Genomic DNA, 72,089 nt, shown 5'->3' on the forward strand with positions numbered 1-72,089 from the left:
GAGGGGGTGTGACATCCTGCATGGGGCATTATAACGGAGGGGTGTGTGTGATATCCTGCATGGGGCATTATAAGGGAGGGGTGTGTGTGACATCCTGCATGGGGCACTATATGGGAGGGGGGTGTGACATTCTGCATGGGGCATTATAAGGGGGGGTGACATCCTGCATGGGGCATTATAAGGGAGGGGGGTGTGTGACATCCTGCATGGGGTATTATAAGGGAGGGGGTGTGTGATATCCTGCATGGGGCATTATAAGGGAGGGGGTGTGTGTGACATCCTGCATGGGGCATTATAAGGGGGGTGTGACATCCTGCATGAGGCATTATAAGGGGTGTGTGTGACATCCTGCATGGGGCATTATAAGGGGGGTGTGACATCCTGCATGGGGCATTATAAGGGAGGGGGGTGTGACATCCTGCATGGGGCATTATAAGGGAGGGGGTGTGACATCCTGCATGGGGCATTATAAGGGGGGCATGTGACATCCTGCATGGGGCATTATAAGGGAGGGGTGTGTGTGATATCCTGCATGGGGCATTATAAGGGAGGGTGTATGTGACATCCTGCATGGGGCACTATATGGGAGGGGGGTGTGACATCCTGCATGTGGCATTATAAGGGAGGGGGGTGTGTGATATCCTGCATGGGGCATTATAAGGGAGGGGGTGTGTGTGACATCCTGCATGGGGCATTATAAGGGGTGGGGGGTGACATCCTGCATGGGGCATTATAAGGGGGGTGACATCCTGCATGGGGCTTTATAAGGGAGGTGGGGTGTGACATCCTGCATGTGGCATTATAAGGGGGGGAACAGCCTGCATGGGGCATTATATGGGGGGAACAGCCTTCATGGGGCATTATGTGGGGGGGAACAGCCTGCATGGGGCATTATGTGGGGGGTACAGCCTGCATGGAGCATTATGTGGGGGCATAGCCTGCATGGAGCGTTATATGGGGGCCAGTATTCTGTATGGAGCGTTATATGCGGGCCAGTATCCTGTATGGAGTCTTATATGGGGGCCAGTATCCTGTATGGAGCGTTATATGGGGGCCAGTATACTGTGTGGAGCGATTCACCAGTTTCTGAGCTATTGTAGAATTTACAATAGATATCGCTCATGTAATGTAAGAAGTGAAATCTTTGCATTGAACTATATCTATATTTCTCTGCGGTTTCTGTGCATCATTAATCGTGGTATGTGTTAAAGGGGCCCACTGAGACTCTTTCGCCCAGGGCCCACAAAAACCTAGAGCCTGCCCTGCCCCCAGGGGTAAATGTTTTTCAGCCCATTCACTTAGTGCATGGGCATTACAAGTCTAGGAGACCCACTACTTAATAACGGCAAATACATTTTTTATTGAGGCCCACCATTACGTCTCTTAAAATTGGTATTGAAGCGCGTCCTAATTTTTGGCAGCCCTTGAACTTGCAGCATATGTAATAACAGTATAGGAGACCCACTCCTTAATAATGGGAAAAACAAATTTGACTGAGGCCCTCCACTACATCTCTTCAAATTGGTATTTCACTGCATCCTAATTTTTGGCAGCCCATGAACTTTCTGCATACCCAATAAGAGTATAGGAGACCCACTCCTTAATAATGTGAACATTTTTTTTGTCTGAGTCCCCTCACTACATCTCTTCAAATTGGTATTGGCATCTTAACTTTTGGTTGCCCTTGAACTTTCTGAATACACAATAACAGTAGAGGAGACCCACTCCTAAATAATGGGAAGACCAATTCAAATTGATTCTATATTCTACAATATTAACTCTTAACTAGTGATGAGCGAGCACTAAAATGCTCGGGTACTCGTTGCTCGGGTCGAGCAAATTGGAATACTCGGGTGCTTGACCAGAGCAACAAGCCCAATGTAAGTCTATGGGAAACTCGAGCATTTTTCAGGCGGCTCCCCCCGGCGGTCTGCAGAGGGCCTAAAAATTGCCCAAATCGATGGGAACAGTGCTCAAATGACATGGGAACAGCATGGGGAAGACCCCTGGAAGCATCTCTGACTCCCAGATCACTGCTGTCAACAGCGTGGTCAGAGTGTTACGCTACTTTTACGGACTCATAATAAAACATACAAAAACGTTGGGAAATATGTTAAGGAACATCCTTTCCAGGGTAATGACTTGTATATAAGGCAAAATAAATAACCAAAAACAAAAATACTGCTCCACAACTTGGGCTATCTTCACACATAGCGTTTTTGATGCATTTTTGCACTTTTGCATTGCTTTCAACCAAGACAAATGCATTCACCAGGAAATGTCATTTTAACATTTTACAACCTTATCTGGCCATGTGGTGTGTAACACATCATCAGACACATGCATACAGTGCTGAAAAGACATGGGAACAGCATGGGGAAGACCTCTGGAAGCATCTCTGACTCCCAGGTCACTGCCTAAAAGTGTGCCCATCATAAGTGATCCTTGGCGCATGCGAAGATGTCTCCCGCCATGCACCTGTTGTTGCAGACTTGCAACAATTACCGTCCACATCCTTGTCCCACTGCAGCGTTCAGTTGTTCCTACCCCATTCCTTGGAATGCAAGCGCAAGTATGCAGGCAGCCACCCACCCATCCACAGGCTGCAATACTATACTGCCACATTTTTGACAGCTGCTTGCACTTGAAATGTGGCCTTTTAGGCTCGTGGAGGCGGAAGCTTTTCATAACCTCATGCCGGCTTCAGCCGAGTGTCCATACTCGGTCCCCAGCCGCTACTATATTTCCTGGTATCGCCTCCGCCGTCCACAAGCACTGGTCCCACAACATTACTCGTGCCCTCCCCAGTGCAATTACTGGGAAGGACCGCCTAGCCACAAACACGTGGACAGGTGAATGTGGTCAGGGACGGTACGGAGCCAGTCCACAACATTTTTTACTGAGAGTTGTATTTAGCTCGGTGAAAGGACTGGCATAGAGGGAAACCGTATCTACCCTGCGTGTCATTTCTCCCAGGAAGTCCTGTAACTGAGCTTGTTGCAGAAGCAATGGCAGCCCGTCCAACATCAACCCACACTTGTCGGTGGTGCTCTGACACACACACATCTTTCTTTGCGCATTTAATTTCTTGAATACAGAGTTGGACAATGGCCTAATCTGTAATGCGTTTTGAGAAATAACATGCATAAGCATGGCCGATCCACATTAAAAAAGCAGGCATAGAGTGTCTGGGAACCTTCCCCCACGCTTTTCTTAGCCAGGGCTAATTTTCGGCAGGGTTGGACGGGCCCACAGGAGAACCGGAAACTCCTCCGGTGGGCCCTGGCTTCTCCTTCAGGAGAGTTCATAGTGCCGAGGTGAGGCCATGATGATGATAGAGGCCACCATCTGCTTAGTTTTCTGTCACTTGGAATGCAAGTGCAGGTATGCAGCCAGCCACCTACCCACCCACAGGCCGCAACACTAAACTGCCAGATTTCTGGGCAGCTCTTTGCACTTAAAACATGGCATTTTAAGTTCGTGGAGGCGGAAGCTTTTCACAACCTCATGCCGGCGGCGGCCGGGTGTCCATACTCGGTCCCCAGCCGCCGCTATATTTCCCGGTATCGCCTCCGCCTTCCACAAGCACGGATCCCACAACATTACCTGTGCCCTCCCCAGTGCACTTACTGGGAAGGACCGCCTAACCACAAACACGTGGACAGGTGAATGTGGACAGGGAAGGTACGGAGCCAGTCCACAACTTTTTTTTGCTGAGAGTTGTATTTAGCTCGGTGAAAGGACTGGCATAGAGGGAAACCGTATCTACCCTGTGTGTAATTTCTCCCAGGAAGTCCTCTAAAGCTGCTTGCACTTGAAATGTGGCCTGAACATTACTGATGGTACTTTTCTGTGGGAATTTGCTTGCCTCCTACCAGCCTGGAATATTTCCAGCAAACTATGATACAACGCCATGGTATTAGCACTGCCCCCAGTACCAGTAGCGAAGCCATCCCCAATTTCCTTCTCAGGAATTTTATTTGGTAGACTCAGTGGCTGCCCAAATACATTTTCTCACAATGGAGCTGAAGATAGAGTGGCAGTAGGTGCAAGTTTCTCCAGCCTGTTAGATATTAGAGGGTGAACGGCAGCTCATTGGATCAGTAGTTAGCACTGAAGCCTTGCAGCGCTGGGATCCTGGGTTCAAATCCCAGCAAGGACAACATCTGCAAGGACTTTGTATGTTCTCCCCGTATTTGCGTGTGTTTCCTCCTCAGTAAAAATATCCCTCAGAATCAAATCATCTGGTGGGCACAAGGTTTTTCAATCTGAAACAGCTTCTCAGTGGGAGTTGTATTTCACCACAGCCATATTCTTTAGCTTGGTGAAAGTACTGGCATAGAGGGAAACCATATCTACCCTGACTGTCATTTCTCCGTCACCAGGTTCCGTCCATTGTCACACAGGACCATGCCTGGCTGTATGATCAGCGGTGAGAGCCACAGATCAGGCTGCTGTGTTACAGCTTTCAACAACTCTGCAGCGCTGGGCAGTTTGTCAATTAAGCATTAAGCATGTTATCTTCAGCACAGCCTGTTGCCGCTTGGCCAAGGCAGTGCTGCAGTGGTGTCAGCTTGTGACTGATGTCGTCATTTCGGAGATGCAGGAGGATGTACATGAGCTGAACATGGTGATTATATTGAGGTTAAATTTGTGACACTGTTTTTTATACTAAAGCAAGATCCTATTGTTTTGGTTTTTTTACGTTATTTTTTAAGACAAATGCATTCACCGGGAAATGTCATTTTAACATTTTATAACCTTACCTGGCAATGTGATGTGTGACACATCATCAGACACATCCTGTTTTATTTATGATGGAGGGACTCTGAAAGTCATAAAGCCTATTTTTATAGGGCCATCAGATGGCCCTTACTATTCTTAAAAGGCCAGCAGTCGGCCCTCGCTATTGTTAGAGAGCCATCAGCCGGCTACGCTTTGTTGTTCTTATTATTAACAAGTGGGTCTCCTATACTGTTATCGCGTATCCAGTGACTGCAAGGGCTGCCAAAAATAAATTTGGACGCAACCCAATACCCCTTTGAAGAGACATAGAGGAGGGTCTCAGTAAAAAAAAAAATTCCCATTATAAAGGAGCGGGTGTCCTATAGTGGTAGTGCCCATGCTGTGACTGTAAGAGCTGCCAAAATTTGGGAAAAACCCCACTAAGAATTTAAAGACACATAGAGCAGGGCCATAGTAATGACAAATTCCCATTAGAAAGGAGAGAGTCTGCTATACAGTTATAGGGTATGCAGTGAGTCCAACGGCTGACGAATTTTAGGAAAAACCCCACTAAGAATTTAAAGACACATAGAGCAGGGACACAGTAATGACAAATTCCCATTAGAAAGGAGAGAGTCTCCCATAGTGTTGGCCTATGCAGCGAATGCAAGGGCAGACAAAAATTTGTAGGCACTTCAATGACCCTTGGAAGATACGTGGAGGAGGGCCTCATAAAAAAAATGTTCCCATTAGAAAGGAGCAGGCCTCCTATATTTGTAATGCCTATGCACTAAGTGTATGGGCTGACAAACATTTACCCCTTGGGGGTATACATGAACATACTGTATAAAAAATATTTTTTTTACGGGCATCATAAACACCCTTTAAAAAAATTATGTGGGTGTTGCATCACGGACCACGGTCACCCTGGTGATATGGTGGTGGATGATGAGGAGAAGGAGGAGGACAAGAGCAAATAGCCAAAATCAGGAAGCGTATACCCATGTGTGGGTGTGAAAAGGTGCATGAGAATACTCCTCCCAAGAAAAGACACTGGATTTGAGTTTATGTTACGCTGCTATCATTCGGTGGTGTTGAGAAGTCTGGCCCAATCCAGCACTTGTTTATTTTTATAAGAGTCAGCCTGTCAGCATTTTCAGTTGACAGGTGGATGCGCTTATCAGTTATAATTCCACCAGTGGCACTAAAAACCCGCTCTGATAAAACGCTGGCGGCAGGCCAGGCCAGGACCTCCAAGGCATAGAGAGCCAATTCATTCCACGTATCCAGCTTGGATACCCAATAATTATAAGGCACAGAGGAATCACGGAGGACGTTGGTACGGTCGGCAAGGTACTCCCTCAGCATCTTCCCAAACTTTGCGCTCTTTGTGAGAGTACCCCGCGCCTCAGGGCCTGTGCGATGGGAGAGTCTGAGAAAACTCTCCCAGAACTTTGACAGTGTTCCCCTTCCTCTGCTGGATTGAAGTTGTGTCTCTCTCGCCTGTACTCCTTGGTTGTCCAACGAAGTGTGCCCTCTGCCGCCAGCGTTTTCAGATGGGAATTTTTTTAATAGTTCCGCAACAAGGGCCTTCTGGTACAGCCCTATTTTTGTAGACTTGTCCGCCTCAGGAATAAGAGATATAAAGTTCTCCTTGTAGCATGGGTCTAGAAGTGTCACCAACCAGTAATGACTGTGACCCAAAATTTTGAGAATGCGAGGGTCATGGGAAAGGCAGCGTAACAAACTCAGCCATGCGTGCCAGATTACTAACAGGCAAGACTTCCATGTCCTCACCAAGAGGATGACTGACCATGCTCTCCTCCTCCTCCTCTCTGTCCTCTGGCCATCTACGCTGAACAGACGGTATGACAGCTGTGCAGGTAGTACCGTCTACAGTGCATGAAACTAGCTCCTGTCCTTCCTCCTCCTCCTCTTCCTCATTGTCACCCAATCCACCTTGGGATGAGATGAGGCTTGACTGTGTGTAATCACCCTGTATGGTTCCTTGCTCCATCTTGTCGTGCTCCGCCAGCAATGCATACTCTTTGATTGTGAGCAGAGAGCTTTTCAGAAGACAGAGAAGTGGGATGGTGACGCTAATTATGGCGTCATCGCTGCTCACCATCTTAGTGGAGTCCTCAAAGTTTTGGAGGATGGTACATATGTCTGACATCCATGTCCACTCCTGAGGTCTTATGTGTGAAGTCTGAACTGAATACCGATGGCCTTGTTGATACTGGTGCTCAACAACTGCCCTCTTCTGCTCACAATTCCTTCCCAACATCTGCAGTGTAGAGTTCCAATGGTGGGGACATCATACACCAGTCTGTGAGCCGGAAGCTGCAAACGCTGCTGAAACACCGCAAGGGCGGCGGAAACTGTAGCTGACTTTCTAAAATGGGCACACAAGCGGCGTACTTTAACAAGCAGATCCGGCAGCTCAGGGTAGGATTTGAGAAACCGCTGAACCACGAGGTTAAGCACGTGGGCCAAGCGTGGTACGTGTGTGAGCTCGCCTCGCCTCAGAGCCACCACCAGGTTCCGGCCATTGTCACACACGACCATGCCTGGCTGTAGGTTCAACGGTGTAAGCCACAGATCTGTCTACTCTTTCAGAGCTGTCCACAACTCTTCAGCATTGTGTGATTTTTCACCTAAGCATATTAGCTTCAGCACAGCCTGTTGCCGGTTGGCCGAGGCAGTGCTGCAGTGCTTCCAGCTTGTGACTGATGTGGTCATTTCGGAGATGGAGGCTGAAGAGGTGGAGGAGGCTGAGGAGGATGAGGTACAGGAGCTGTAGACCGTCGGGGCAATCCTGATTGACCTAGGGCCCGCAATCCTTGGCGTCAGGTGGACATGTTCTGTCCCAAGGTCCGACTGGGTCCCGGCTTCACTATGTTAACCCAGTGTGCTGTCCGTGCCCACAAGCACATATCCACGTGTCCGTGGTTAGGTGGACTTTACCGGTAACTGTGTTGTTGAGATCACGGCTAATGTTTTGGGACACGTGCTTGTGTAATGCAGGGACGGCACATCGGGAGAAATAGTGGCGGCTGGGGAACGAGTACCGAGGGATGGCCGCCACCATCAGGTTGCGGAATGCTTCCGTCTCCACGAGCCTAAAAGGCAACATTTCGAGCGCAAACAGTCGTGAAATGTGAGAATTTAGTAGTGTGGCCTGTGGGGCTTTGGCTGTATATTTGTGCTTGCGTTCCATGGACTGGTTTATGGACAACTGAACACTGCGCTGGGACAAGGACATGGACGTGCTTCCTGATGCTGCAACTTGAGAGTGTGCAACGACAGGTGCAGGGCAGGAGGCGTCTTCGCATGCACCATGGACAGGGGATTGGCTTGCATGCACAACAGCGGAAAAGCAATGGTGCCACCCGCAGACACTGTTCCTGGACCCTGGGGTTCGGCCCACAAAGTCAGGTGCTTTGCTACCATGTGTCTGATCATGCTGGTGGTGGTCAGGCTGGTCATTTTGCCACCTATGCTGATGCTGGCCTGGCAGGTGGTGCAAATGGCCTTTTTGGGGTTATCGGCAGAGTCTTTAAAAACAACTAGACTTGGGAAGACCTAACAGTTGTACTGGCAACCTCCTTCGTGTTGGTGTTATGGGGAACGGTTGCCTGCCTTCTGTCTGCGGCCACCACACTGGTTCTTCCTGCCTGTTGGGGTGCTCTGCCTCCCTCCCCCCTGTGTGCTGCTGTCCTCGCTCTACATGTCCTCCTGCCAGGTTGGGTCAGTTACTATATCATCCACCACCTCGTCTTCCACTTCCGCACCCTGGTCCTCCTCCTGACTTTTTGGCAATTGTGTCTCATCATCGTCCACCTCTTGTGACACTTTCCCACTGTCGCCTTCGTGTGACCGTGGCTGCTCAAATATTTGGGCATCGCTACACGCGATCTCCTCTTGCCCCGCTTCAAGTGGACTGGGTGAAAGGCCCGAATCTATAAATGGAAAAGTGAACAGCTCTTCAGAGTGTCCAAGTGTGGGATCAGTTGTCTCTGGGTACTCGGCATGGTGGTAGGATGGAAGATCAGGGTGAGGAAAATGCGGTCCAGACTCACGGCTACTGAGACTTGACCGTGTGTGGAGACCGTGTGGTGGTGATGGCTAAGTGACCGGAAGCATTATCTGCTATCCAACCAACAACCTTTTGAAACTGCTCTGGTTTCAATAGTGGTGTGCTGCGGTCCCCTAGAAATTGGGACAGGAAGGTCAAGCAAGAAGATGTGGGTGTTTGTTGTGGCACAATTTCGGCTTGCCCACTGCCTTGTCCTCGGCCTCTGCATGCATCATTACCAGCACGTCCAGTTCCCCGTCCCTTGCCACATGCCTTGCCCATTTTAAATGGAGCACAGTATCTTCCACGCTCACTACAAATGACTGAGTTTGGAGCTAACTTATGTGATCCGTGTGATGGAAAAAACAGAGTTTTAAATATCTGGCCTGTAGGTAAGTAGTTTGACCAGCAAACTGGTGTGAATTGCTTCACTGACACACTGAAAGAAATTTTTAATGGAGGCCAGAAATGGCAGTATTTTCTCACAACGTATATTTGATCCGTGTGACGGAGAAAACAGGGTTTTAAATACCTGGCCTGTAGGTAAGTAGTTTGAACAGCAAACTGCGGTGAATTGCTTCACTGACACACTAAACAAAATTTTTAATGGATGCCAGAAGTGGCAGTATTTTCTGACAACGTATATGTGATCCATTTGACGGAGAAAGCACAGTTTTAAATAGCTGGATTTATAGCGCTCTAATATGGAAAGGACCTGGCTGTATTCTGCAGTGCCAACAAGCAAATGCTGCAGAAAAAATGGTGTTCTCAGGATTGCTTTTTAAGCAAATAATCAGGATTAAGATCCAAAGAAAAGTATGCCTTGCCCCTGAGACCTGGGCCTTTGTATAGAAATATCTAACAGCAGCAGAAGGCAGAATTGGAATGGAGCCTCTTGTGCTACAGTGGTGGCCAAAAGTATTGGCACCCCTGCAATTCTGTCAGATAATACTCAGCTTCTTCCTGAAAATGATTGCAATCACAAATTCTTTGGTATTAATATCTTCATTTAATTTGTCTTCAATGAAAAAACACAAAAAGAATTGTCCTAAAGCCAAATTGGATATAATTCCACACCAAACCTAAAAAAGGGGGTGGACAAAAGTATTGGCACTGTTTGAAAAATCATGTGATGCTTCTCTAATTCGTGTAATTAACAGCACCTGTAACTTACCTGTGGCACTTAACAGGTGTTGGCAATAACTAAATCACACTTGGATCCAGTTAACATGGATTAAAGTTGACTCAACCTCTGTCCTGTGTCCTTGTGTGTACCACATTGAGCATGGAGAAAAGAAAGAAGACCAAAGAACTGTCTGAGGACTTGAGAAACCAAATTGTGAGGAAGCATGAGCAATCCCAAGGCTACAAGTCCATCTCCAAAGACCTGAATGTTCCTGTGTCTTCCGTGCGCAGTGTCATCAAGAAGTTTAAAGCCCATGGCACTGTGGCTAACCTCCCTAGATGTGGACGGAAAAGAAAAATTGACGAGAGATTTCAACGCAAGATTGTGCGGATGGTGGATAAAGAACCTCGACTAACATCCAAACAAGTTCAAGCTGCCCTGCAGTCCGAGGGTTCAACAGTGTCAACCCCTCCTATCCGTCGGCGTCTGAATGAAAAGGGACTGTATGGTAGGATACCCAGGAAGACCCCACTTCTTACCCCGAGACATAAAAAAGCCAGGCTGGAGTTTGCCAAAACTTACCTGAGAAAGCCTAAAACGTTTTGGAAGAATGTTCTCTGGTCAGATGAGACGAAAGTAGACTTTTTTTGGGAAAAATCATCAACATAGAGTGTACAGGAAAAAAAAAGAGGCATTCAAAGAAAAGAACACGGTCCCTACAGTCAAACATGGCGGAGGTTCCCTGATGTTTTGGGGTTGCTTTGCTGCCTCTGGCACTGGACTGCTTGACCGTGTGCATGGCATTATGAAGTCTGAAGACTACCAACAAATTTTGCAGCATAATGTAGGGCCCAGTGTGAGAAAGCTGGGTCTCCCTCAGAGGTCATGGGTCTTCCAGCAGGACAATGACCCAAAACACACTTCCAAAAGCACTACAAAATGGTTTGAGAGAAAGCACTGGAGACTTCTAAGGTGGCCAGCAATGAGTCCAGACCTGAATCCCATAGAACACCTGTGGAGAGATCTCAAAATGGCAGTTTAGAGAAGGCACCCTTCAAATATCAGGGACCTGGAGCAGTTTGCAAAAGAAGAATGGTCTACAATTCCAGCAGAGCATTGTAAGAAACTCATAGATGGTTACCGGAAGCGGTGTTAACATGTTATTTTGGCTAAAGGTTGTGCAACCAAGTATTAGGCTGAGGGTGCAAATACTTTTGTCTGGCCCATTTTTGGAGTTTTGTGTGAAGTGATCAATGATTTGATTTTTGCTTCATTCTCTTTTGTGTTTTTTCCTTGCAAGCAAATTAAATGAAGATAATAATACCAAAGAATTTGTGATTGCAATCATTTTCAGGAAGAAACTGAGTATTATCTGACAGAATTGCAGGGGTGCCAGTACTTTTGGCCACCACTGTATATGCACTGCAGTCTGCTATATACACTGCCAGCCTATACACCCTGCCTGCCTGATATCTCTGCAGATGGACTGCTCAAAAGGACTGTTTGTTAAGATGGATATGTGTAATGTACGGTTTTACTTCCTACTCTACCTAATACACAATCAAATCTCTCCCTAACGCAGCAGCAGTTCTCCCTACACTGTCTGATCCGGAGTGACTGTGACGAGCATGGCGGCGCCAGGTCTGATATAAACCTGATGACGCTGTGCGGCCAGCCAATCACTGTAATGCCCACAACCAACATGGCTACGGCATTACAGTGCATGGCAGGCAATCCCTGCATGTTTATTGGCTCTCTAAAGAGCGCCAAACATGCAGGGAGGGGACCCGAGTTCCCGCCCGAGCAACCCGGAAATCCTCGGCGAGCGTCGCGCAACTCGAGCAATGAGATGCTCGGGCGAGCAGCGAGCAGTAGCGAGCATGCTCGCTCATCACTACTCTTAACTGAAATTTGTGTATGGGTGAGCTATCACTCGCATCCAGACAGAGATTGTTGCCTTATACTCTTTCTACTGCAAGCAAACAAAAAAACTATTTCCTATTGATAATGATGCTTTTAGAATAGGGACAAGTGCTAAGTATCATCAGCTGGAAATGAGCGTTCATATTCTGGACACATTCATAACTTCTACAGTGCATAACTTGATTGTTTTTTTCCATGCACTCGTTGACCGATTCATAATTTTAAACGGTGATCTGTAAGTAGAAATTGATGAAAGCAGCCAAGCTTGCTTGCGTTCCTTCACAGTTTGCTGGTGCAAAGCACCAAAAAACCTCTTTGAAGACAGTTATATTCTATTTTTTATTGTACTATTGTTACGCACACACCCGAACTGACTGGCGTGAGCGTGATTAGTGATCCCACTGTACCATGAACCGAGGAGTGCCTGGAGGGGCGTAACTAAGTATCAACTCGGTCCGACCAAGGTTACACGGCGGCTCAGTCAACTCCGTGAACCAGGGAGGAACCGAGCAGAGGGACCATGTGCTACTCCAGGTCAGACCCCGGTCACAGCTGTTGACCCACACCAGGGAATGCAGGAACAGGCAGGTTAGGCTGGCATACAGACAGGTGGATACTGGCAGGCACGGCTGGTATGTAGACAGATGGGCAGACAGATTGGCAGACACGGCTGGTATGCAGACAGATGGGCACTGGCAGGCACTACTAGCATGCAGACAAGTGGACACTGGCAGGCACGGCTGGCATGCAGACAGGCGGGTGCTGGCAGGTAGGAGCGCAGGCAGAATAGGGACCAGTACAGACTGGAACACAGAAACGGAACCACAGATGAGGTAGACAAGCAGAGCAGAGCAAAACCCGCAGATGCGGTAGAAAAGCAGAGCAGAGCAAAACCCGCAGAGGCGGTAGACAAGCAGAGCAGAGCAAAACCCGCAGATGCGGTAGACAAGCAGAGCAGAGCAAAATCCGCAGATGCGGTAGGCAAGCTGAGCAAAGCTAAACCAGCAGATGCGGTAGACAAGCAGAGAAAAGCAAAACCCGCGGATGCAGTAGACAAGCAGAGCAGAGCAAAACCGCAGGTGCGGTGAACAAGCAGCGCAGAGAAAAGCCGCAGGTGCGGTGAACAAGCAGAGCAGAGCAAAACCACAGGTGCGGTGAACAAGCAGAGCAGAGCAAAACCGCAGGTGCGGTGAACAAGCAGAGCAGAGCAAAACAGCAGGTGCAGTGAACAAGCAGAGCAGAGCAAAACCGCAGGTGCGGTGAACAAGCAAGGCAAAGCAAAACCGCAGGTGCGGTGAACAAGCAGAACCAGATAAACACAAGGTACTTACAATGAAGTAGCGAGTGTACACAAAACTCACAAACAGAAGTACAGAGACAACGAGTTGGAGTTAGGTGCAAGTTCAGACACTGCAGGAAAAGGGAAGGTTCGGACATAGAGTCAAACAAGAAACGAGCTAGGACACTGTTCAGACAGGGACTGAACCGGGAACAAGATACAGGAACGAGCCTGAGAACTCATCCCCCAGGGAGGCGGAAAACAACTAGAAGTCAGAGATACAGGTAGCGGCCCTGGGTACTCAGCCCCCATGGTGGCGGAAACAGACAAGATTCAGGACAGGACCTGGCAACTCACAGTTGCAAAGAACACACTGTAAGAAAGTGATGCTTAGGCACCTCCTACTGGGTGGAGGGGGTTTAAGTATCCAGTGACTCACAGCAATAGGCTGGGGACGCATTAGGACTTCAAACACTGTAGCTTTAAGAATCAGGAAGCAACAGCGCCGCTGCCCTAAGCCAGCAGACAAGAGACATACAAACAGCAGGTACTGGAGCAAAGTGTGCAGCCTGGCCTGATAGGTAAGATTGCGTTCTTGCATGGTGGGAGATGGTAAGCCATGCAAGCACGCCGCCAGGGATGTTACAGCACCCCCCCTTTACACTCCTTCTTTTTCAAGCCAGCAAGGATTTCCTGCAGAGAATTTGGAGGCCGATCCTTCTCTTCAAGAAGATTACCTCTTCTGTCCACTAGAGGGAACAAAACTGGTCTCACCATCTTGGTGACTAGGATGCTTCCTCCCATCGAGCCATCTTCAGCAAAAGAGGAAGTGGGTGAAGTACCAGGAACAGGACACAGGAAAGTCTCTCTCCACTTGTTAATATCGGGTAGTACCCCATAGGATTCACGGGACAACTGGAGGTCCCCTACCAGGTTGGAGGGGTGCAGAGACTCGGGGTTAACCACATCTTTGACGTACACTTTGCCCAGCTTACTGGATAAAGTGGGTGAAGTACCAGGTACAGGGCGCAGAAAAGTCTCTCTCCATTTGTTATCAGGTAGCACTCCGGGGGATTCAAGAGACAACTGGAAGTCCTGTGCCTGGTTGGAGGGGTGCAGAGACTCAGGGGTAACCACCGCCTTGACGTGCACTTTGCCAAGCTTACTGAATGTAGTGGACGAAGTACCAGGTACAGGGTGCAGAAAAGTCTCTCTCCATTTGTTATCAGGTAGCACTCCGGGGGATTCAGGAGGCATATGGAGGTCCTCTGCCTGGTTGGAGGGGTGCAGAGACTTGGAGGTAGCCACCGCCTTGAAGGACTTATTGCCAGATTTGTTAGAGATGGAGGATCCTTGCTTAGGGACCAACTTCAGTCTGGTTTCTGAGATGACACGTCTGCGAGGCGGGGCGGTGCCTAAAGCCAGATCATTGATACAATCGTTGAGACTGTGTGGGGACAATGCCTCCACTTCCCTTACTTCGGAGACTTTAGCGCACAGTGAGTCAGCGACTAGCAGATCTGGTGAAGAAGAGGAAGAAACTGCTGACTGTCCTGAAGATATGGGGACTGGACACCCCTTGCACCTCAGTAGTCCCCCATGAAACACAATACAGGAACTCCAGACCTGAGCGGGCACTAGATCTCTCGGGTCAGCACGACCTGTGGGTAAACCAGACAGCATCTGGAATGTGAACTTCTTCATGTGTAATGCTCCAATCTAGAGCTTAATTTGTACAGACATATTTTGACTGTTTCTGAGTAGGGCTCGTCCTTCCGCTGACAATGCCCAAACCGGCTTCTGGAGTTGGACGAGAATCAGACACCAACTCTTCAAGGCTTTAAGCCCGAAACTTCAGGTTAATCTGAGACCTTCACTTGCCACGGAGACAGTCATGGTCATCTGTGGAGAGGAAACACTAACGCCAAGGGCAGCCTCTCCTACAGGCCTAATGTCTTGGGATTCTCCAACCTTCACTGGACAAAGACCGTCAGGGGGTCCCAAACAACCGCAGCCGGACCGCAATCCGATTTTGTGACTGAGTTCTGGCCTCTGCTTTGCCTCACGAACATAGTCATCCTTCATGGATTCTGTGCGGATAGCTGCCTCTACAGGCTGGGGAACAGGAGGTCTTTGGGAGGACAGAACCTGGCTTGACGGTTTACCTCTACGCCTTGCACGTCTGGAATGCCTCTTGAGGTTGGGAATTGAAGTATTCTGTGGAGCATTGTAATCCTGTGTGGATTCTGTGTGGGCAGCAGTCTCTTCAGGTTGGAGAACTGGTAGGCTACCTACACACATCACCCATTGGGGCTGCTCCAGGATATTGGGAAGGGAGGCTTTAGCAGAAGCTTCAGGATTAGGGTCATCGAAGACCATTAAAAAGGCCACCAGGAAGGCCTGCAGGTCAGAGATGATAGGATCCCATGCTTCCCATAGGGGGGTGATCCATTTCAAGGCATCACCCGCTAGGTAGGACATCAGAAATGCTACTTTAACCCGATCGGTAGGAAAATAGTGAGCATAGAATTTGAAATGCAGCATGCATTGCTCCACAAATGCACGGCTTTGTTTTGGATCCCCATAGTACCGTTGTGGATCCGCAGCAATGAGTGCTGATAGCTCCACTTGGGCTGGTGCGTAAATCGCCTGGACCTAAGCTTGAGAAAAAAAAAAAATTTCCTTAGTGCACGTATTCGCCAGACAATGTCTCTGAAAGCGAAGGGCCGTGTGGCTCAACGGGGACCATGGACTGAGCAAACTGTTACGCACACGCCCGGACTGACTGACGTGAGCGTGATTAGTGATCCCACTGTACTATGAACCGAGGAGTGCCTGGAGGGGCGTAACTAAGTATCAACCTGTGTCACCCTGGCCTGGATGCCACAAATATAATAAAGCTGTGTCTGAGAGCAAGGGGGAGGTTCTCTAGTCAAGGACCATTAGCATGCAATACCTCCAGTCCCAGGCCAGTAGGGGGAGCAGGCTGCCCCTATAAAAGCTGGAACTGGGGGCAGGGTTAGGGAGAACTGGATGACCTGTCTCTGGATTGAGAGGTGTCCCACAGCAGGGAGAGACAGTGGTGTTGCAGCCTAAGAGGACGTGTGGCAGTAGGAGAGCCACGAGCCAGGGACAAGAGGCGAAGCGAGCCTGTCCTGGCAGATAAAGAGACTAATCTACCAGACTTTGGTGTCTGAGGCTGTGAGGATTCCACGTCCTACAGCAGATAACCAGTCCGCAGGGGACTGTATGTTCCTTGGCCCAAGAAGCCCGGAGGCTCCTCCACAGCAGAAGGAACCCGCAAAGCCGTACCAGGCCGGGAGTAGAAAGGAACCAAAGTTGCAAGCCATATGGGCGAGAGGACACGGTGAGCTCAGGAACGTGGGCTGTACTTTACCAGAAGGGAAATAGCCAGAAGGAGCACAGAGAGCACGGTAGGCCTACACCCTCACCTTGACCAGGGCCAGCTTCCCACTTGTTCTCAGACATCCAGGCCCCTCCTAGCCGGGCCTGTTTCTGGGTCGTTTTACCTGTTCTAATAAAGACCCTGAACTGTTGAAGAGGCCTCTGTCTCCTGGCTATCGCGGTGGGAATCATCCCCTCCATCATCCGTCATACACTGCCCTGGGGCCCTACTCTACCCATGGGGAGTTGTACTATTCTGAGCTACACATTTACATCTGCCCCAGAGGTCTGCGCTGCAGCGGCGGTTAGCATTGACCGCAATCCACGGATGGCGTAGTCGGACATCTCTTAAAACTTATAAAGGACTGCCAGTGGTCTGACCACCCTGAGCCACGGACCGGGTTGCCACTATTACCCCCATCGTCTCCCTATTGCCCGGCTCCGAGTGCCCCACGGCCCAGGGGGCGAGTCAGCTTTGTCGTAGTCGGCAGGATTGTAACCAACCCGCCACCAATGGGTATTGCGTGCCTGAAAAAGACTGTACACGTACCTTAAAAAGAAGTTTCCCGCCATCCGGAGCCGTTTCCCGCCATCCGGAGCTGTTTCCCGCCATCTTCCGTCGGTTCCCGCCATCTTCAGCCGTTTTCCCGCCATCGGACGCCATCTTCAGGATGCCGCGCGGGAAGAAGAGTGGCGTGGACGTCCAAACCGTGCCAGACCCGAAGCTCCGCCACACGCACCGACGCTGCGCAAGGTCCTGGAAGGGAGAGAGAGCGACGCTGACGTCACTAGGACGCGACGCAAGGTCCTCGTCCGGAGCAGCACCAGCGGAGCCGCTGCCTACAGAAGAGGATCGTCGGAAGGTAGGCCACGCTTAACTAGGGGGGAGGAAGATGTCGGACACGGAGGCACTCACTACCACCAACGCAGCTGCAGCAGCGGTGATGCCATTTTCCCTGCCCTACATCCCTGGAGCGGCCTGGCTGCCTAAGTATTCAGGGGAGCCCCATGCCCTAACTGATTTTAAGTAAAGGCTGTACAGTTTGTTCCAAGTTTACCCCCTGACAGAGGAACAGAAGATTAGCATACTGACAGGGCAGTTAACTGGCGCAGCCCAGCGGGAGGTAAAGTCATGGCCCGCTGAGGAGAAAAGGACCGTAAAGGACATTCTGGCCCGGCTGCGGGGTACCTTTGATACCCGTACCTCTGCTGAAATTAAAATGCGGTTCTACGGATGTAAGCAGCGGACACAGAACAGCATCAGGGACTATGCCCTAAATTTGCAGGAAGCCTTGAGAGCCATCAAACAAGCTGACCCTGGCAGCGTGCAGGATACGGATAAGCTACTAACAGAACAGTTCATAGAAGGTCTGCAGTCCAGCGCCCACAGGACCCAGCTGCGCCTCATGTTCTTTCAGAACCCTGATCTGACCTTTGCCCAATTCAAGGACAGGGCCATAGGGGTGCTCCGTGAACCCGCAACCAGTGGCGCTATAACCCCCCGGCGCCCTGCTCTCACCTACCACCAGGAGGCGGCGCCCTCCTCTATGGACTCTGTGGGGGCCGATGCACAGGCCCTGAACCAACCCCCGTCGAAAGATCTGCACCACCAAGTCCAGGAGCTGACCAGGAGCGTCGCGGCGTTGACCAGGACCGTCCAGGCGTTGCAAGTGGACCTGTCAAGACCCATCGAGTTGGCCTCAAGTCCGGAGGATGCCCCGTGGCGTCGACAGAGGAGGATCCCGTCGTTCCGAGGGAGGCCCACAGACCGTTACGCAGAGGATGGACAGCCCATTTGCCGTCGATGCAACCAGCCTGGACACCTCTCCAGGTACTGTAATTTAAACGGGTCCAACCTGGGGCAGAGGGCCAACCCCCAGGCATAAGATCACCAGGCCCTTATAATTGGCGTGATAAGTATGTTGGGGGGCGCCCGGTTTTACCCGTGGTGCTGGACGGCATCCCCATGAGCGCCTTGCTGGATACCGGGTCGCAAGTAACCACTATCCCTTATGTACTTTTTAAGCAGTATTGGACTGATGCTGATATAACACGGTATCCAGACAGTGACTTGAGCATCATCGCCAGTAATGGCTTGCCCGTGCCGCAGATGGGGTTCAAGGAGATGACCATTAAAATTGGTAAAGTTGAACTACCGGCACAGGGAGTGATTATTGTGGACATTGACGGTCGTGAAAGTCACCCTAAAATAACTGTGGGTACTAACGTGATTGAAAATTGTCTTTCAGAGGTAATTGTAATTCTACAACAGGTTGCGGTGAATGCTAGTTCCCGCCAACAGAGAGTCCTCAACAAGGAGATAAAAGCCCTGATGAGACGGCAGCAGGTAGAACTGTCTGGTGGTGAGATTGGTAGCGTAAGACTGAGTGACCCATTCCCCATTTCCATGCCTCCCAAAAGTGAAATGATGATCTGGTGTCGGACTGCAATCGGGTTGAGAGGTAGAGACTACCAAGCCATGGTAGAACCCGTGTACTCAGACAGCAGGCCCATCATTTTGACAGCCCGGGGGGTGGTTGATGTCCATCATGGGAGGGTGCCCGTTCGCATTCTCAACATTGGGGTGAGGGAGGTACACTTACCCAGGTATGCTACACTTGCCAAACTGTTTGCTGTCGAACACAAAGCTATCAGGGCCGTGGAACCTTTGCCTCCATCTCCACAGGCGGAGAGTAATGGCTCCCAGAAACAAAAGGAGGACTGGTGCCAGAAACTCCATGTGGGTGCTGGCTCCACTCCCCTGCACCAAAAACAAGGAGTCTACTGGGTGGTACGAGAGAGTCTTTAGTAAGCACCCGCTAGACTTCGGCAGAGTAAAAGGGATAGAACACCACATCCCCACAGGGAGCCACCCACCAATAAAAGAGAGACACAGACCTGTCCCCCCTGCACATTATCAGAATGCAAAGGGCATGCTAAGAGAAATGAAAGAAGCTGGGGTCATTAGAGATAGCTGTAGCCCCTGGGCAGCCCCCTTGGTTCTGGTAAAAAAGAAAGATGGCACCATGAGAATGTGCGTGGACTATAGACAAATCAGCCGTATCACCCATAAAGATGCATACCCGCTGCCTAGAATAGAGGAGTCTTTAGCCGCACTAAAATCAGCTAACTTCTTTTCTACTTTGGACCTTACTAGCGGGTACTGGCAGGTTCCTGTGGCAGAGGCTGACAAGGAGAAGACTGCCTTCACCACCCCGATGGGACTGAGCGAGTTCAACTGTATGCCCTTCGGGCTCTGCAACGCACCAGGGACCTTCCAGAGGCTGATGGAATGCTGTCTAGGGCACCGAAACTTCAAGACGGTCCTACTTTACGTGGACGACGTGATCGTTTATTCAAAGACCTACGAGGACCATCTAAAACACCTGGCAGAGGTGTTCAAAGCCCTGGCAGGCTATGGCCTGAAGGTGAAACCATCAAAGTGTCACCTGTTGAAACCGAAAGTCCAGTACCTAGGGCACGTGGTAAGTGCGGAAGGCGTAGCCCCCGACCCTGACAAGGTCACGGCAATCAAGAGCTGGCCAAGCCCTTCGAACATCAAGGAAGTGAGGCAATTCCTCAGGTTGGTAGGCTACTACCGAAGGTTCATCCCCGGGTTCACTAAGATGGCAGCTCCTATGCAGGACCTCCTGATATGACAGTCTAAGTCCAGAAGCCAAAAGCCACCCTTCAAGTGGGATAAACCGGAAGAGGAGTCCTTCCGCCAGTTGAAGATGGCCCTCACAGGGGATGAGATCCTGGCCTACCCTCATTATGGCCAGCCTTCTATTCTCCACACAGATGCCAGTAATGTGGGACTGGGAGCCGTACTGTCACAAAACCAACAGGGCAGAGAAAGGGTGATCGCGTACGCCAGCCGGAAGCTGAGGCCCACCGAAAGGAACCCGGAGAATTACAGTTCCTTCAAGCTAGAATTCTTGGCGGTGGTGTGGGCCGTAATGGAACGCTTCAAGCATTACCTGGCCTCCGCAAAGTTCACTGTGTACACGGACAACAACCCGTTAACACACCTAGACAGTGCAAGACTTCGTGCCCTTGAACAGCGGTGGATGGCCCGTCTCTCCAATTATGACTTCGTGATCAAGTACCGGGCAGGCAAAACCAATGCCAATGCTGACGCCCTATCGAGAATGCCTCACTTACCGGAAGGTGACGAAGACCCAGAAGAGCTGGAGGAGGATGAACTCCCCGCATTTCACCGGTATGGAGCCGCTCAATACTCCCACCGCGTGAAGGAAGAAGATTTAACAACCGTTATGATCAATCCCCTACCTCACCATAGCTGGGCCGAGACCCAAGATAGTGACCCTGCAATCCGCCTGGTGAAAGATCTGCTGACCCAGGAAGACGCCCGCTTAGATCCGGATGCTCCAGAGGAAGCCAAGCAGCTATGGAAAGAGAAGAGCAAGCTGTTCCTCTATGAAGGCAAGCTGTGCAGAAGACTTGTCAACCACCGGACACACGAGCTGACCTGGCAAGTCGTGGTCCCAAGGCGGGATGCAGCTATGGTCCTGGGGGCTTACCATGACAGAGCGGGGCACTTCGGTTGGAAGAAACTGGAGTTCCTGCTAAGAGGACGGTTCTTTTGGGTCGGCATGAGAGGGGCTGTAGAGAAGTGGTGCAGGGACTGTGGCCCTTGTAACTTAAGGAGAAAAGACCGCACCAGCCAGAAGGCACCCTTGAAGCCCATCGTCACCCAGCAACCTCTTGAGCTGGTAGCTCTGGACCACGTCAAATTGGCTCCAAGCCGGTCAGGATACATCTACGCCCTGACAATCGTGGACCACTATTCCCGTTTTCTAGTGGTGGTCCCGGTAAAAGACTTGACAGCCCAAACGGCGGCCAGAACCTTCCAGCAATACTTCTGCCGGCCACACGGGTATCCGGAACAAGTTCTGACAGACCAGGGTCCAGCGTTCGAGGCCGAAATCTTCCAAGAGTTCTACAACCTCTATGGCTGTAAGAAGATTCGGACAACGCCTTACCACCCACAAACCAACGGGATGTGTGAGAAAATGAACAATATAGTCATTGATCTCCTGAAGACGTTGCCCCTGGAGGAACGCAGCCTGTGGCCAGAAAAACTGCCACTTATACAACCATATCCCGGTGAATGCTACAAACTGCACCCCGGCTTACCTGATGCGAGCCAGACCAGGTAAGCTGCCCATAGACCTGGAGATGGGAGTCCTAACGCCTGAGGACACCTCCCCGGATGCGGACTGGGATATGGAAAGGCGACTTCAGTACAAGAAGGTACAGGAGAGTGTGGAGAAGAGCCTGGCCCAGGTGAGAGAAAGGCAAGAAAGACTCTTCAACCAACACGCCCCTGGTGGTCCCCTAGAACCTGGTGAGCAGGTCCTGAAGTGAAAGAGAAGGCTACATAAGTTGGACGGCCAGTGGGAAAGGGAACCCTACACCGTACTGCAGTCTGATCACGACAACCCGAAGGTGTGCGTGATCACCAAGGATGGAGGAGAAACCACTAGTACTGTCTCCAGAGACCACCTAAAAAGGTGCCCCGAGCAACTCCGTAATGCAGAAGGGGATCAAAGTGACCTTGATCCCGCAGAGGACAAGGAAGGAATGATCAGCACCATTCTCGGAGAGTGCCCTCAGTCCTGGACTCGAATAAACGATGCCATAGTGGTACCCGTCCTGCATTTCCTGCAACCGGCTCAGCAACAACCTACATCAGAGCCGGAAGGTGAAGAAGAGCATGCAGTTCCAGAGGCAGAAGAGCCGGTACCAGCAGCCCAGGAGAGTCAACCCTCTGCTGACAGTGAGCCTGCCATGCCTGCAGTAATCCAAAGAACCCGCAGACAGCTGCCTGCCCTACCTGTACACCCAGCTGGTAGCTGTACCCCTAACGCTAGTGGGGAAAGCCGGGTCGGTCCACCACCAGACAGTGGGTTAAGGAGGTCAACCAGGAGCACAAAGAGGCAGATACCCGCTCGCTGGAGAATATAGGGTGCACTAAAACTGTAAATAACCCTGTTGCCAAGTGTTGAAATGTTTGCAAAGTTACATGCATGATTAATAATTGTGTATTTCAGTTTCTTACAGTTGCTGTACAGACTCAAAGGTTATGAACTTTTAATAACCGGGACTTTGTATGGACTGCGTTCGGAGCCTAACCCAGTAATGAACTAAGACTGTAAAGGACTTGGGGCTAGGACAGACCCCCACCTGGTTAAGGCTCCCCGTTGTGTTGGTGATATGGACACCCGGTCACAGACCACACTGTGACCTTAACAACTCAACCTGTCGTTTGTCTACTAATGTTTTATGGTCATGCATATTATTCTTGTTTCTTGTTTAGTCCCGGAGTACTACATTAAATAGGCAAAAATGGTCATGTGACCAGCAAACTAAAAAAAAACTAACAGGAGAGTTCTAACAGTACCCCCTCTTCTAAGAGGATTCTCCGGATCCCCTAGGCCCAGGCTTACCAGGAAACCTCCTGTGAAAAGCTCTGACAAGTCTGGAAGCAGAAACATCATCCGCCCTCACCCATGAGTTATCCTCAGGTCCGAAACCCTTCCAAGCGACGAGATATTGCAAACTCCCTCTATACCGTCTAGAATTTAGGATGCGGGAAATTTCATATTCCCCGTCCTCCTCCACCGGAGGAACAGTGGCAGAGGCGTCACCATCCGACACATCAGCTTTTTTCAACAGAGAAACATGAAACACCGGGTTAATCTCCCAGGACGTAGGAACCTCCAACCTAACAGCAGATTGGTTAACTATCTGAAGCACCTTAAAGGGCCCTACGAACTTGGGACCCAATTTTTTAGAAGGAATCCTCAATCGCAGATTCTTAGAGGACAACCAAACCATGTCACCAACAGCAAACAAAACCTCTTGCCGTTTCCTATCAAAGTACCTCTTAGATTTTTTGTTAGCCTCCTGAAGATTACCACGCACATCCGTCCAAACTCTCTCCAAATCACCGGAAAAACTCTCCTCCTCAGGCACAGCCGAAACCAATTTGGAGAATGACCCAAAAGACGGATGTCTCCCAGAACAACAAAAAAAAGGCGAACACCCAGCAGAAGAGGATGTATGGTTGTTAAGAGCAAATTCAGCAAGTGGCAGAAACTCAGACCACCCCTCTTGATTGTCTGCCACAAAACAACGCAAGAACTGCTCAACATCCTGGTTCTTCCTTTCTGTCTGGCCATTAGACTCAGGATGATATCCGGATGAAAACGACAAATGAACTCCCAACCTGTCACAAAAGGCACGCCAAAAACGAGCCACGAACTGAGGTCCCCTATCAGAAACAATGTCAGTAGGAACACCATGTAGTCTGACAATTTCCTTGACAAAGGCCTTAGCGAGTGTCTTAGCGCAAGGCAGTTTGATGAAGGGAACCAAGTGACACATCTTGCTAAAACGGTCCACGACCACCCAGATGACCGTGAAACCTTCAGAGGGGGGAAGGTCAGTAATAAAGTCCATAGCCAGATGTGTCCAAGGTGCACTAGGAACCTCCAGAGGGCAAAGCAACCCCGCAGCAGGAGCATGTGAAGACTTGGATCTAGCACACACAGTACATTGGCGCACCCACTTAATGACTTCCTTCTGCCATCCAGGCCACCAAAAACTGCGACCCACAAGTCTCTTGGTCTCAGAAATTCCTGGATGACCTGCCAACCGAGACTCATGACACTCAACAAACAAATCTCTCCTAAAGGTCCTAGGCACAAACAACCTCCCATGGGGAGTGTTAGATGGGGCATTCTCCTGAGCTTTAAGAATCTCATCCTCCAAAACGGAGTCCAAAGCAGCAATCACAACACCTTCTTGTAAAATGCTCTCCTCTTCCTCCTCAACACCGACCATGGGAGAAAAGCTGCGAGACAAAGCATCCGCTTTAACACTCTTGGTACCCGGGATGTAAGTAACGGAAAAATTAAACCGCGAGAAAAAAAGTGCCCGCCTAGCCTGACGGGCATTCAAGCGCTTGGCAGCATCAAGATAGATCAGATTTTTATGATCAGTGAAAACCTGAATGGGAAATTCAGCACCTTCCAAGAGGTGACGCCAGTGTTCAAATGCGAGTTTAATCGCCAGCAATTCCCGATTACCAATATCGTAATTAAGTTCAGTCTCAGAAAATTTTTTTGAAAAAAAGGCACAGGGATGCACTCCATTCTTGTTTTCCTGAGACAACACCGCACCGACCCCCACCGAAGAAGCATCAACCTCAACCAAAAACGGCTTAGTCACATCAGGCTGCATAAGGATGGGAGCAGAGGTGAACCTCTCCTTTAGAAACACAAAAGCTTCAATGGCCTCAGAAGTCCACTGAACCGCATTAGCACCTTTCCTGGTGAGATCGGTCAGCGGTTTGACAATAATAGAAATTTTTTTTATGAATTTTCTGTAATAATTGGCGAAACCCAAAAACCTCTGTATCGATTTCAAACCAATAGGCCTAGGCCATTCCTGCACAGCTTGAACTTTAACCGGGTCCATCTCAAAACCTTCACTGGAGATAATGTAGCCCAAAAAACTAATTCTCTGTACAGCGAACTCACATTTCTCCAGCTTAGCAAAAAGCGAATTGTCCATTAATAACTGTAATACCTCACGTACTCTCCGCCAATGAGACTCCAGATCAGGCGAATAAATCAGAATGTCATCCAAATACACAACCACATTTTTGCCGATTAAAGGTCTAAGGATGTCATTAATAAGATTCTGAAAAAATGCTGGAGCATTGGTAAGACCAAAAGGCATCACCAGATTCTCAAAATGACCCACAGGAGTGTTAAAAGCAGTCTTCCATTCATCACCCTCCTTCATGCGCAACAAATTGTATGCCCCCCGGAGATCAATTTTAGAGAACCACTTGGCCCCCACTAACTGGTTAAATAAATCAGGAATCAATGGCAGTGGGTAAGGATTGCGTACAGTAATTTTATTAATCTCACGAAAGTCCAGACAAGGACGTAAACTGCCATCTTTTTTTTTTTACAAAAAAAAATCCAACAGCCACAGGAGACTTGGAAGGCCTAATGTGACCGGCGGCCAAGCTTGTCTGTATGTATTCCTCCAAAGCCTTTCTCTCAGGAAAAGTAAGATTAAATAAACGACTTTTAGGAAGAGTCGCTCCAGGGACAAATTCAATGGTACAATCATAGTCTCTATGGGGAGTCAAAATTTGTGACTCCTCCGAAAAAACTCTCCAAAAATCCTGAATAGGTACAGGTAATTCCCCTTTTTCCACCGCAGCAATACGTCCATTACAACACTTGTCATAACACTTAGGGCTCCAGGACTTAATTTCATTGGTAGACCAATCCAGTACAGGATTGTGCAATTTTAACCAGGGTAACCCCAATATTACTGGAGAAGGCAAATTATCCAATACCACCAAATCCAAATTCTCTTGATGAATACCATTAATAGTGAGGGGAAATTCACAGACCTTATGAGTAACACTCTTCAAGGGAGAGCCATCAACAGAAACCACAGCAATAGGGAATGACAAAGTTTTAGGTTCTAATCTAAGCTTTTCCAAGAATCCCCCATCAATCACATTCAGAGTAGAACCACAATCCACAAATACCTGAATTTCAATTAATTCATCCTGAGCAGCGGTAGTAGCAGATAGGAATACTCCCTTAGAATTTAAACAGGCAATACGTGCATGACTGACCATTTTTTTTTCTTTCTTCATACGAAGCACACAGTTCTTAATAAAATGACCAGAATTTCCGCAATAGAAGCACAAGTCTTCAGAAAGCCTGCGGTCTTTTTCCTGAGAGCGGGGTGCCATCGCCCCAATCTCCATCGGCTCTCCATTGTTAGCACAGACCCTCTCCGGACTCGGAGCTGACATAGCAGAGGATTTGCTCTCATTAACCCTTGCACGCAGTCTCCTGTCCACCCGTATAGCTAATTGCATTGCCTCCTGCAAGTTTCCAGGTGTGGGATAAGCAATCAGTAAATCCTTAACCCTTTCACCTAGCTCTGCAAGAAACAAGCTTTTCAAAGCTGAATCGTTCCACCCCACCTGGGCAGACCACCGACGGAAGTGAGAACAATATTTTTCCACATTACCTGATCCCTGCCTCAAACGTCTCAATTCAGACTCAGCAGATGAGACACGATCAGGATCATCGTACAACAAACCCAAAGCAGAAAAAAAACTATCCACTGATCTAAAGCACGGATCACTAGGTTGGAGAGAGAAGGCCCATCCCTGAGGATCTTTGCGCAAAAGTGACATTATGAACCCTATGCGCTGTGATTCATCACCAGAGGATCCGGGTCTCAAACGAAAATACAACAAACAAGCATTTTTAAAAGAAAAAAAATCTTGTTGTTCGCCAAAAAATAAATCAGGCAGACGTACCTTTGGTTCCACAAAATGTGCTCCAGAACAGCTACTCACGTGTTGTTGGAGCTTGGCCACCTCCAGAGAGAGTCCCTGCAAGCGTTGAGCCAAATCTTGAACCGAGACCATGATGGAAAACTGGAGGTCTTTCCTTAGAGAAAATTTTTTTTTTTTTTTTCTTTTAGGGCTGGACTTACTGTTATAATCTGCTACAGGGACTAAGGAAAGACAGGAGATCTGTCCCTACAATAGAACTAAACTAGATACCTACGATGTAACGGGGAACCTGATCCTGCGATCAGACCCGCTATAGTCCTCGGCTAGTCTGTACGAAGACCTATAGATGTGAGGGAGGGATCCCTACAAGAACTAGGGACTGGGATAAGTTGGACACCTCCTAGCAGAAATAGTAGCAGTCAAAGACAAACACACAACAAAAAGCATAGAGGTCAGAAGACCTAGCAAAACTAACAGAGAACGGCAACAGAGCACCAAGCTAGCTCAAGAGTAGTAAATACAATGAAGTCCAGCAAGGCCAGGAGGGCGGAGCCGGATTAAATAGGCAAAAATGGTCATGTGACCAGCAAACTAAAAAAAAACTAACAGGAGAGTTCTAACAATAAAAGCTGGAACTGGGGGAAGGGTTAGGGAGAACTGGACGACCTGTCTCTGGATTGAGAGGTGTCCCAGAGCAGGGAGAGACAGTTGTGTTGCAGCCTAAGAGGACGTGTGGCAGTAGGAGAGCCACGAGCTAGGGACAAGAGGCGAAGCGAGCCTGTCTTGGCAGATAAAGAGACTAATCTACCAGACTTTGGTGTCTGAGGCTGTGAGGATTCCACGTCCTACACCAGATAACCAGTCCGCAGGGGACTGTATGTTCCTTGGCCCAAGAAGCCCGGAGGCTCCGCCACAGCAGAAGGTACCCGCAAAGCCGTAGCAGGCCGGGAGTAGAAAGGAACCCAAGTTGCAAGCCATACGGGCGAGAGGACACGGTGAGCTCAGGAACGTGGGCTGTACATTACCAGAAGGGAAATAGCCAGAAGGAGCACAGAGAGCACGGTAGACCTACACCCTCACCTTGACCAGGGTCAGCTTCCCACTTGTTCTCAGACATCCAGGCCCCCTCCTAGCTGGGCCTGTTTCTGGGTCGTTTTACCTGTTCTAATAAAGACCCTGAACTGTTGAAGAGGCCTCCATCTCCTGGCTATCGCGGTCGGAATCATCCCCTCCATCATCCGTCATACACTGCCCTGGGGCCCAACTCTTCCCGTGGGGAGTTGTACTATTCTGAGCTGCACATTTACATCTGCCCCAGAGGTCTGCACTGCAGCGGCGGTTAGCACTGACCGCAATCCACAGATGGCGTAGTCGGACATCGCTTAAAACTTATAATGGACTGCCAGTGGTCTGACCACCCTATTGCCCGGCTCCGAGTGCCCCACGGCCCAGGGGGCGAGTCAAACCCGGTCCGACCAAGGTCACACTGCGGCTCAGTCTACTCCGTGAACCAGGGAGGAACCGAGCAGAGGGACCAGGTGCTACTCCAGGTCAGACCCCGGTCACAGCTGTTGATCCACACCAGGGAATTCAGGAACAGGTAGGTTAGGCTGGCATACAGACAGGTGGATACTGGCAGGCATGGCTGGTATGCAGACAGGTGGGCACTGGCAGGCACGGCTAGCATGCAGACAGGCGGGTACTGGCAGGTAGGAATGCAGGCAGAATAGGGACCAGTACAGACTGGAACATAGGAATGGAACCGCAGATGCGGTAGACAAGCAGAGCAGAGCAAAACCCGCAGATGCGGTAGACAAGCAGAGCAGAGCAAAATCCGCAGATGCGGTAGACAAGCAGAGCAGAGCAAAACCCGCAGATGCAATAGAAAAGCAGAGCAGAGCAAAACCCGCAGATGCGGTAGACAAGCAGAGCAGAGCAAAACCCGCAGATGCAGTAGACAAGCAGAGTAGAGCAAAACCTGCAGATGCGGTAGACAAGCAGAGCAAAGCAAAACCCGTGGATGCGGTAGACAAGCAGAGCAAAGCAAAACCCGTGGATGCGGTAGACAAGCAGAGCAGAGCAAAACCCGCAGGTGCGGTAAACAAGCAGAGCAGAGCAAAACCGCAGGTGCGGTGATCAAGCAGAGCAGAGCAAAACCGCAGGTGTGGTGAGCAAGCAGCGCAGAGCAAAACCGTAGGTGCAGTGAACAAGCAGAGCAGAGCAAAACTGCAGGTGCGGTGAACAAGCAGAGCAAAGCAAAACCGCAGGTGCGGTGAACAAGCAGAACCAGATAAACACAAGGTACTTACAATGAAGTATCAAGTGTACACAAAACTCACAAACAGAAGTATAGAGACAACGAGTTGGAGTTAGGTGCAAGTTCAGACACTGCAGGAAAAGGGAAGGTTTGGACATAGAGACAAACAAGAAACGAGCTAGGACACTGTTCAGACAGGGACTGAACCGGGATCAAGATACAGGAACGAGCCTGGGAACTCAGCCCCAGGGAGGCGTAAACCGACTAGAAGTCAGAGATACAGGTAACGGCCCTGGGTACTCAGCCCCCAGGGTGGCGGAAACAGACAAGATTCAGGACAGGACCTGGCAACTCACAGTTGCACAGAACACACTGTAAGAAAGTGATGCTCAGGCACCTCCTACTGGGTGGAGGGGGTTTAAGTATCCAGTGACTCACAGCAATAGGCTGGGGACGCATTAGGACTTCACACACTGTAGCTTTAAGAATCAGGAAGCAACAGCGCTGCCGTCTTAAGCCAGCAGACAAGAGAAATACAAAAAGCAGATACTGGAGCAAAGTGTGCAGCCTGGCCTGATAGGTAAGATTGCGGACTTGCATGGTGGGAGATGGTAAGCCTTGCAAGCACGCCGCCAGGGATGTTACAACTATATTACCTCTCTTATCGGAGATTCGTGTACAGGTGACCTGTAGCAGTTGGGATAGCGTCTTACAGGCATCTAGTCAGATATTATTGTATTATACTCTGTGCTGAAAACAAAAATTCTATTCCAGATTGATACCGCTGTTAGCTGCTTTTACAATAGAGACTGATGCTAAATGGTACAATCAGCTGAAAAGGAGTGTTCATTCTGGTTGCATACATCTCCTAGAACAATCCATATCTTGCTTGATTTTTTCCATGCACTCGTTCACCGATTCATATTTTTTAATGGTGAACTGTAATTAGAAATTGATGAAAGCAGGAAGGGTTGCTTGCGTTCCTTCATAGTTTGGTGGTGCAAGGTACCAAAAAAAACTCTTTGGAGGCAGTTAAATTGTATTTTTTATTGTACTATATAATCTTTCTTATCTGAGATTTGTGTACGGGTGACCTATAGCAGTTGGGATAGCATCTTACAGGCATTTAGTCAGGGATTATTGTATTTTACTCTGTGCTGGAAAAAAAATCTATTCCAGATTGATACTGCTGTTAGCTGCTTTTACAATAGGGACAGGTGCAATCAGCTTTAAAGGAGTGTTCATTCTGGTCGCATACATCCCTAGAACAATCCATAACTTTTTGGATTTTTTTCCATTCACTCGTTCACCGATTCATATTGTTTAACTGTGATCTGTAATTAGAAATTGATGAAAGCAAGCAGGGTTGCTTACGTTCCTTCACAGTTTGGTGGTGCAACGCAGGCTTGGACTGGCCCACAGCAGAACAGGGGAATCCCCCGGTGGGCCCCTTTGCAGAAGTGGACTGCACACACCCCCCTATATAAGCAGTAGTTGGCCCAATACACTTGATTCATTAGGGCAAAAGAAATAAAACATCTCATTATTCATTAAACAAACTACCCTGTCTATTATTATACTAGCTATTGAGCCCGTTCTACGCCCGGGTGGCAAGCATTTTTATTGGTATATGGTCTCACAACCTGGTATTTGTGCTGCCCCCATCCTAGTATTTGCGCTCCCCAATCCTGTTCCCCCATCCTGTTATGTGTTGCCCTCATCCCTATCCTGGTATGCATGGCACCCCTCACCCTTAATCCTGGTACGCATGGCACCCCTCACCCTCAATCCCAGTATGCATGGCACCGCTCACCCCCAATCCTGGTATGCATGGCACCCCTCATCCCTATCGTGGTATGCATGGCACCCTTCATCCTCATCCTGGTATGCATGGCACCCCTCACCCCCAATCGTGGTATGCATGGCACCTCTCAACACTAATCCTGGTAAGCATGACACCCCTTATCCCCAATCCTGGTATGCTTCACCCCTCATGCCCAATCCTGGCATGCATGGCACCCATCCCCAATCCTGGCATGCATGGCACCCCTCATCCTGGTATTCATGGCTCCCTCATCCCTCATCCTGGTATGCATGGTACCCCCATCTCTATCCTGGTATACATGGTACCCCTCATCCCTATCCTGGTATGCATGGCCCCTCATCCGAATCCTGGTATGCATGGTACCCCTCACCCCCAATCCTGGTATGCATGGCACCTCTCACCAGTAATCCTGGTATGCATGGCACCCCTCATCCCTATCCTGGTATACATGGAACGCCTCATCCATATCCTGGTATGCATGGCACCCCTCACCTCCAATCCTGGTATGTATGGCACCCCTCACCCCCAATCCTGGTATGCATGGCACCTCTCACCACTAATCCTGGTATGCATGGCACCCCTCATCCCTATCTTGGTATGCATGGCACTCCTCACCTCCAATCCTGGTATGTATGGCACCCCTCACCTCCAATCCTGGTATGCATGGCATCCCTCACCCCCAATCCTGTATGAATGGCACCCTCACCCCCAATCCTGGTATGCATGGCACCCCTCATCCCCAATCCTGGTATAAATGGCACCCCTCATCCCCAATTCTGGCATGCATGGCACCCCTCATCCCCAATCCTGGCATGCATGGCGCCCCTCATCCTGGTATGCATGGCTCCCTCATCCTTCTTCCTGGTATGCATGGCACCCCTCATCCCCATCCTGGTATGCATGGCACCCCTCATCCCCATCCTGGTATACATGGTACCCCTCATCCCTATCCTGGTATGCATGGCCCCTCATCCGAATCCTGGTCCCCATCCTGGTATACATGGTACCCCTCATCCCTATCCTGGTATGCATGGCCCCTCATCCGAATCCTGGTATGCATGCCCCCCCAGATCCCTATCATGATATGCATGGTACCCCTCATCCCCCAATCCTGGTATGCATGGTACACCTCACCCCTCAATCCTGGTATGCATAGTACCCCTCACCCCTCAATCCTGGTATGCATGGCACCCCTCTTCCCCAAATCCTGGTATGCATGGCACCCCTCATCCCCAATCCTGGAATGCATGGCACTCCTCATCCCCCAATCCTGGTATGCATGGTACCCCTCATCCCCCAATCCTGGTATGTATGGTACCCCTCATCCCCCAATCCTGGTATGTATGGTACCCCTCATCCCCCAATCCTGGTATGCGTGGCCCCCTCATCCCTCAATTCTGGTATGCATGGTACCCCTCATCCCTCAATCCTGGTATGCATGGTCCCCTCATCCCCCATTCCTGGTATGCATGGTCCCCTCATCCCTCAATCCTGGTATGTGTGGCCCCCTCATCCCCCAATCCTGGTATGTGTGGCCCCCTCATCCCCCAATCCTGGTATGTGTGGCCCACTTATCCCCCAATCCTGGTATGTGTGGCCCCCTCATCCACCAATTATGGTATGCATGGTACCCCTCATCCCTCAATCCTGATATGTGTGGCCCCCTCACTCCCCAATCCTGGTATGCATGGTACCCCTCATCCCCCAATCCTGGTATGCATGGTACCCCTTATCCCCCAATCCTGGTATGTATGATACCCCTCATACCCCAATCCTGGTATGTATAGTAACCCTCATCCCCCAATCCTGGTATGCATGGTACCCCTCATTCCCCAATTCTGGTATACGTGGCCCCCTCATCCCTCAATCCTGGTATGCATGGTCCCCTCACCTCCAATCCTGGTATACGTGGCCCCCTCATCCCTCAATCCTGGTATGCATGGTCCCCTCATCCCTCAATCCTGGTATGCATGGTCCCCTCACCCCCCAATTCCTGGTATGCATGGTACCCCTCATCCCCCATTCCTGATATGTGTGGCCCCTCTCATCCCTCAATCCTGGTATGTATGGTACCCCTCATCCCCCAATCCTGGTATATGTGGCCCCCTCATCCCTCAATCCTGGTATGTGTGGCCCACTCATCCCCCAATCCTGGTATGTGTGGCACCCTCATCCCCCAATCCTGGTATGTGTGGCCCCCTCATCCCCCAATCCTGGTATGTGTGGCCCCCTCACCCCCCAATCCTGGTATGCATGGTACCCCTCATCCCCCAATCCTGGTATGCATGGTACCCCTCATCCCCCAATCCTGGTACATATGGTACCCTCATCCCCCAATTGTGGTATGTATGGTATCCCTCATCCCCCAATCCTGGTATGCATGGAGCCCCTCATTCCCCAATCCTGGTATGTATGGTACCCCTCATCCCCCAATCTTGGTATGCATGGAACCCCTCATTCCCCAATTCTGGTATACATGGCCCCCTCATCCCTCAATCCTGGTATGCATGGTCCCCTCACCTCCAATCCTGGTATACGTGGCCCCCTCATCCCTCAATCCTGGTATGCATGGTCCCCTCACCTCCAATCCTGGTATGCATGGTCCCCTCATCCCCCAATCCTGGTATGCATGGTACCCCTCATCCCCCAATCCTGGTATGCATGGTACCCCTCATCCCCCAATCCTGGTATGCATGGTACCCCTCATCCCCCAATCCTGGTATGCATGGTACCTGTTAGAACCCTCCTGTTTGTTTTTTCCATCTTGTGTTTTGCGGTCGCGTGACCACCTGCCCTTATGTTCCAGCTCCGCCCTACTGGCTGTGCTGGACTTCAGTGTTGTTGACTGTTTTTCTAGCCAGGTGCTTGGGTGCATATCTCTGTCAGTTCGCTTGGTCCTTCTGGGACCTCTAGTACCTTTTTGTCTGTTTGTCTTTTTGTGTTCTGCAACAACTTCTCTGTTTAGGAGGTGTCCCATTTTTTGTTCCAGTCTTTAGTTGTTTCAGGGACTCCTCCCTTTCTGCTATAGGTCTTCGTTCAGACTAGCCGAGGACTAAGGCTGGTCTGTTCGCTAGGAACAGGCAGCTCGCTACATCGTAGGGATTCAGCTTAGTCTTACTGAAGGGACAGCTTTCCCCTATCTTTCTTTAGTACATGTTGCAGATCATAACAGTAAGTCCAGCCCAAAAAACTAAAAGGAAAGAAATTCGGGGATCAGTATGGTTTCCATCCAGGATTTGGCTCAACGCTTGCAGGGATTGTCTCTGAAGGGAGCCGAGCTCCAGCAACACGTGAGTAGCTGTTCTGGAGCGCATTTTGTGGAACCCAAGGTAGGACTGCCTGATGTTTTTTATGGTAAACAGCAAGATTTTTTTTCCTTTAAAAATGCTTGTTTGTTATATTTTCATTTTGAGACCAAGGTCCTCTGGGAATGAATCACAGCGCATTGGTTTTATTATGTCACTTTTGCGCAAAGAACCACAAAGGGGCCTTTTCTCTCCAACCTAATGATCCATGCTTAAGGTCTGTAGAAGAATTTTTTTCGGCTATGGGTCTATTATATGACGATCCTGATCGAACCTCATCTGCTGAGGCAGAACTCAGGCGTTTGAATCAGGGGTCAGGTGATGTTGAAAATTATTGCACACACTTTAGAAGATGGGCTTCAGAAGTAAAATGGAATGATCCTGCTCTGAAATGTCTATTTCTTTCTGGTCTGAGTGAAAGGGTTAAAGATTTGCTAATTGCATTCCTTGCACCTGAGACTCTGCAGGATGCCATGCAATTAGCTGTTCGTGTGGACAGGAGGCTGAGATTTAGACAGAATGAGGTAAAGATTCCTGTAATGCCAGGTGCTAGTCCCTAGAAAATCTGCTTTGACGGCGGAGAACCGATGGAGGTTGGGGCGAAGTCGCTCTCCTCTCAGGAAAGAGACCGGAGGTTCGCAGGGGGATTGTGTCTTTATTGTGGTAAAGCTGACCATTTGATTAAGAATTGTGAGCTTCGTTTAAGTAAAGAAAAAAAAGAGGTCAGGTACGCCCGTAGAGCTTGTTTATGCTCTGCAGGAGTATTTCTTTCAGGGAGTACTACTTTGCAGGAAAATTTGATTGAATTTCAGGTATTTGTGAATTGTGGTACAACACTTAATGTGATTGATAAAGGGTTTTTGGAAAAACTTAAATTGAGATCCAAACCTTTTACTTCACCTATTTCTGTGAGTGCAATTGATAACTCTCCCTTGAAATGTATTACTCACAAGGTTGCTGCATTTCCCCTCACTATCAATGGAGTTAACCAAGAAATTTTGGACTTGGTTGTATTAGATAATTTACCCTCTCTGGTCGTCCTAGGTTTGCCTTGGTTAAAACTGCACAATCCTTTACTGGACTGGTCTACTAATGTGATTAAGTCTTGGAGTCCAAAGTGCTATGATAAATGTTGTAATGGTCGCAATGCAGCTGTGTAAAAAGGGGAATTACTGGTACCTATTCAAGATTTTTGGAGGGTTTTTTCGGAGGAGGAGTCACAAGTTTTACCTCCTCATAGGGATTATGATTGCGCTATTGAGTTTGTTACGGGAGTTACTCTTCCCAAGAGTCGCTTGTTTAATCTGACTATCCCTGAAAGAAAGGCCTTGGAGGAGTACATACAGACTAGCCTGGCTGCTGGTCACATTAGACCTTCTAAGTCGCCTGTGGCAGTTGGATTTTTCTTTGTTAAAAAAAAGGACGGGGGTTTACGTTCATGAATGGATTTTCGTGAAATTAATAAGATTACCGTACGCAATTCCTACCCATTGCCGTTAATTCCTGACTTGTTTAACCAGTTGGTGGGGGCCAAGTGGTTCTCTAAAATTGATCTTCGGGGGGCATACAATTTGTTACGAGTGAAGGAGGGTGATGAATGGAAAACTGATTTTAACACTCAGGTAGGTCATTTTGAGAATCTGGTGATGCCTTTTAGTCTTACCAATGCACCTGCATTTTTTCAGAACCTTATTAATGACATCCTGAGACCTTTGATTGGTAAGAATGTGGTTGTGTATTTGACGCGCCTCCTGGGCCGTGGGGTACTCGGTAGCCGGGCCGGTCGATGCTGGGGGATGTCACAGTGGCGGTGACCCGGTCCCTGACCCAGGGCAGTCAATAAAAGGGGAATAAAGAAAAGGGAATATAGTTTTTATATAATGTTCGTGACGCCACCTGTGGTATGCAGCTATATGGAGCTGCTGCTGCGGTGCAGATCCTCTGAAGCTGATGATGACGCAGCAGAGTTGGTTCAGCTCTTCACAGGCAGAGCTTAGCTCCAGCGCAGGAAGTGGTGATGTGATAGATGTTACTGTGCAGTGTAGTGCAGGGGATGGCGCAGATAATGACCAGTCCACAACTTAATGGCGGTTTCCTCTTATTTCTACTTGCGGTGGTTAGGCAGACTGGGGCACGGGTACTAGCTGGTAGTAGAGGTCCGGGCGGCCTGGAAGCAAGTTGGGAATCCACCTCACCAGGTGAAGTTGTAGGTCTTCCCTTTGCGCTAATCTCTTTGGCCCTGCGGCTTATAGCTGTGCTGCGGCCCTCGTCCCTGAGTAAAACGTCGTTGTGCTCACCCGTATGGCAGGCAGCTCGGGCCTTCCTGGAGTGTCGCTCCCACGTGGCGGTGCTGGGCCCTATGTGCTGCTGAGCCTCCGGGCGTCTGATGGGGCCAGGAGACCTGCAGTCTCCTGCCCTCTGGTTTCTGTTGCTGGGCCTTCGGTGCCCCACAACCTCGGACTCCGGTGTCCGGTTCTTCTGCGCTCCTCTCAGGGGTGAGCTGCCGTGCAGCTCCACTCCCCAGGTCTTTCCTCATCGCTCTCCTGTATCCAACTCCTCTCACTAACTCTAACTAACCCCGCCTCCAGATTCCAGTTGCTAAGGGGAGGAGCTCCCCTTGCTGGTCTGGAGCCAGGAAAGTGTTGTATGCTGGAATATCTGACTAGGGGACCCCTGCTTGCTTCCAGGCATGGCATCACCTCTTGTGAGGGAGGTAATGCCGCTGTGGCAACCGGACCCCTGGGGTGCCACATTCCCCCCTAGTTAACTTCAGTACTCCCAGACTGAGGATACCTTTTTGAATTAACAATTAACAATTAGCATTACAAATAGTTGGCAAAGTCAAAAATTGCAAAAAACCCAACCATAAACGTATAGTAGTCACTGAGGTGCTTAATCTTTACGCCACAATCCGGATAACTGAAATTTGGCTTGTGGGAACCGCATCAACCCACTTTGTGTATCGTCCCTGGGCGTGGCTTCAGGGCACGCTGTCATTGGGCCTGATGTTCAGCCACGCTTGCGGTTTATTTTCAAGGCCACTTACTAACTATTTTCAATATTGTCTTCAGGTGGTCACTTGAGACTGCCGCTGAAGTTTCCCCTCCATCTTTACTGATGAGGCACACTTTGGTGTTATCATAATTCGAGGGTAGGACGGTGTATGGCTCAACCTCCCACTGGTCATCTAATTTATGGACTCGTCTCTTCCTCTTGAGTACCTGTTCTCCAGGTGATAAGGGAACTGCGGGTGCGTGCTGATTGTAAGTTTTCTCCTGCTTCTGTCTCGCCTGGGACAAACTTCTCTCCACACATTCTTGCACCTTGCGGTATTGTTGCTGCCACTCTGTATCCCAATCTTCATCTGGTGATGTCGTCTCTAGTGTTAAGACTCCCATGTCTAAGTCAATGGGTAACTTGCCAGGTCTTGCTCTCATCTTGCAGGGATGTGGTTATATAGGTCCACCAAATCTGGTAACCTATCTGGCCACAGGCTACGTTCTTCAAGGGGCAATGTCTTCAACAGGTCTATTACCACCTGGTTCATCTTCTCACACAACCCGTTGGTCTGGGGATGATATGGCGTCGTCCTTATTTTCTTGCAGCCATACAAGTTACAGAATTCTTGGAACACTTCCGCTTCAAAGGCCGGACCTTGGTCAGTAAGCACTCGTTCAGGGAAACCGTGCGGGCGACAAAAGTGTTGTTGAAACGCTTTGGCTGCCGTCTGAGCTGTCTGATCTTTCACTGGCACTACTGCCAGGAATCGGGAGTAGTGGTCTACTATGATGAGAGCGTAGACATAGCCTGACCGGCTTGGGGCTAGCTTCACGTGGTCCAAGGCTACCAGTTCAAGTGGTTGTTTGGTGATTATGGGCTGCAGGGGAGCCCTCTGGCTGTCACGGTCTTTCTGTCTCAGTTTGCATGGACCACATTCTCAACACCATCTCTCGATTGCTTTCCTCATTCCAGCCCAGTAGAATCGCTCACATAGCAGGGCTTCCAACTTCTTCCACCCGAAGTGTCCTGCTCCATCGGAGTACGCTTCTAAGACCATGGGCGCATCCCGCCTCGAGACTACCACCTGCCAGACCAGTTTGTGTGTCTGGGAGTTGATACTTCTTTGACACAGCTTTCCCTCGTAGATGAACAGTTTGCCCTTCTCCTTCCACAACTGTTGGGTCTCCTGTGGAGCATCTGGATCAGGGTGCGAGTCAGCATGTGTCAGCAACTCCTTTACCAGGCGGACAGCCGGGTCGCTATCCTGCATCTCTGCCCATCCATGGTGGGGCAATGGGTTGAACGTGGCCTCTCTGTTGGCGGTGCGCTTATCCCTCACACAGTTGGAGCACTGGGTCACTCCGTGACGATGGAAAGCGGGTAGCTCTATCTCCTCCAGCTCTTCCGGGTCTTCTCCCCCATCTGGCAAGTTGGTCATCCTGGACAGCGCATCAGCATTTGTGTTTTTATGCCCCGCCCGATACTTGATGGTAAATTCGTAGTTAGACAGTCGGGCCATCCATCGTTGCTCTAGGGCACCAAGCTTCGCAGTCTCCAGGTGTGTCACCAGGTTGTTGTCTGTGAAGACTGTAAATCTGGAGGAGGCGAGGTAGTGTTTGAAGCACTCTGTTACAGCCCAGACTATGGCTAAAAACTCCAACTTAAAGGAACTATAGTTGTCGGGGTTCCTCTCCGTGGGCCGGAGCTTCCTGCTGGTGTAGGCAATCACTCTCTCTCTGCCTTGCTGTACCTGGAACAGCACCGCTCCCAATCCCACGTTGCTAGCATCCGTATGGAGTATAAAGGGTTGGCCATAGTCGGGGTAGGCCAGGACTTCGTCTCCCGTAAGAGCCATTTTCAGTCGAGTGAAAGATTCGTCTTCTGGTTTACTCCATTTGAACGGAAGTTTTGGGTTCTTGACCTTCTTGGACTGGCCCACTAAGAGGTCCTGCATGGGTGCCGCTATCTTGGTGAAATCCTTGATAAATCTCCTGTAGTAGCCTACCAGCACGAGGAACTGCCGCACTTCCTTGATAGTGGAGGGTCTTGACCAGTCCTTGATCACAGTGACTTTTTCAGGGTCTGGTGCTACGCCTTCGGTGCTTACCACATGACCTAGGTACCGCACCTTGGGCTTTAACAGGTGGCACTTGGACAGCTTTACTTTCAGGCCATAACCAGATAGGACTTCGAACACCTCGGCCAGGTGCTCCAGGTGGTCTTCATATGTCTTTGAGTAGACGATTACGTCATCTAGGTACAGCAGGACGGTTTCGAAGTTTTTGTGTCCTAGGCAACACTCCATTAACCGCTGGAAGGTTCGTGGGACGTTGCAGAGCCCGAATGGCATGCAGTTGAACTCGCTGAGGCCCATTGGTGTTGTAAACGCGGTCTTTTCTCTGTCCACCTCTCCCACAGGAACCTGACAGTACCCACTGGTGAGATCCAAAGTGGAGAAATAGTTAGCTGATCTCAATGCTGCTAATGATTTCTCAATTCTGGGTAATGGGTAGGCATCCTTATGTGTAATGCGGTTAATCTGCCTGTAATCAACACACATCCTCATTGTACCATCCTTCTTTCTAACTAATGGAGCTGCCCAGGGGCTACAATTATCTCTGATTACCCCAGTCTCCTTCATCTCCCGTAACCTTCCTTTGGCACATTGATAGTGAGCTGGGGGTACAGGACGGTACCTCTCTGTAATGGGCGGATGATCTCCCGTGGGGATATGATGTTGGACCCCTTTTACCTGCCCAAAGTCTAGTGGGTGTTTGCTGAAGAGTCGCTCATATTCTTGGACCACCCGGTATACTCCATGCTTTCAGTGCAAAGGGGTGGAGTCAGTGCCCACTTGTAGCTTCTGACACCAGTCCTCCATCTGCCCCTTGGAGCCATTATCCTCCGCCTGTTTGGATGGAGGCAAGGGTTCCACTGTCTTTATTGCGTTGTTACTGACAGTGAATAGCTTAGCAAGGGTAGCATACCGGGGTAAATGGACCTCTTTCTCCCCACAATTCAGGATGCGCATCGGTACTCTCGCCTTGCGGACATCGACTACCCCCCCGGCTGTCAAGATGGTGGGCCTACTATCAGAGTACACGGGTTCTACCAGGGCCTGATAATCTTGACCCCTGAGACAGATTGCTGCCCGACACCATATTAACATTTCACTCCTAGGGGACATTGCAATGGGTAATTGATCACTCATTCTGACACTGCCAACCTCTCCTCCAGACAGCTCTACCTGTTGTCTTTTCATCAGGGCTCTGATTTCCTTCTGCAGAACTCGCTGCTGACTGGAACTGGCAGTCTCTGCGACCTGTTGCAACAAAAGAATAATTTCCCCAAAACAATTCTCTATCACATTGGTGCCTATAGTTATCATAGGATGACTTTCTCGGCGATCAATATCAACAATAATCATTCCTTGTGATGGCAACTCTACTCGGCCAACTTTTATGGTCACCTCTTTATACCCCACCTGAGGCAAGGGCTGACTATTGGCTGGCATAGATGCTAAGATGTTCATCTGGATGGCGGGTAATGTCTGAATCAGTCCAGTATTGTTTATAAAGGATATATGGCATCGTTGTCACCTGGGACCCAGTGTCCAGCAGTGCATTCGTCGGAATGCCATCAAGCACGACAGGTAGGACCGGTTGTCCTCCCACGTACTTGTCTCGCCAGCTTTGTGGGCCTGGTCGTCTTACTCCTGGGGGTTGGCCACCTGCCCCAGGGGTTGCTCGTTTAAATTACAGACTCTTGCGTAGTGCCCCGCCTTTTGACAGCGGCGGCAGTTGGGTTGTCCATCCTGGTCGTAGCGATCGCTGTTCCTCCCTCTGGTGGGTGGAATTCTTCTCTGTCGTCGCCACGGGACGTCATCTGGACTGGAAGCCAGCTGGATCTTTTCCTTTGGAGACACTTGCATGGCCTTCACGGTTTTGGTTAGTGTAGCCACACTTTTGGTCAGCTCCTGGACCAGGAGGCGTAGGTCTGCAGACAGGTCATTATCCAGGGTCTGCGCGTCAGCCTCCACAGGTGCCGGGGAAAAGGGCACCACCTCCTGGTGGTATGTGATAGCTGGGCGCCGGAGGAATGCAGGGGTTGATTCTCGCAGCACCCGAATTGCTCGGTCTTTAAATTGCGCAAAGTCCAGGTCAGGGATTTACAAAGCCATAATGCGCAGCTGTGTCCAGTGAGCGTTAGACAGGAGCCCCTCAATAAACTTCTCAGTTAGCAATCTGTCCTCGTCTCGCACACTGTTGGGGTCTACCTGTATAATGGCCCGCAGCGCCTCCTGCAGGTTTAGAGCATAGTCCCGTACACTGTCCTGCACCCTTTGTTTGCACCCGTAGAACTTCATCTTAATTTCTGCTGCGGTGCAGGTGTCAAAGGTATCCTTCAACCAGGCCAGTATTTCTTTAACAGTGCCTTTGTCCCTGCCCGGCCACGACTTCACCTCTCTCTGGGCTGCACCGATTAGCTGGCCTATGAGCATGCTGACTTTTTGCTCCTCAGACAGGGGGTACACTTTAAACAAACTGCGCAGTCTCTCCTCAAAGTCGCTCAGGGTGTGCGACTCCCCTGAGTACTGGGGCAACCACGCCGACCCTGGTATATACAGCATTGATAACGGCATTACAGTGGCGGCGACTGCACCCGCGGCTGAATCCTCTCCCAGGTTGGGCATCCCCCCCCCCCCCCCAGTGAACCTCAGCCAGGTCCTGGGTTTCTGCTGGTGTATCAGTCTGCTGCTTTGCAGGTCACTCTACAGCTGCACTCTAGCTGCACAGCTTCTCACACCTGTATTGTATTCACAGAGCTGCAGCAGCTGGGTGGATGGGATCACACAGCACAGGGCTCCAGCAGCTGGATGGGATCACACAGCACAGAGCTGCAGCAGCTGGGATGGATGGATGGGATCACACAGCCCTCTGCAGACGGAGGCGACAATCTCCCCCCTCAGTCTGATGCAAAGGGGAAGGCTGGCACCTTTCAGCCTGAGGGACAGACACCTCTGATACAGTCTATGAAAGTGGGAGGGGCCTATTTTGGCACTGATTCTGAGGCTCCACCCACGATAGGACACCCCACATATCATTAACTCCGCAGTTTATACAGTTATACACAGTCTTTGTGGCACACATGACCCGTTTATACCGGGCTTCGAATCCTGTTCGTGACGCCAAGTTGATGCGCCCCCTGGGCCGTGGGGTACTCGGTAGCTGGGCCGGTCGATGCTGGGGGATATCACAGTGGCGGTGACCCCGTCCCTGACCCAGGGCGGTCAATAAAAGGGGAATAAAGAAAAGGGAATATAGTTTTTATATAATGTTCGTGACGGCACCTGTGGTATGCGGCTATATGGAGCCGCTGCTGCGGTGCAGATCCTCTGGAGCTGATGATGACGCAGAAGAGTTGGTTCAGCTCTCCACAGGCAGAGCTTAGCTCCAGGGCAGGAAGTGGTGATGTGATAGATGTTACTGTGCAGTGTAGTGCAGGGGATGGCGCAGATAATGACCAGTCCACAACTTAATGGCGGTTTCCTCTTATCTTTACTTGCAGAGGTTAGGCAGACTGGGGCACGGGTACTAGCTGGTAGTAGAGGTCTGGGCAGCCTGGAAGCAAGTTGGGAATCCACCTCGCCAGGTGAAGTTGTAGGCCTTCCCTTTGCGCTAATCTCTTTGGCCCTGCTGCTTAGGGCCCTATGTGCTGCTGAGCCTCCGGGCGTCTGATGGGGCCAGGAGACCTGCAGTCTCCTGCCCTCTGGTTTCTGTTGCTGGGCCTTCGGTGCCCCACAACCTCGGACTCCGGTGTCCGGTTCTTCTGCACTCCACTCAGGGGTGAGCTGCCGTGCAGCTCCACTCCCCAGGTCTTTCCTCATCGCTCTCCTGTATCCAACTCCTCTCACTAACTCTAACTAACATTGCCTCCAGATTCCAGTTGCTAAGGGGAGGAGCTCCCTTTGCTGGTCTGGAGCCAGGAAAGTGTTGCATGCTGAAATACCTGACTAGGGGACTCCTGCTTGCTTCCAGGTATGGCATCACCTCTTGTGAGGGAGGCAATGCCGCTGTGGCAACCAGACCCCTGGGGTGCCACATATTTGGATGACATTTTGATTTATTCATCAGATCTAGAGTCCCATTGGCAAAGTGTATGTGAAGTTTTGCAGTTATTGAGTGATAATTCACTCTTTGCTAAGCTGAAGAAATGTGAGTTCACTGTGCAGAAAATTTGTTTTTTGGGCTACATTGTCTCCAGCGAGGGCTTTGAGATGGACCCGGTAAAGGTTCAGGCTGTGCAGGAATGGCCTAGGCCTATTGGTTTGAAATCTATACAAAGATTTTTGGGTTTTGCCAATTATTACAGGAAATTCATTAAGAATTTTTCTGTAATTGTTAAGCCTCTAACCGATCTCACCAGGAAAGGTGCGAATACGGTCCAGTGGACTACTGAGGCCATTAAAGCATTTAAGTATCTCAAAGAGAGGTTCAGTTCTGCCCCTATCCTTATGCAGCCTGATGAGACCAAGCCTTTTTTGGTCGAAGTCGATGCTTCATCGGTGGGGGTCGGAGCAGTTTTGTCTCAGGAGAACTGGGATGGAGTACATCCTTGTGCCTTATTTTCAAAAAATTTTTCGGAAACCGAACTGAATTATGATGTTGGAAATCGGGAGTTGCTGGCTATTAAACTCGCGTTTGAACATTGGCGTCATTTTTTGAAAGGGGCTAGATTTCCTATTCAGGTGTTCACAGATCATAAGAATTTGATCTATCTGGATGCTGCCAAGCGCTTGAATGCCCGTCAAGCTAGGTGGGCACTTTTTTTCTCGGTTTCATTTTTCCATTACCTATATCCCTGGTACTAAGAATGTTAAAGCCGATGCTTTATCTCGCAGCTTCTCTCCTATGGTTGGTGCCGAGGAGGAGGAGAGCATTTTACAGAAAGGAGTTGTGGTGGCGGCATTGGACTCCGTTTTGGAGAATGGGATTCTGAAAGTTCAAGATGATGCTCCATCTAACACTCCCCATGGAAAGTTGTTTGTGCCTAGAACTTTTAGGAGAGATTTGTTTGTGGAGTGTCATGAGTCTCGGTTGGCAGGTCAACCAGGAATTTCGGAGACTAAGAGACTTATCAGTCACAGTTTTTGGTGGCCTGGATGGCAGAAGGAAGTCACCAAGTGGGTGCGTCAATGTACAGTGTGTGCTAGGTCAAAAGCTTCACATACTCCTGCTGCAGGGTTGCTTTGCCCTCTGGAGATTCCTAGTGTGCCTTGGACGCATCTCACAATGGATTTTATTACTGATCTTCCTGTGTCCGACGGTTTTACTGTCATCTGCGTGGTCGTGGACCGTTTTAGTAAGATGTGTCATTCGGTTCCATTCATTAAATTGCCCTACGCCAAGACACTGGCTAAAGCGTTTGTTAAGGAGATTGTCAAGCTTCATGGCGTTCCCACGGATATTATTTCTGATAGAGGACCTCAGTTTGTGGCTCGCTTTTGGCGAGCTTTTTGTGACAGGTTGGGAGTCAATTTGTCATTTTCGTCTGGGTATCATCCTGAGTCTAATAGACAGACTGAAGAAAAGAACCAGGATGTTGAACAGTTTTTGCTTTGTTTTGTGGCGGACAATCAAGAGGTGTGGTCTGAGTTTCTACCTCTTGCAGAATTTTCTCTTAGCAATCATACATCCTCCTCTGCTGGGTGTTCTCCTTTTTTTTGTTGTACTGGGAGACATCCGTCTTTTGGTTCGTTCTCCCAATTGGGGTCAGCGGTGCCGGAGGAGGAGAATTTTTCCGATGATTTGGAGAGAGTTTGGACTAATGTACATTGCAACCTTCAAGAGGCTAACAAGAAGTCCAAGAAGTATTTTGACAGGAAACGTAAGGAGGTTTTGTTTACTGTGGGTGACATGTTATGGTTGTCCTCAAAGAACCTGGGGTTAAGGATTCCCTCTAAAAAGCTGGGTCCTAAGTTTGTGGGTCCATTTAAAGTGCTTCAGGTGGTTAACCCGTCTGCGGTTAGGTTGGATGTCCCTACTTCCTGGAAGATTAATCCTGTGTTTCATGTTTCCTTGTTGAAAAAGGCTGATGTATCAGATAGGAATTCCACTGTCATAGTTCCTCCTGTGGTGGAAGATGGCGAGTATGAAATTTCTCGTATCCTGAATTCTAGATGGCATAGAGGGAGATTACAGTATCTTGTCTCCTGGAAGGGCTTCGGTCCCGAAGATAACTCCTGGGTAAGGGCGGATGATGTCTCTGCTCCTAGGCTTGTTAGAGCTTTCCACAGGACGTTTCCGGATAGGCCTGGGCCTGGAAGATCCTCATAAAAGAGGGGGTACTGTTAGAACCCTCCTGTTTGTTTTTTCCATCTTGTGTTTTGCGGTCACGTGACCACCTGCCTTTATATTCCAGCTCTGCCCTCCTGGCTGTGCTGGACTTCAGTGTTGTTGGCTGTTTTTCTAGCCAGTTGCTTCGGTGCCTATCTCTGTCAGTTCGCTTGGTCCTTCTGGGACCTCTAGTACCTTTTTGTCTGTTTGTTTTTTTGTGTTCTGCAACAATTTCTCTGTTTAGGAGGTGTCCCATTTTTTGTTCCAGTCCTTAGTTGTTTTAGGGACCCCTTCCCTTATGCTATAGGTCTTTGTTCAGACTAGCCGAGGACTAAGGAGGGTCTGTTCGCTAGGAACAGGCAGCCCGCTACATCGTAGGGATTCAGCTTAGTCTTACTGTAGGAACATCTTTCCCCTATCTTTCCTTAGTACATGTTGCAGATCATAACAGTACCCCTCATCCCCCAATCCTGGTATGCATGGTACCCTTCATCTCGCAATCCTGGTATGCATGGTCCCCTCACCCACCAATCCTGGTATGCATGGTAGCCCTCATCCCCCTAATCCTGGTATGCATGGTATCCTTTGCTCACATAAAAAAAATAAATAAACACTTATACTCACCTTTCTTCCCTGTGCTTCAGCGCTGCTGTGTCCTCTTCTGCCGGAGGCCGGGGGACGAGTGCGCCGGAGCACTGCGCTGTCCAGCGCCATTTTGCTGAAGACACACTGTAAATGTGTCTTCAGTAAAATGGCGCCGTATAGCGCTATTCACTAATTCCGACGCTTTCACTCCGCCCCCGGTCTCCGGCCGGAAGAGAGGCGCTGCGGCAACGCTCCTCCCGGTCAGGTAAGTATGTAAGTATGGCGCAGCAGATCGCGGTATGCGTTCAGTGTTTACGCATACCGTGATCTCCGGTGCCATACAACACTCCTCTTACCTATAATGGCTCCAAGCTGTCTTCTGTCTGCAGCCAGACTGCGCGTCGCGCATGCGCAGTCTATAAAGGCTTCAGACAGAGGGACGCTTAGCCGAGTATATTATAGATAGAAGCAAATGTTAATATGTGAATGAGGTTAATGTAATATTTGCATGTAGCTGAACAGTTGGTCACCAGAGTCAATATTACTGGTAGGACATTGGCACCCCAGTCCAACACTGGTGCAACGTACCAAAAAAAAACCTTCAGAGGCAGTTAAATTCTATTTATTATTGCACTATATTACCTCTCTTATATGAGATTTGTGTACTGGTGACCTATAGCAGTTGGGATAGCATTTTACAGGCATCTAGTCAGGGATTATTGTATTATACTCTGTGTTGATCAAAAAATTCTATTCCTGATTGATACCGCTGTTAGCTGCTTTTAGATTAGGGACAGGTGCTAGGTATCATCAGCTGGAAATGAGTGTTCATATTCTGGTCACATACATATCTTCCACAGTGCATAACTTGATTGATGCTTTCCATGCACTTATTGAACGATTCATAATTTTTACGGTGATCTGTACTCAGAAATTAATCAAGGTTGATAGAAATTATCATAGTTGAAGTTGGCAGAAATTTTTCAAATTTGACAGAAATTAATCAAACATTTCCTGATTTAATGTGTCCATTCGCAGTTTCATTGTAGCTTCTGTATGTAAGAGGTAGTGGTGGGAGACTTGACGCTACTGGAGTTGGAATTACCACTTCAGAACTCTTCAGTGCTTTGTTTCCATCCATTTCTGGGTGCTTCTTGAATTATGTTTGGGGTCATTGTCCTGCTGGAAGACCCATGACCTAGGATGCAAAGCCAGCTTTATGACATTGGGCACTAAATTCCTTTGGGAATCTTCACATTTCATGATGCCTTGCACACAGTCAAGGCACTCTGTGCCAGAGTCAGCAATACATCCCCTAAGTATCTTTGAATCCCCACCATATTTGACTTGAAGTACTGTGCTATTTTATTTGTAAGCCACATTCCATTTACAGTAAACAGTTGAATGATGTGCGTTACCAAAAAATTATATCTTGGTCTCATCTGTCCCCAAGACGCCTGCTCATCCTCTAAAAATAGTGGAGGCCGCCTTCTGGCACTTTATAAATTGTGAGGGCCGCCTGCTGAACATCCAAATTTCAAACTTTACAGAATATATACGAAAAAGAAAATATGACCCCCTCAGATGGATATGTTATATTGCAGTAGCTGATGGCCCTATAACAATAGTGAGGGCCGACTGCTGGTCCTTTAAGGGACTCCTGATGGCTCTGTAAAAATAACCTTTGTGACTTTCAGAGTCCCTCTTTCATAAACGAAACAGGATGTGTCTGATCATGTCTCACACATCACATGGCCAGATAAGGAAGTAAAATGTTAAAATTACATTTACTGGTGAATGTATTTTTCACCTTTGAAAGCAAAGCAAAAGTGCAAAACGCATCAAAAACATTACATGTGAAAATCCATTTTTGCTTCGTTTTTGTATGTTTTAATGTCAAACCGTAAAAGTAGCATAATACTCTGACAACATTGTTCACAGCAGTGACCTGGGATTCAGAGATGCTTTCCGAGGTCTTCCCCATGTTGTTTCCATGTAATTTCTGCACTGTTTACATCGATTTCACCAATTTTTAGGCCCCCTCCAGACCTCTGGGGAGATGGTGGGGGGACGCCGGAAAAATGCTCGGGTTTCCCATTGACTTACATTGGGCTCGTTAATCGGGTCGAGCACTCAAGCATTACGTTTTACTCAACCCGAGTAAGGCTGTGTGCCCACGATGCGTATTTCATGCGTTTTTGGTGCGGAAATTTCCGCAGCGTAAATGCATGATAAACGCATGGTAAGCCTTCTGCCATGGTCCCCTATGCAATTCCGCACTTTCAATGCCCATGCTGTGGATTTTTCCGCAGCATTTATGCTACGATCAAAAATCTGCAGCATGTCCATTAATTTTGCAGAAGCGCAGCGTTTTCGCCGCCATTGACTTGCATTAGAATGCGCCAATTCCGCAAGACTGCATCTGTACTTGCGTAATTGGCGCGTTCTAATGTGCGGATAGTACCCAAGTGTGGAGAAGAGAAGACTCTCCTCCACACCCAGGTACCATAGAAACTGTAAAAAAAAGAATAAAATAAAAAATAAAGATTATATTCACCTTCTGGCGGCCCGCGCTGCGCTCCTTCTCCTTTGCCGGCACATCGCGTTGGACTGTAGGACCCGTGGTGACGTCACAGTCATGTGACGGTAGGTCTTTCAGTACAGGGCATCGCGATATCCCGGCAGCCAGGAACGAGCGCAGCAGCACACCCCGGGCCATCGGAAGGTAAGTATCAAGGTTTATTTTTTTATTTTAGGTCACACTATATAAATCCATGCTGTTTGCATGGATTTATATAGTGTGACTTAGTTGACAAGCACTTTCAAAGTGATGCTAAAATCGCTTTGAAAGCGCTTGTCAATCCACATGGGGAAACGCATGTGAATCTGCATGTATTAGGCAGGAAAAACGCATGTACAATCCGCATGCGTTTTTTCTGCCAGGAAGATGCAGAAATGCTGCAGAAATTTTCTGCTTCATTTCTGCATCGTGGGCACATAGCCTAACAAGTACCCGAGCATTTTAGTGCTCACTCATCACTAATAGTTTTAAAGGAACAAAAAAATCTGACTATTTTTTCACATCAGTATACAGTGGTTGCCAAAAGTATTGGCACCCCTGCAATTCTGTCAGATAATACTCAGTTTCTTTCTGAAAATTATTGCAATCACAAATTCTTTGGTATTATTATCTTCATTTAATTTGTCTTCAATGAAAAAACACAAAAAGAATTGTCCTAAAGCCAAATTCGATACAATTCCACACCAAACCTAAAAAAGGGGGTGGACAAAAGTATTGGCACTGTTTGAAAAATCATGTGATGCTTCTCTAATTCATGTAATTAACAGCAACTGTAACTAACCTGTGGCACCTAACAGGTGTTGGCAATAACTAAATCACACTTGCCGCCAGTTAACATGGATTCAAGTTGACTCAACCTCTGTCCTGTGTCCTTGTGTGTACCACATTGAGCATGGAGAAAAGAAAGAAGACCAAAGAACTGTCTGAAGACTTGAGAAACCAAATTGTGAGGAAGCATGAGCAATCTCAAGGCTACAAGTCCATCTCCAAAGACCTGAATGTTTCTGTGTCTTCCGTGCGCAGAGTCATCAAGAAGTTTAAAGCCCATGGCACTGTGGCTAACCTCCCTAGATGTGGACGGAAAAGAAAAATTGACGAGAGATTTCAACGCAAGATTGTGCGGATGGTGGATAAAGAACCTCGACTAACATCCAAACAAGTTCAAGCTGCCCTGCAGTCCGAGGGTACAACAGTGTCAACCCGTACTCTCCGTCGGCGTCTGAATGAAAAGAGACTGTATGGTAGGATACCCAGGAAGACCCCACTTCTTACCCCGAGACATAAAAAAGCCAGGCTGGAGTTTGCCAAAACTTACCTAAGAAAGCCTAAAACGTTTTGGAAGAATGTTCTCTGGCGGGATGAGACAAAAGTAGAGCTTTTTGGGAAAAAGCATCAACATAGAGTGTACAGGAAAAAAAAAGAGGCATTCAAAGAAAAGAACATGGTCCCTACAGTCAAACATGGCGGAGGTTCCCTGATGTTTTGGGGTTGCTTTGCTGCCTCTGGCACAGGACTGCTTGACCGTGTGCATGGCATTATGAAGTCTGAGGACTACCAACAAATTTTGCAGCATAATGTAGGGCCCAGTGTGAGAAAGCTGGGTCTCCCTCAGAGGTCATGGGTCTTCCAGCAGGACAATGACCCAAAACACACTTCCAAAAGCACTATAAAATGGTTTGAGAGTAAGCACTGGAGACTTCTAAGGTGGCCAGCAATGAGTCCAGACCTGAATCCCATAGAACACCTGTGGAGAGATGTCAAAATGGCAGTTTGGAGAAGGCACCCTTCAAATATCAAGGACCTGGAGCAGTTTGCCAAAGAAGAATGGTCTACAATTCCAGCAGAGCATTGTAATAAACTTATTGATGGTTACCGGAAGCGATTGTTCGCAGTTATTTTGGCTAAAGGTTGTGCAACCAAGTATTAGGCTGAGGGTGCCAATACTTTTGTCAGGCCCATTTTTGGAGTTTTGTGTGAAATGATCAATGATTTGATTTTTGCTTCATTCTCTTTTGTGTTTTTTCCTTGCAAGCAAATTAAATGAAGATAATAATACCAAAGAATTTGTGATTGCAATCATTTTCAGGAAGAAACTGAGTATTATCTGACAGAATTGCAGGGGTGCGAATACTTTTGGCCACCACTGTACAAGTGCAAATAAATACACTGCTGTATACAGTCTATATGTATAATCTGCTTCTAGGTTCACTGGCTACAATACATCTCAAAATTACCAAATGCTCCTATGTTTATCATTAATGGCTGTGCCTCCTAGGTACCGGGGAGAACTGATCACATGAGGTATGGATGTTATAATTTAATTTATGTACTGAGCAGTGAGATGCGGCCCTGCTTCACCCCCCCCCCCCCGAGGAGGAGCTACGAAGCAATGAAAACGTCAGCGAGATGGTGAGTAAATACGTGCACATTTGTGGCCGGCTGGAGGTCATTTTGCAGGGCTCTGGCAGTGCTCCTCCTGTTTCTCATTGCACAAAGGCAGAGGTAGCGGTCCTGCTGCTGGGTTGTTGCCCTCCTACTGCCCCTCCATGTCTCCTGGTGTACTGGCCTGTCTCCTGGTAGTGCCTCCAGCCTCTGCGCACTACGCTGACAGACACAGCAAACCTTCATGCCACAGCTCGCATTGATGTGCCATCCTGGATGAGCTGCACTAACTGAGAAACTTTTGTGGGTTGTAGAGTCCGTCTCATGCTACCACTAGTGTGAAAGCACAACCAACATTCAAAAGTGACCAAAACATCAGCCAGAAAGCAATGGTACTCAGATGTGGTGTGTGGTCCCCACCTGCAGAACCACTCCTTTATTGAGGGTGTCTTAATAATTGCCAATAATTTCCATCTATTGTCTATTGCATTTGCACAACAGCATGTGTGAAATTGATTGTCAATCAGTGTTGCTTCCTAAGTGGACAGTTTGATTTCCCAGAAGTTTGATTTACTTGGAGTTATATTCTATTGTTTAGGTGTTCCCTTTTTTTTAGAGCAGTGTATAAATATGAATGTTGAATGTTGATTGTGCTTTCACCTTCGTAGTAGCATGAGACGGACTCTACAACCCACAGAAGTTGCTCAGGTAGTACAGCTCATCCAGGATGGCACATCAATGTGAGCTGTGGCAAGAAGGCTTGCTGTGTCTGTCAGCATAGTGTCCAGAGGCTGGAGGCGCTACCAGGAGACAGGCCAGTACACCAGGAGACGTGGAGGGGGCCGTAGGAGAGCAACAACCCAGCAGCAGGACCGCTACCTCTGCTTTTGTGCAAGGAGGATCAGGAGGAGCACTGCCAGAGCCCTGCAAAATGACCTCCAGCGGCCACAAATGTGCATGTGTCTGCACAAATGGTTAGAAACCAACTCCATGAGGGTGGTATGAGGGCCTGACATCCACAGATGGGGGTTGTGCTCACAGCCCAACACCGTGCAGGACGCTACAGAACACCAGCATTGGCAAAGTCGCCACTGGCACCCTGTGCTCTTCACAGATGAAAGCAGGTTCACACTGAGCACATGTGACAGACGTGACAGAGTCTGGAGACGCCGTGGAGAGCGATCTGCTGCCTGCACCATCCTTTAGCATAACCGGTTTGGCAGTGGGTCAGTAATGGTGTGGGGTGGCATTTCTTTGGAGGGCTGCACAGCCTTCCATGTGCTCGCCAGAGGTAGCCTGACTGCCATTAGGTACCGAGGTGAGATCCTCAGACCCCTTGTGAGACTATATGCTGGTGCGGTTGACCCTGGGTTCCTTCTAATGCAGGACAATGCCAGACCTCATGTAGCTGGAGTGTATCAGCAGTTCCTGCAAGATGAAGGCATTGATGCTATGGACTGGCCCGCCCGTTCCCCAGACCTGAATCCGATTGAGCACATCTGGGACATCATGTCTCGCTTCATCCACCAATGTCACGTTGCACCACAGACTGTCTAGGAGTTGGCGGGTCCAGGTCTGGGAGGAGATCCCACAGGAGACCATCCGCAACCTCATCAGGAGCATGCCCAGGCGTTGTAGGGAGGTCATACAGGCACGTGGAGGCCACACACAATACTGAGCCTCATTTTCACTTGTTTTAAGGACATTACATCAAAGTTGGATCAGCCTGTAGTGTGTTTTTCCATTTTAATTTTGGGAGTGACTCCAAATCCAGGCCTCCATTGGTTAATAAGTTTGATTTCCATTGATGATTTTCGTGTGATTTTGTTGTCAGCACATTCAACTTTGTACAGAACAAAGTATTCAATGAATATTTCATTCATTCAGATCTAGGATGTGTTATTTGAGTGTTCCCTTTATTTTTTTGAGCAGTGTGTATATATATATATATATATATATATATATATATGTCATAAAAAACACACCATCTATAAGCTATCTATAGGGTCACGATAGAGAAGGTTGTAGCTAACAGTAGTAAATCTTATGTTCACAGACAAGAGAGTAACTAGAATCGGCATAACTTAGACACTATAATGGCTGCCCTAAGAAATGTAAGAAAGTAATAGACAAAAGTCATCGCCGTGGAAGGTTAGTACAGGGCGGACACTGCATAAAATCGAGGTCCCGGCTCCATCCACAGGAGCAGCAGTGCAGGCCGCAATGTTGGTGTTCCCTATTAGGTCCACCTCGGGAGTGCCGACCTCTGATTGGTGGGCGGGGAGTGGCACCTGGAGCAGCAGCTGTTCCAGCTCAGTCAGTGTAGAAGAGTAGGAGCTGTGGGTGTGCACTGTGCCGGTAAGTGCTGTGTCTGCCGGTGCCATGTGCGCTGCCTGTGTGCTCCATGCTGTGTAGTGCAGTGACTCCTCGCTTATAACTAGTGTTGAGCCACCCCCGTAGTGTTCGAGTTCGGTTCGGTTCGTCGAACACCTTCGAACACCGTTAAAACCAATGGCAGGCAAACAAAAACACATAGAAAACACCTTCAAAGGTGTCCAAAAGCTGACAAACTGCTCAGAAGACATAACTAACACATGGAAAAGTGACAAGTACATATAGTCATGCGAAAAGAAAAGAGGTGGAGGAGTAAAAGGAGGGGGAGACACAGATATAGGCATGTCATGCCCTTCTAAAATCCAAAAAGTGAGAAGCCGACACGGCCAGTCCATTCCTGCCCGTGCCACCTCCGTGTCGCCGGGTTTGTGCCAGAGCCGCGGTGGACCCTGACGGCCAGCCCCCCCTCTCCCAATACTGGTGCCTGTCCGCTGATGGGTCGAGCGAGCCCACCTGTGGTGGAGGCAGGTCTAAGCTTTTTAATTTAAATTGTCTCTCTAATTTGAATGAATACACTTTAAATCCTTTTACAAGGATCTATTGTAGGGCAAGTCTCATGCCAGCAGCCGCGTAATTCCAGCTCCAGTAGCGTCCACTAAAGCTGCTGCAGTTAAAAAGCTTTTATAAGGATCGAGCTCGGCGGTCCACCGCAAGGCGTCCTACCGCCAGTCCCAGCCCCTATGCCTTGGGGTGCCTCCTGATGCTCTTCACTGAGTATCCCGGGGTCCCGAAGCATTTCCTTTGAAAAAATGAATTGTCCAAGCTACAGATGGTGTAGCTTGCTTAACAGCTGGCATAATCCGCTGACTAGCAGACACTGCTACTAGGCACAAAGTATTTCCTGGGCTAGATGCAGTTAAAAATTTGTAATTAGATACTCTCGTTGGATGCTGAGAAAGCATTCCATAGAGTCTCCTGGCACGCCATATATTATTCTCTTAAAAAGCTTGGGGTAGGGGTCTAGGGGACCCTTTTATAGCCAAAATCACGGCCCTGTATCGCAATACGTCACCTAGGCTGAAGATAAATGGAACTGTAGCACCCCGAGGGCTCGGTTGCTACAGAGGTTTTGCACCTCACCCAGAGGTGTGATATCTCACTCTCAGGTAAGGATGGAGTGTGGATCAGGACCCCGACACCTGCATGCATTACACCACATTGCCGTGGGGCAGGGCGACTAATATGCCCCTGAGATGGGCACGACAGTCCCTGTCCCTGGCTGGAGTGGGGGGAGGGAACACTGAGGAAGGGGAACCCTGTAGTGCAGGAGCAGGGAGGAAGCAGTTCCTGGGTGCATTGAGAAGGGAGTATAAAAGGTGGGCACCATCTTAGTTCAGTGCAGAGAAGTCTGAGCAGAAGTGACAGGGAGCAGGGGCTCTGCATGAGCTCTGCTCCGGAGGCGGGCCTAGTAACAGAGGCCCAGGCCTGGAAGAGGGAGAAGGAAGGAAGAGGAGCGGAGAAGGCTCCAGGAACGAGGAACGAAGGGATCCCAGGGGTGCGGACGGGCGAGTCGCCATCGCACGCCCGAATCCACCTGCGTGGAGGGGTCAGGCCAAAGGGGGAGACCGGTCCCCGAAACTAGTGGAGGCGGGAAACGACCCTCAGCTAGAAACCGGAGGCTGTGACATTTTATGTGGCGCAGCCCCTCGCTACACCCGCTAGGAAGGCACCACATAGGGTCAGGGAAACTGGCGCCAAGTTTACCAAGAGGAGGCCCGAGGCAGCCGGACAGAAGCGTTGGTAAGAAAGGCCAGACAAAGGACACACAAAGGGGGTCCTGTGAAGTGCTCCAAAGTTATCTGGGAGTTGTCTGAGCCCCTCACCTGGTGAGCACAGTACGACGTGGGCAGCCGTTACCTGCAGAAGTGGTCTGGATAATAAGAACTGTGAGTAAAGGCCCTGGACTGCATCACTGACTCCGTGTCATTACTGCTGCTGCCCTGCACCATCACCCCCATCCTCCGCATACACTGCCCTGAGGCTATACTCCTCCCATGGGGAGTTATACTACGCTCTGCTGCACCCACAACACCAGCCTCAGCGGTCTGCCCTGCAGCGGCGGTTCACTCTGACCGCAATCCACGGGTGGCGTAGTCGGACATTTAAACATCAAAACCACATAAATAGTTCCGCAACTGGTTTGACCGCCCTGAGCCATGGAACCAGGTCGCCGCCACGGAGACTACAACCACCAGCATCCAACAAAAAGGGTCCGGCTCTGGGTGTCCCAAGGCCCAGGGGGCGCGTCAGAACATTTTCATCACCTTTCATAATCACCAATGGGACAAGGCAGGGATGTCCTCTGTCCCCTCTCTTATACATCCTAGTGACGGAGCACATGCTCTCATCAATTCGCCATAACCCCAATATTAGGTGGATTGAGGTGGGAGGCACCGAGTACAAGTGCTCTCTATTTGCTGATGATGTCCTAGTATATATCACTCAATCACATATATCCATCCCTGCTGTTATGGCTGAAATAGATAACTTTGTTACATGGTCAAATTTTAAAATCAATGCAGCGAAGTCTGAGGCCCTCGATGTCTCCCTCCCCAAATCCATACAGGATTCCATCCAGTCCAACTTTCCCTTTGCCTGGCCCTCACAGGGTATCAAATACTTAGGAATTCCTTTTCATAGAGACCTCTCCCGTCTATGTTATCTTAATTTTGGGCCCTTTATTGAACAACTCCATACAGACCACGGTTGGCAAGTTAGAACTGTAAGATTCACTACATGAACCACTGGTGTTTTGTGGAAAAGCACATGTACACTGTGTTCCAAATTATTATGCAAAAAGTGTTTAGGAGTGATAAGGTAAGAATTTTTTTGTTTGTCAGTTAAACTCATTGATGGTGATGTGTGTCAGGGCTCTTTATATCACTGTAAGCAATTGCAGACACCTGTGCTAATTAGTTTGGCAGGTGTGTCCAATGAAAGGCAAGACTACTTAAGAAGGCTGTCCCACATTATTAAGCAGCATACATTTTCTGCCAAAATGGGAAAGAAAAAGGATGTGTCAGCTGCTGAGAAGCAACAAATTGTGGAGTGTTTAGGTCAAGGCATGACTACAATCAACATTGTGCGATGATCAGGATGAAGTGTCTTGGCAATCAAGAAGTATGTAGCTGATTCACAGTACACACGTGTGCGTGCTGATAAGGGCAAATCGAGGACTCTTTCCTATAGGCAATTACGTCAGGTTAAAAGAGCAGCGGCAAAAATGCCTTGTCATAGCAGCAGACAAGTTTTTGAAGCTACTGGTGCTTCCAACGTCCCCCGAACAACAAGATGCAGGGTCCTTCAGAGGTTTGCAGCTGTGCCTAAGCCATCCTGTCGACTTCATCTATCCACTGCACACAAGCAGAAACGGCTCCAGTGGGCCAAACAATACATGAAGACTGACTTTAAAACTGTTTTGTTCACGGATGAGTGCCATGTAACGCTCGATGGTCCAGATGGATGGAGTGGAGGATGGCTGGTTTATGGACACCCCACGCAAACACGGCTACAGCGCCAACAAGGAGGAGGTGGAGTAATGTTTTGGGGTGGAATCATGGGGAGAGAGATTGTCGGCCCCTTTAGGATCCCTGAAGGGGTAAAGACGAACTCGATAATGTATGTGGAGTTTCTCAAACAGCACTTCCTGCCATGGTTCAAGAAGAAGAACCGTGTATTCCACAGCAAGATCATTTTCATGCATGATAATGCACCGTCTCATGCTGCACATAACACATCTGCATCTCTGGCTGATATGGGCATAAAAGGGGACCAACTTATGGTGTGACCCCCATGCTCCCCTGACCTCTACCCCATTCAGAACCTCTGGAGCATCATCAAAAGGAGTGTCTATGATGGCGGGAGACAGTTTACATCTAAGCAACAGCTCTGGAAGGGTATTCTGTCCTCATGCAAAACAATTGAAGCAGAAACCATCCAAAACCTGACAAATTCAATGGACGAGAGAGTTCAGAAGCTCCTTTCGAACAAGGGGTCCTATGTGCAAATGTAACATCACCTAGAATAAAGTTTTGAGTTGAAAACTGTTTGATTTCAGTTTCTAATAACCTGCTAATGCTTATAATTTCAAAAATGACCATTTTTTTGTTCTTTATTAAAATGAAAAGGTTGATCGAAGAGTGTGGGGGATCTAAGAGTGTGGCAACCCAGTAGTCAGGATTACTTCGAATTCTGACAATCTGAGGGTCATGTTGCAGGTAGTGCAGCAAGAAGGCACTCATGTGTCTTGCGCATCTAGGAGCCCCAAAATTATTTTCCGGGCTAGATGCAGTTAAAAATTATTATTAATTTTAAATCTGGTGGAGCTTAGTATAGATGGCCTAATAGAATCAGTACTGCACACTGCTACAAAGCCCAAATTATTTTCCAGCCAAGATACAGATAAACATGATTAGTAATTTTAAATCTGGTGGAGCTTAGTATAGATGGCCTAATAGAATCAGTACTGCACACTGCTACAAAGCCCAAATTATTTTCCAGCCAAGATACAGATAAACATGATTAGTAATTTTAAATCTGGTGGAGCTTAGTATAGATGGCCTAATAGAATCAGTACTGCACACTGCTACAAAGCCCAAATAATTTTCCAGCCAAGATACAGATAAACATGATTAGTAATTTGAAAGCTTAAAACGGTTGGTGAGGTGATGTTAACCAATCATCAAGCTTTTACTCTCCCCAGGATGACACAGGGGTAGAAAAGTCGTTTCAGATCCATGATTTGTTCATCTTTATGAACGCGAGTCTGTCTACATTATCAGTGGAGAGCCACGTGCGCTTATCTGTCAGCACACCACCAGCAGCGCTGAACACACGTTCAGACAGAACGCTGGCTGCGGGGCATGACAAGATCTCCAAGGCGTAAGTGGCGAGCTCCAGCCATTTATCCAGATTGGAAGCCCAAAAAGAGCAAGGGTCCAGTGACACAGTCATGGCTTCAATGTTTACTTGGAGATACTCCTGTACCATCGTCTTTAGGCGTTGACTATGTGTCAGACTTCTTGTCTCCTGTGGCCTTGCAAAGGATGGGCTAAAAAAGTGGTGAAATGATTCCGCAAAATTGATGTTACCAGAAGATACTGTGTTTCTGTTACGGTTTGAGTGCTGAACACTCGACTGTCCCACGGTTGGTAAGTTGGAACTGTGAGATTCACTACGTGCACCACTGGTGTTTTGTGGAAAAGCACATGTAAGATTCTGCAACAGACTCTGCTGATACTCCTGCATGCGTGCATCCCTTTCTATGGCAGGAATAATTTCTGCAAATTTACTTTTGTATCGGGGATCTAACAGTGTAGCAACCCAGTAGTCAGGATTATTTCTAATTCTCACAATTCGAGGGTCATGTTGCAGGTAGTGCAGCAAGAAGGCACTCATGTGTGTTGCGCATCCAGGAGCACCAAGTCCCTGTTGTGTTGGTGGCGAGATAACAATCATGCTTCCTTCCTCTGTTCTCTCCCCCCAACCTCGCACAACAGAAATGTGATCAAGGTCTCCCTCATCTGATGAGTCTTCCATCAGTTCGTCCTCCACTTCTTCCTGGGCTCCTGCACCTTCCTCACTAGTTTGGCTGCTACCATTCGCCCTGGTAAAACCATCTCCCCCACCCTCACATGCCTGCCGCCTTGGTGCTGCTGACCGTCTGGACCTTGCAGATGTTAGCCCTTCCGCATACAACTCCTCCTCCTCTACTTCCTCCACCTCCTCTTGTGCCACCACCTGACTCCGAATTCTGTTTAACATGTGCTCCAGCATGTAAATCACCGGAATAGTCATGCTGATAATGGCATCGTCAGCACTAAACATCTTCGTCGCCATTTCAAAACTGTGCAGAAGGGTGCATAGGTCCCTGATCTGAGACTACTCCTCCAGCGTGATTTGCCCCATCTCTGGATCTCGTTGGCCCAGGCTATATGTCAGAACGTATTGCACCAGGGCTTGTCGGTGCTGCCACAGTCGCTGCAACATGTGCAGAGTTAAATTCCACCGGGTAGGCACATCGCATTTTAGCCGGTGAAGTGGCAGGCCCAACGACTTCTGTAGAGATGTAAGTTGCTGAGCTGCGGGATGCGAACGGCGGAAGTGAGCACACAGCGACCGTGCCCTCTGCAGAAGGCCATCTAGTCCGGGATAGTGGGCTAAAAATTGCTGGACAACCAGGTTCAACACGTGAGCCATACAAGGCACGTGTGTCACATTGCTCCGGCGAAGGGCCGCACCCAGGTTTGCAGCATTGTCGCACACGGCCTTCCCTGGTTTCAGGTCCAGTGGAGACAACCATTCATGAAATTGGTTCTCCAGAGCTGACCACAACTCCTCAGCTGTGTGACTCACATTTCCCAGACATTTCAAAGTAAAAACCGCCTGATGACGTTGAGCCCTACTGCCAGCATAGTAAGGAGGTGTGCAGGATCCCTTCTGCGCAGTTAGAAAGCTTGTGGCATGACCAGACAGGCTTTGGGTGCAGGTGGAGGACTGAGAGGAGGTTGAGGAGGCAGAAGCATTGGAGGAACTTTGACATAAAGAGGATTGACGCACAACTCGTGGGGACGGCAAGACTTGGACAGCAGCCCCTTGTCCTGCTGTCACCATAGTTACCCAGTGCCCAGTCAGCGACATGTAACGCCCCTGTCCATGCCTACTCGTCCAAGTGTCTGTGGTGAAATGCACCCTGTCACACACAGAGTTTCAAAGAAGCGGTGATGTTGTGTGTGACATGCTGGTGGAGCGCAGGCACACCTTTCTTTCAGAAGTAGTGCCGACTGGGCATCTGGTACTGGGGCACTGCGACGGACATAAGGTCTCGAAAATCCTCTGTGTCCACCAGGCGGAAAGGCAGCATTTCTGTAGCCAAGAGCTTGCAGATGGTGAAATTCAACCTCTTAGCTTTCTCATGGCTAGGAGGAAATGGTCTTTTACTTGTCCACATCTGAGGGACCGAGGGCTGGCTGTTGTGCTTAGACGGGGTTGATAAGGGTGTCCCCGGCAAACTGCCGGTCTGTGAGGAAGATGCAGGCAGACATGTTAGGTTGCCTTGATCCAAAGGTGGTGCTATCGATGTCGGACAGCGCTCAACACCAGCTGGTGTTACCACCTCCAAAGAAAATGATGACCTGCCAATCACGCTGGCTGTTGCGGGTAAAGAGGTGGCAGGTCTGCGTCCCAAAACAGGTGTGACTGCTGTCCCCCCATTCACAGAGGATGAAAAGGCCGCGGATGCACAAGATGTGGCAGACGGTGGTTGGCCCGGCCGGCTAGGCCGCATTGTAGCACAGTGAGCTTCCCACTGCAACTTATGCTTCATGTCCATGTGCCGGTTCATGCATGAAGTACTCAAACTATGTATTTTTTGGCCTCTACTTAGCTTTTGCTGACAAATGTTACAGATAACACGAGTTGGGTCATCTTTATCGATATGAAAAAATGCCCAGGCTATGCAAGGCTTAGCACCCATGCGACCTGAAGAGCCACCACGACTTGTGGTCAGAGGCAGACTTGTGTTTGAGGATGCAGTTGTTGACGTGCTTCCAGTACTACGTCTCTGTCCAGGAAGGCGCAACCTGACCTCGTCGTCACTAGCATCCTCCTCCAACTCCTCTGCTGACCTCATCTCTTGGCTGACTGTGGGTTGACAGTAAGTGGGATCTCCAACCTCATCATCATCACCCTGTGTGTTATCACACCCGTCGTCCTCAGAGCCAACCTGTTCCTGCCCTGACAAAAAGCTAAAGTTGTCGCTCCAATCAGGTATTTGAGTCTCATCATCGTCTTCCTCATTGTCTCCACCAACAGGAGTTACAGTTTGGGAATGAGGGTTTACATTATGGTCAGAACCTTCTGCGTCTGGTCCTGGATCCGACTCATAAAGATTCTGGGCATCAGTGCAGATCATTTCCTCGTCTGGATTCACAGAAGCTCTGGAGCCAACCTCTGATTCCCAGGCTATAGTATGAGTAAACAGCTCTGCAGACTCAACCATCTGTTGTACCCCATACTCAGACGGGCAGCTGGAGATTTGGGAGCTGTGAGGAAGCAAGTGCGATTGGGGTGACACCTCTGAGGACTGGAGCATTTGTGATGTTGAAGTTGAAGTGGAGGAGAGCCCACTTAAAGGAGCACTTGATATCCGTTGAAGCACCTGCTGTTTTTGTGCCTCATCTGGAATTTGTAGCGATTGGCATGGCCGTAAGAAAGGGATCTTATCACATTGTCCGCTAAAAGAAGTAGACATTTTAGTTTGGCTGGAAGATGGTCTTTCTTCTGCAGATGTTACTGTTGCTTTAACACCTACCCCACGGACACAACCTTTTTTCCCCTTCCCAACACGCCTATTCCCCTTTCCACGAGCAGCAGGCCTTTTTCCACTCATTTTGGTGGTTAACTAATTCACAACTCTGGAGTTGTTTGCACAAAAAAACAATGAATGGGAACCGAGCAGAGCTGAGTGGCCAAACTGTGGTATTAGGCCTAAAGTATTGGCTGGGTTAGATGCAGATAAAAATTATATTGAATTTGCAACCTGATGGAGGTCAGTATAGATGGACTAATAGAACAAGTCCCACACACTGCTACAAGCTGAAATATTTTTTCAGAGCTAGATGCAGAAAAAAATTAGATTGAATTTGCAACCTGGTGGAGGTTAGTATAGATGGACTAATAGAACAAGTCCCACATACTGCTACAAGCTGAAATATTTTTTCAGAGCTAGATGCAGAAAAAAATTCTATTGAATTTGCAACCTGATGGAGGTCAGTATAGATGGACTAATAGAACAAGTCCCACACACTGCTATAAGCTGAAATATTTTTTCAGAGCTAGATGCAGAAAAAAATTAGATTGAATTTGCAACCTGGTGAAGGTTAGTATAGATGGACTAATAGAACAAGTCCCACACACTGCTACAAGCTGAAATATTTTTTCAGAGCTAGATGCAGAAAAAAATTATATTGAATTTGCAACCTGATGGAGGTCAGTATAGATGGACTAATAGACCAAGTCCCACACACTGCTACAAGCTGAAATATTTTTTCAGAGCTAGATGCAGAAAAAAATTATATTGAATTTGCAACCTGATGGAGGTCAGTATAGATGGACTAATAGACCAAGTCCCACACACTGCTAGAAGCCCAAATATTTTTTCAGAGCTAGATGCAGAAAAAAATTATATTGAATTTGCAACCTGATGGAGGTCAGTATAGATGGACTAATAGAACAAGTCCCACACACTGCTACAAGCTGAAATATTTTTTCAGAGCTAGATGCAGAAAAAAATTAGATTGAATTTGCAACCTGGTGAAGGTTAGTATAGATGGACTAATAGAACAAGTCCCACACACTGCTAGAAGCCCAAATATTTTTTCAGAGCTAGATGCAGATAAAAATTATTTTTAATTTGCAACCTGGTGGAGGTTAGTATAGATGGACTAATAGACCAAGTCCCACACACTGCTAGAAGCCAAAATATTTTTTCAGAGCTAGATGCAGAAAAAAATTATATTGAATTTGCAACCTGATGGAGGTCAGTATAGATGGACTAATAGACCAAGTCCCACACACTGCTAGAAGCCCAAATATTTTTTCAGAGCTAGATGCAGAAAAAAATTATATTGAATTTGCAACCTGATGGAGGTCAGTATAGATGGACTAATAGACCAAGTCCCACACACTGCTAGAAGCCCAAATATTTTTTCAGAGCTAGATGCAGAAAAAAATTATATTGAATTTGCAACCTGATGGAGGTCAGTATAGATGGACTAATAGAACAAGTCCCACACACTGCTACAAGCTGAAATATTTTTTCAGAGCTAGATGCAGAAAAAAATTAGATTGAATTTGCAACCTGGTGAAGGTTAGTATAGATGGACTAATAGAACAAGTCCCACACACTGCTACAAGCTGAAATATTTTTTCAGAGCTAGATGCAGAAAAAAATTATATTGAATTTGCAACCTGATGGAGGTCAGTATAGATGGACTAATAGACCAAGTCCCACACACTGCTAGAAGCCAAAATATTTTTTCAGAGCTAGATGCAGAAAAAAATTATATTGAATTTGCAACCTGATGGAGGTCAGTATAGATGGACTAATAGACCAAGTCCCACACACTGCTAGAAGCCCAAATATTTTTTCAGAGATAGATGCAGATAAAAATTATTTTTAATTTGCAACCTGGTGGAAGTTAGTATAGATGGACTAATAGACCAAGTCCCACACACTGCTAGAAGCCGAAATATTTTTTCAGAGCTAGATGCAGAAAAAAATTATATTGAATTTGCAACCTGATGGAGGTCAGTATAGATGGACTAATAGACCAAGTCCCACACACTGCTAGAAGCCCAAATATTTTTTCAGAGCTAGATGCAGAAAAAAATTATATTCAATTTGCAACCTGATGGAGGTCAGTATAGATGGACTAATAAACCAAGTCCCACACACTGCTAGAAGCCCAAATATATTTTCAGAGCTAGATGCAGAAAAAAATTATATTGAATTTGCAACCTGATGGAGGTCAGTATAGATGGACTAATAGAACAAGTCCCACACACTGCTAGAAGCCCAAATATTTTTTCAGAGCTAGATGCAGATAAAAATTATTTTTAATTTGCAACCTGGTGGAGGTTTGTATAGATGGACTAATAGACCAAGTCCCACACACTGCTAGAAGCCAAAATATTTTTTCAGAGCTAGATGCAGAAAAAAATTATATTGAATTTGCAACCTGATGGAGGTCAGTATAGATGGACTAATAGAACAAGTCCCACACACTGCTAGAAGCCCAAATATTTTTTCAGAGCTAGATGCAGATAAAAATTATTTTTAATTTGCAACCTGGTAGAGGTTAGTATTGATGGACTAATAGACCAAGTCCCACACACTGCTAGAAGCCAAAATATTTTTTCAGAGCTAGATGCAGAAAAAAATTATATTGAATTTGCAACCTGATGGAGGTCAGTATAGATGGACTAATAGACCAAGTCCCACACACTGCTAGAAGCCCAAATATTTTTTCAGAGCTAGATGCAGAAAAAAATTATATTGAATTTGCAACCTGATGGAGGTCAGTATAGATGGACTAATAGACCAAGTCCCACACACTGCTAGAAGCCCAAATATTTTTTCAGAGCTAGATGCAGAAAAAAATTATATTGAATTTGAAACCTGATGGAGGTCAGTATAGATGGACTAATAGACCAAGTCCCACACACTGCTAGAAGCCCAAATATTTTTTCAGAGCTAGATGCAGAAAAAAATTATATTGAATTTGCAACCTGATGGAGGTCAGTATAGATGGACTAATAGAACAAGTCCCACACACTGCTAGAAGCCCAAATATTTTTCCAGAGCTAGATGCAGATAAAAATTATTTTTAATTTGCAACCTGGTGGAGGTTTGTATAGATGGACTAATAGACCAAGTCCCACACACTGCTAGAAGCCAAAATATTTTTTCAGAGCTAGATGCAGAAAAAAATTATATTGAATTTGCAACCTGATGGAGGTCAGTATAGATGGACTAATAGACCAAGTCCCACACACTGCTAGAAGCCCAAATATTTTTTCAGAGCTAGATGCAGAAAAAAATTATATTGAATTTGCAACCTGATGGAGGTCAGTATAGATGGACTAATAGAACAAGTCCCACACACTGCTAGAAGCCCAAATATTTTTTCAGAGCTAGATGCAGATAAAAATTATTTTTAATTTGCAACCTGGTGGAGGTTAGTATAGATGGACTAATAGACCAAGTCCCACACACTGCTAGAAGCCCAAATATTTTTTCAGAGCTAGATGCAGAAAAAAATTATATTGAATTTGCAACCTGATGGAGGTCAGTATAGATGGACTAATAGACCAAGTCCCACACACTGCTAGAAGCCCAAATATTTTTTCAGAGCTAGATGCAGAAAAAAATTATATTGAATTTGCAACCTGATGGAGGTCAGTATAGATGGACTAATAGACCAAGTCACACACACTGCTAGAAGCCGAAATATTTTTTCAGAGCTAGATGCAGAAAAAAAATATATTGAATTTGCAACCTGATGGAGGTCAGTATAGATGGACTAATAGACCAAGTCCCACACACTGCTAGAAGCCCAAATATTTTTTTCAGAGCTAGATGCAGAAAAAAATTATATTGAATTTGCAACCTGATGGAGGTCAGTATAGATGGACTAATAGACCAAGTCCCACACACTGCTAGAAGCCCAAATATTTTTTCAGAGCTAGATGCAGAAAAAAAATATATTGTATTTGCAACCTGATGGAGGTCAGTATAGATGGACTAATAGACCAAGTCCCACACACTGCTAGAAGCCCAAATATTTTTTTCAGAGCTAGATGCAGAAAAAAATTATATTGAATTTGCAACCTGATGGAGGTCAGTATAGATGGACTAATAGACCAAGTCCCACACACTGCTAGAAGCCCAAATATTTTTTCAGAGCTAGATGCAGAAAAAAAATATATTGTATTTGCAACCTGATGGAGGTCAGTATAGATGGACTAATAGACCAAGTCCCACACACTGCTAGAAGCCCAAATATTTTTTCAGAGATAGATGCAGATAAAAATAATTTTTAATTTGCAACCTGGTGGAGGTTAGTGACGCGCCCCCTGGGCCTGTGTTGTGCAGGGAATACCCGGAGCCCGATCGCTGGGGGTTGTAGTCTCCGTGGTGCTGACCCGGTCCGTGCCCAGGGTGGTCAATTCAGTGGCAGTCTTATTAGTTAGATAATAGTCCGACTACGCCACCCGTGGATTGCGGTCAGTGGGGGCCGCCGCTGCAAGGCAGACCGCTGAGGCCGGTGTTGTGTGCAGCTAAGAATGGGATGACTCCCCACGGGAGAAGTATAGCCTCAGGGCAGTTAGTGTGGATGATGGGAGTGATGGTGCACGAGCGTCCCAGCACTGGTAGTGCTGGTGCGGCGAAGAAGCACAGAGACGTGTGGTTGCAGTTTCCAATGCTTTACTCACAGTTCTTTACTGGTCCTAGTCACCTCGGTACAGGCGGTGACTGCCCAAGCCCTGCTGCGTCCACCAGGCAAGGGGCTCGACCAACTCCCAGGCAATTCCAGAGCGTGGCACAGGGCTCCCTTCTCTGGCCATGCCCCACCAGTGACTCTACGTTTGTCCGGCTGCCTCGGGCCTTCTCGGGGCACGCTGATCTCTGCGTCCCTGACCCTATGTGGTGTGCCTTCCTGGTAGGTGTAGTGAGGGGTCGCACCGAGATATAGTCACGACCGCCGGTCTTCGGCTGAGGATTAGTCGCCTCCACCAATTTGGGATCCGGTACCCTGTTCTGCCAACCCGTCACCCGCAATCTCCTGGGCCTATGGAGTTCCTTCTTCTCTCGTGTCTCTGGGCCTTTCTTAATGTTCTGTTCCTTGTTTCCTTTCTCTTCTGTTCCTGTTCTCTCTGCTGTTTCTGGCCTCCACTCCAGGCCTGCCTCATGGAGCTGGGCCCAGACTGAGCCACAGCTCCCTGTCAGCCCTCTCTGGCTGAACTCCTCTCTGAACTGAACTGACTGACTCTAAGATGGTGCCCACCTTATATACCTCCCTCTATGTGTGAGCCCAGGTGATTAGCAACCAATGGGCTCCTACCTATGCCCAGAGACCCACCCCTATCTGCTTCTACACCACTGGGTTTTCCTCCCCCTCCCCACTCCAGCCAGGGACAGATGCTGTCGTGCCTGCACTTCTGTCTCGTGGGAGCACCGTTGAGCTGTCCCTCGGAAATGGGGTGTGTGTGGTGCATGCAGCCTACTGAGTCCTGGTCCACACTCCATCCTTACCCGGGAGTGGAATATCACACCTCTGGTTTGAGGTGCAATACCCCTGTAGCAGCCGAGCTCTCGGGGTGCTTCATTCCCCCCTGGTAAATCACAGCACGTCCTCGGGCTGGAAAAGAATAAAAACTTTTTAAACATACAAAATTTTTAGAATGCATTCGCATATAAGACATTAACTATTTACTCATCCCTTTATGGGAGGTACTCTTCTCTTTTTAACGTTACTGGTTACACTTTCATACAACATGTTGCTAATGCCACTGGAACTCTTTTATAAAACACTATGTAAAACTTTCGCATTACTATTTTAGCAGCATATTAAACTTCTTCACATAAGATATTTTCAAGTAAAACATTTTTTTCAAAAACACATTCTTGAGCTCTGGCCGCGGTGCAACTTGCGACCAGGTGTTTCCTCTTCTTACAGGTGCAACAGTCCAATTAATCCGTCTTTGAGTTAGACATTGCAGTTCTTTCTATAAAACCAGTAGGGGGCGCCTTAAGAAGCGCAACTATTTACAAGGGATTGGCCGTTCCCAGTCCTCGGCCAGGTAGGGAGGGGGATGGCTGCTCACAGTCCTCAGCCTGGTTAGGGATTAGGGGCACACAGGTAACAGTCCTTTAACAGTTCCACACTAGTCCCAACGGGGACCACACTCCAATCTGTAACAGTTCTCATACCCCGACGGGTAACTATATACAGTTCAATCTACCGTTCCTTAGTAACGGTGTTCTCCAGACGCTCCTTGCTCCTCCGGGTAGTCTTCAAGTCCGTCCGGACCCTCTGGGTACTCAGTGTCTGGGCGGTACCGCAGTTCCTCCTCTGTTAAACGGTGGACATGGAGGGCGTACAGTCCCTTGGCTCCTTTGTGCCGGGTGTAAGTGACCATGTCACCAGGGTACAGGTCACGTCCGTGATGTCCCTCTGGCAGGTGGCTCTCGACGTCTCTTCTTGTGACGAAGACGTCGGTTGCGGCCTCCGGGTCTCTAACGAAACCCCAGCCGTGCTCTAGCTGGAATTTTACTACGGTCCCGGTGGCTCGGGGACCACGGATGGCTTGGGAGTCCTGACGGGCCCTCCGCTTTTGTTCCGCACTCCGGGCTTGGAGTCGCTCCTCCCTGATGCGTCTCTGCCGCCGCTCCCTTTCAAAGGTGGCCAGGTGCTGACGGCAGCAATCCAGGTGACGAGCTGCGTCCGCCTGTGTTTCTTGGGGGAACCCCATTAGATCTTCGCCGGTGGGGTCCCATTCGCGCTGGGCTTCCTGTAGTGCGGGCTGGGCGACTTCTGGGGGCTCCGGAGCCGGTATCAGAGGCTCACGCGGGGGTGGAACTCTCCTTGGGGGGCCGCTGGCCAGCTCGGCCGGCCACACCAGGGGCATTCCATCTGGGCCCGTATGCTGGGCGAAGAGATCCGCGCCCAGGGGTGGTATGGCATGGGACCCCCGTCGGGGAGCAGCGCCCGGGGGCACTCGGCCTTGCGACCAGGCCGGTGGTCATCTGTTGGTCGCGCCCGGGGGTGGCACCGCCAAGGCAGGGGGCGCTGGTGAGGCAGCGGCGCCCGGGTGTACTAGGCCTTGCGTCCCGGCCTGTGACGTCTCCTGCTTTACGGCGCCCGGGTTCAGAGGGCACAGCACGGGGCGGGGCGTGTCAGCGACGCCTGCAGCCTGAGGCCTAGCTAGCGGCGGTGGCGGTGTGGTATCAGGTACGGTCCCTGGGGCTTCGGGTCCCGCAACGGAGGGTAGGGGCAGGCTGGTGGTCTCAGGGCTTGGGGTGATGACGTCCCCGTTACCTGCCTCGGCCTCCGTGGCCTCCTCTGCGGCGGCGTCCGCAGCCGCCGGTCCATCTTCTCCACCCTCAGAGGCAGGCACACTGCTCAGTCCTTGCGGTGTCTCCTGCTCGCCGGTTACGTGCTGCCAGGCCAACTCCTCCTTCCACCCGGCAAACACATCTCGCTGGGCCCGGACCATCCTCTGATTCAGATCCTCCAGCGCAGCTCGCGCGCAGTCCGGGTCTCTGGGCAGCTGTGCCAGCATTTCCGTTAAGCTGCAAGGTGGTTCAGCTTGCAGCAGGCTGCGGGCCAGGGTGCTGGTGGGGTTCGCCGCTCCCTCCATCTCCGGGTGCAGTAGGTCTAGACTGATCCAGGCTGCACCCGGCCCCACAGTTTTCTTTCCTATCCGCCACCATGGGGGGTGGTCTTGGGGGCATCTGCTGACAATCACCTTTAGGGGCAGCCCCCCCACGTTGATGGACATCTCCACTGCTGCATTCATGGCTGGTGGGGGCGGGCTCCTTCTTTGGCGCCATTCTGGGACCTGGCCCACGATGGGAGGTGGCTTCCTGTTGTCTTTTGGCGCACATTATGGCGCTTGTTCTTCTGGGGCGGGCGCCATCTTTAACACAATAAAACAGTCTCTTTCAGGCGCGCAATACCCATTTGTGGCGGGTTGGTAAAAATCCTGCCGACTACGCCAAAAGTTGACGCGCCCCCTGGGCCTGTGTTGTGCAGGGAATACCCGGAGCCGGATCGCTGGGGGTTGTAGTCTCCGTGGCGCTGACCCGGTCTGTGCCCAGGGTGGTCAATTCAGTGGCAATCTTATTAGTTAGATAATAGTCTGACTACGCCACCCGTGGATTGCGGTCAGTGGGGACCGCCGCTGCAAGGCAGACCGCTGAGGCCGGTGTTATGTGTGCAGCTAAGAATGGGATGACTTCCCACAGGAGAAGTATAGCCTCAGGGCAGTTAGTGTGGATGATGGGAGTGATGCTGCACGAGCGTCCCAGCACTGGTAGTGCTGGTGCGGCGAAGAAGCACAGAGACGTGTGGTTGCAGTTTCCAATGCTTTACTCACAGTTCTTTACTGGTCCTAGTCACCTCGGTACCGGCGGTGACTGCCCAAGCCGTGCTGCGTCCACCAGGCAAGGGGCTCGACCAACTCCCAGGCAATTCCAGAGCGTGGCACAGGGCTCCCTTCTCTGGCCGTGCCCCACCAGTGACTCTACATTTGTCCGGCTGCCTCGGGCCTTCTCAGGGCACGCTGATCTCTGCGTCCCTGACCCTATGTGGTGTGCCTTCCTGGTAGGTGTAGTGAGGGGTCGCACCGAGATATAGTCACGACCGCCGGTCTTCGGCTGAGGATTAGTCGCCTCCACCAATTTGGGATCCGGTACCCTGTTCTGCCAACCCGTCACCCGCAATCTCCTGGGCCTATGGGGTTCCTTTTTCTCTCGTGTCTCTGGGCCTTTCTTAATGTCCTGTTCCTTGTTTCCTTTCTCTTCTGTTCCTGTTCTCTCTGCTGTTTCTGGCCTCCACTCCAGGCCTGCCTCGTGGAGCTGGGCCCAGACTGAGCCACAGCTTCCCTGTCAGCCATCTCTGGCTGAACTCCTCTCTGAACAGACTCCCCGGACTGAACACTGTTCTAAGATGGTGCCCACCTTATATACCTCCCTCTATGTGTGAGCCCAGGTGCCTAGCAACCAATGGGCTCCTACATTTGCCCAGAGACCCACCCCTATCTGCTCCTACACCACTGGGTTTTCCTCCCCCTCCCCACTCCAGCCAGGGACAGATGCTGTCGTGCCTGCACTTCTGTCTCGTGGGAGCACCGTAGAGCTGTCCCCTGGAAATGGGGTGTGTGTGGTGTATGCAGCTAACTGAGCCCTGGTCCACACTCCATCCTTACCCGGGAGTGGAATATCACACCTCTGGCTTGAGGTGCAATACCCCTGTAGCAGCCGAGCCCTCGGGGTGCTACATTAGTATAGATGGACTAATAGACCAAGTCCCACACACTGCTAGAAGCCCAAATAATTTTTCAGAGGTAGATGCAGAAAAAAATTATATTCAATTTGCAACCTGATGGAGGTCAGTATAGATGGACTAATAGAATGATGCTATGCCCAAAAGGTTTTACTTCACTAGGTGCAGTAAAAAAATTGGTATTCTATACACAGGTGGTGTAGCTTGCAACACAGATAGGCTACTCCACTGACTAACACACTCTGCAATAGGCCAAAAAGGATTAGCTTTGCTAGATTCAGCCAAATGCTGTGAAAAAAACTTGCACAGCACTGGCACAGACCTGCCTGGCAAAAACTGATAGGAACTGCAATTACAATTAGTCTTTACTCCCACAATCTATCTATTTAAGAGCACAGACCTGCCTGATAAAAGTCATAGGAAATGCTGTAACCTAGTCCTTAAAAGGACTGCAATCACAACTCTTCCCTACTCCCAAGCTATCTGTAGATTTGTGCGAAAATTGGCTTGAAATTAACAAGGTATAGCACACACAGCAACAGCGGTGCCGTCTAACACGCAGCTGCAGCAGTGAGAAAATGGTGGCGACGGGGAAAATGGCTTGGTCTTATAGGGCAAGGACATGTGACATACACTGCCAATGACACATGCCCTTGCTTGTGTGAAAAAAAGCACTTCGCTCCGTGTGTGCGCTGCTGATAGGCTGACAGATTGCACCTCCCCACTGTAAATGCGGGAAAGAGAAAAAAAAATGGAGATCTTCATTATTCCTGCAGAGATCCATCCCCTGCCCCTCCCCCCACCCCGCTGTACACTCAAACTGCGTATTAACATTAATTTTCAGCATTACTGAGAAAAAATCCAGTTATGATTTTGGTGCACGAACAGTTATCGAACATAACCTCGAACAGCCGAATTTTTCTCAAATCGTTCGTGTTCGCCGAAC

This window comes from Phyllobates terribilis, unplaced genomic scaffold (assembly GCF_046119375.1).
Source record: "Phyllobates terribilis strain yellow unplaced genomic scaffold, ASM4611937v1 Scaffold_5__5_contigs__length_657084704, whole genome shotgun sequence".
Classification (NCBI taxonomy): domain Eukaryota; kingdom Metazoa; phylum Chordata; class Amphibia; order Anura; family Dendrobatidae; genus Phyllobates; species Phyllobates terribilis.